At 46.7% G+C, this 71,773-nt stretch overlaps 1 protein-coding gene across 1 annotated transcript; it reads right to left on the bottom strand.

The window, feature by feature from the left end:
• Positions 1-12,694: 12,694 nt before the first annotated feature.
• Positions 12,695-31,381, bottom strand: LOC122684762 (histone-lysine N-methyltransferase PRDM9-like). The gene is made up of 15 exons (XM_043889070.1): positions 31,306-31,381; positions 30,781-30,897; positions 30,368-30,475; positions 26,160-26,209; positions 24,255-24,411; positions 23,326-23,427; positions 22,841-23,112; positions 22,036-22,103; positions 20,772-20,965; positions 17,880-18,334; positions 17,289-17,828; positions 15,307-15,465; positions 14,540-14,731; positions 12,864-13,121; positions 12,695-12,784 (listed from the first exon to the last, which is right to left on the bottom strand). The coding sequence occupies exons 1-15, from the start codon at positions 31,379-31,381 to the stop codon at positions 12,695-12,697; spliced, it is 2,838 nt and encodes a 945-aa protein (XP_043745005.1).
• Positions 31,382-71,773: the final 40,392 nt, after the last annotated feature.

Here is a 71,773-nt window from a genome sequence, read left to right on the forward strand (position 1 = left end):
GGGCAGACAGACTGAAAACCACAATCACAGAAAACTAACCAATCTGATCACATGGACCACAGCCTTGTCTAACTCAGTGAAACTATGAACCATGCTGTGTAGAGCCAGCTAAGATGAACGGGTCCTGGTGGAGATTTCTGACAATACATGGGCCACTGGAGAAGGGAATGGCAAACCACTTCAGTATTCTTACTTTGAGAACCCCATGAGCCGTATGAAAAGGCAAAAAGATAGGACACTGAAAGATAAGCTCCCCAGGTCGGTAAGTACCCAGTATTCTCCTGGAGATCAGTGGAAACTAACTTTAGAAAGAATGAAGAGGGAGAGCCAAAGCAAAAGTAACACCCAGTTGTGGATGTGACTGGTGATGGAAGTAAAGTCCGATGCTGTAAAGAGCAATATAGCATAGGAACCTGGAATGTTAGGTCCATGAATCAAGGCAAATTAGAAGTGGTCAAACAGGAGATGGCAAGAGTGAACATTGCTATTTCAGGAATCATCAAAATAAAATGGATGAGAATGGGTGAGTATAATTCAGATGACCATTATGTCTTTTGGGCAAGAATTCCTTAGAAGAAATGAAGTAGCCCCGATAGTCAACAAAAGAGTCCGATGCAGTACTTGCATGCAATCTCAAAAAAAACAGAATGATCTCTGTTCATTTCCAAGGTGAACCATTCAATATCACAGTAATCCAAGTCTATGCCCCGACCAATAAGGCTGAAGAAGCTGAAATTGAATGGTTCTATGAAGGCCTACAAGACCTCCAAGAACTAAAACCCAAAAAAGGTGTCCTTTTCATTAAAGGGTTCTGGAATGTAAAAGCAGGAAATCAAGAAATACCTGGAGTAATGGGCAAATTTGGCCTTGGAGTACAGAGTGAAGCAGGGCAAACCCTAATAGAGTTTTGCCAAAAGAATGCATTCATCATAGCAAACACCCTCTTCCAACAACACAAGAGAAGACTCTACACATGGACATCACCAGATGGTCAATACCGAAATCAGGTTGATTATATTCTTTGCAGCCAAAGATGGAGAAGCTCTATACACTCAGCAAAAAGAAGACTGGGGGCTGACTGTGGCTCAGACCATGAACTCCTTATTGCCAAATTCAGACTTAAATAGAAGAAAATAGGAAAAACCACTAGACCATTCAGGTATGACCTAAATCAAAACCCCTATGACTATATAGTGGAAGTGACAAATAGATTCAAGGGATTATATCTGCTAGACAGACTGTGTGAATAACTATGGATGGAGCTTTGTGACATTGTAGAGGAGGCAGTGATCAAGACCATCCCCAAGAAAAAGAAATGCAAGATGGCAAAATGGATGTCTGAGGAGGCTTTACAAATAGCTCTGAAGAGAAGACATGTGAAAGGCAAAGAGAAAAAGAGAGATATACCCATTTGAATGCAGAGTTCCAAAGAAGAGTCAGGAGAGATAAGAAAGCCTTTCTCAGTGATCAGTGCAAAGAAATAGAGGAAAACAATAGAATGGGAAAGCCTAGAGATCTCTTCAAGAAAATCAGAGATACCAAGGGAACATTTCATGCAAAGATGGGCACAATAAAGGACAGGAATGGTAGGGACCTAACAGAAGGAGAAGATATTAAGAAGAGATGGCAAGAATACACAGAAGAACTGTACAAAAAAGATCTTCCCGACCCAGATAATCACGATGGTGTGATCACGCACCTAGAGCCAGACATCCTGGAATGTGAAATCAAGTGGGCCTTAGGAAGCATCACTATGAACAAAGCTAGTGGAGGTGATGAAATTCCAGTTGAGCTGTTTCAAATCTTAAAAGATGATGCTGTGAAAGTGCTGCACTCAATGTTCCAGCCAATTTATAAAACGTAGGAGTGGCCACAGGACTGGAAAGGTCAGTTTTCATTCCAATCCCAAAGAAAGACAATGCCAGAGAATGCACAAACTACGGTACAACTGCACTCATCTCACATGCTGGCAAAGTAATGCTCAAAATTGTCCAAGTCAGGCTTCAACGGAGCATGAACCATGAACTTCCAGATGTTCAAGCTGAATTTCGAGAAGCCAGAGGAACCAGAAATGAAATTGCCAACAACCACTGGATCATCAAAAAAGCAAGAGAATGTCAGAAAAACATTTATTTCTGCTTTATTGACTATGCCAAAACTTTTGACTGTGTGGATTACAACAAAGTGTGGAAAATTCTTCAAGAGATGGGAATACCAGACCACCTGACCTGCCTCCTGAGAAATCTGTATGCAGGTCAGAAAGCAACAGTTATAACTGGACATGGAATAACAGACTGGTTCCAAATAGGAAAAGGAGTACGTCAAGGCTGTATATTGTCACCCTGCTTATTTAACTTATATGCAGAGTACGTTATGAGAAATGCTGGACTGGATGAAGGACAAACTGGAATCGAGATTGCTGGGAGAAATATCAATAACCTCAGATATGTGGATGACACCACCTTTATGGCAGAAAGTGAAGAAGAACTAAAGAACCTGTTGATGAAAGTGAAAGAGGAGAGTGAACAAGTTGGCTTAAAACTCAACATTCAGAAAACTAAGATCATGGCATCTGGTCCCATCACTTCATGCAAGTAGATGGGGAAACAGTGGAAACAGTGGCTGACTTTATATTTTTGGGCTTCTAAATCACTGTAGATGGTGAGTGCACCTGTGAAATTCAGAGACGCTTGCTCCTTGGAGGAAAAGAAAGAAAAGAAAAGAAGAAAAGAATCCCTAGATAGCATATTAAAAAGCAGAAATATTACTTTGCTAACAAAGGTCCGTCTAGTCAAAACTATGGTTTTTCATGTATGTATGGGTGTGCCAGTTGGACTATAGAGTAGTCACGTATGAATGTAAGAATTGGACTATAAAGTAAGCTGAGAGCTGAAGAATTGATGCTTTTGAACTGTGGTGTTGGAGAAGACTCTTGAGAGTCCCTTGGACAGCAGAGAGATCCAACCAGTCCATCCTAAAGGAAATCAGTCCTGAATATTCATTGGAAGGACTGATGCTAAAGCTGAAACTCCAATACTTTGGCCACCTGATGTGAGGAAGTGACTCATTGGAAAAGACCCTGATGCTGGGAATGATTGAAGGCGGCAGGAGAAAGGGGCAACAGAGGATGAGAGGGTTAGACGACATCACTGACTCCATGGACATGAGTTTGAGCAAACTCCAGGAGTTGGTGGTGGACAGGGAGGCCTGGCGTGCTGCAGTCCATGGGGTCACAAAGAGTCAGACATGGCTGAACAACTTAACTGATGGTTTGGGTAGAGGAATTCATATGGTTAAAGCTAGGCTCAAGGCAAAGATAGGTTCATGGATAAGTACAGAAACTGAGGATGTGGCTGGTCATAGGGCTTCTTTAATAAGTAGTTTGACTACATCACCAATAGTTTGGAGTAGGCTGTATGGCCCTACAACATTTGGGCCTTTTCAGAATTGTGTATAGCCTAGAACTTTTCATTCCACTAGTGTCAAGAATGCTATAGCTAGGAGGATGGGCATAATAACTATTAGAATATTATGAACAGTTTGTTAAGGATAGGATTTAAATCTCTGATCATACAGGTTCAAGTTTTATGGAGTTATCAGGTTCTTCCACCTTAAATAAGGCCTGTTTTTGGGTGGAAATGTTTACTTATCCATTAAGATAAAATTATTCATTGTTTTAAGGCACTTATTTAACGTTGGCCTTATTTCTCTTGTCTTTTCCTACTGGGAAAATTGTATAATAGATGGAAACTGACCTGAGTGACTCTGGTCTGAACTCAGATCATATAGAACTTTAATTGTTGAACAAAACAAGCCTTTAATACTGGTCACACCATTCAGGTGTCCTGGTCCAACATCAAGGTTGTAAACACTGTTGTTAATATGAACTCTAAAATAGGACTGTGCTATTATCCCTAGGGTTACTTGTTTTGTTGATCAATTTCTCGGATCAATAAGTGATAATTTGATTTGACTGGGTGGTCTTGGCTTTAAAAGTCACTTGGGGGATCTTTAGTTCTCCAAGGTCACCCCAATGAAAATCATTAGCTCATTAAAAGTTCTGTTATCCCTTGGTTTAACTTTATTTGGGGGGCTAATTAATTGAAGTTCCATAGGGTCTTCTCGTCTCATTGGTTTTTTTCCCCTGACTTCATGGGAAGGGCAGTTTCACTGATGAGAAGTAAGTGTAAAACCCTTGTGCGGCCATTTATACAAGTCCTTATTTAGAGAACCAATGATTAGGCTGCATTTGCACGGTCAGGACACCACAGCTGTTTAACGATGTCACTGGGCACGCAGTGCCTCTAATACTAGTGATGACAGAGATGATGTTTTTGGTAAACAGGAGGGTTTATGTTTGCCGAGTTCTTTTACCTCTTTTCATCTTTGCTTGAGTAAATGCCTCTCTCTGTTGGGTTATCAGTGCAATTAATAATCTAATATTAGATTATTTTTATTTACTCTTCACCATCAAGGAATAATACTAGTTGCTGACACAAACTTGTGCAAGGAGTCTTAGGGAGTTTTATTGTTTTCCTTTTCAGGTTTACAAGACCAGAAGCATGGATATACTACGAAGACGTCTCTTCATTTTAGATTATTTTAGATAATGCTAGTTACTGGCATTGATAGTAGGATAAGGAAAAACATATAATAGATACTAGTTGTCCAGTGATGATAAAGGGATGTTCTACTGGTTGTCCTCCAATTCATGCGAGTGTTAAGAGGTTCACTACCAGAATTCAGAACAGGCACTGGCTGAATGTTGAGAATGTCATGCTTTGTTGTTTGCATGTATGAAGTAATGGCATTAATACTAAGATTAGGATAGAAAAGATTCAGGCTAAAATTCTGCCTAGTTTGCTAGGGCTTGATCATAGGACTGCATATGTGAATAAGAAGTATCATTCTGGCTTGATGTGTGAAGGTGTGTTGAGAGGTTTGCCGGGGTGTAACTATCTGGGTCTCCTAGTAGGTCAGGTGAAAATAGGACTAGTATTTTTAACCCCAGAACTAGTAGCAAGGCACCCAAGATGTCTTTAAATGTATAATATAGATGAAATGGGATCTTGTCTATATCAGATGAAATTCCGACTGAGTTATTTGATCCTGTTTCATGGAGAGATAGTAAGTGGAGTATAGTAAGTGCTGCAATAAATGAGCTTGTAGAGAAGGGGAACCAACCATGTTACTAGTTGGTCATAATTAATTGTTATTACAGAAATTACTTGTGGAAATTTACATTATGCTGATGAGTAAGGTGATAAGGAAAGAGGAAATACAGTGTGATTAGCCCCTTTTGATCTGATACTAATATAGACATTTTTATTTGAATAAGGGATGTGTTTTTGGCAAAATATCCTCTCCTCAGATTCAGTCTAGAAGGGGGATGCTGACTTTTGGCTGGTTAAGTTTAAATAAGGGGTCAGGCAGTGTATGATAGTGGAAAAGTATCCTTGAATACATTTGAATAGCTGAACTTCAGGTTTCGTGTTACTGATAGTTTTGAGTGCCACGATGAAGCCTAGAACATTCAGGGCCAGGGCAGTTCTTTTGAGGTAGTAAGGTATGGTTATTTGTGGAATTGTTGTTGGGGGAATATTGTTGGAGATAATAAAGCCAGCAAAAATACTTCCAACTAGTAGGCATTTAATTGATGAGGAGGGGGTTGTTTTTGTTAATGATAATCAGAGTAGAAAATTGAGGCCGTCCTTGTAGCATGAAGAAGATAGTGAGGATGCTGGAGACGGCTGTGAGTGAGGAGGCAGTTTGTGCAGGGGATCAGGCATTGGTATAAGGCATATTCACAGTTTCAATATTTAGGTCTTTAGAGTAGAATCCAGTGAGGAAAGGCATTCCTGTCAATGCTAAGCTGCCAATGATAAGTGCAGTTGTAGTAAAAGGCGTAGCTTTAAACAGGCCTCCTATTTTTTGAATATCTTGTTCATCATTTAGGTTGTGAATAATCTGGGTCACATAAATAGAATGGCCTTGAAAAAGGCAAGAGCATTGTTTTGGAGAAAGAGGAGTGCTGGGTAGAGTTGGTTGATGCCAATTGTTACTATCCTGAGGCCTAATTGGTTGGAGGTGGAGAAAGCAATGGTTTATTTTGATATCATTCTCGGTAATGGCACATATTGCTATAAATGTTGTGATAGCCCCTAGGCATAATGTAACCGATGGGGTACATTTATAGCTTTCTGTCAGAGGCTAGAGGTGGATGAGTACGAACATATCTGCTACTACTATTGTGCTTGAGTGGAGGAGGGCTGAGACTGATGTGGGCCCTCTATTGCTGAGGGTAATTGTGGGTGTAGCCCAAATTGGCAAATTTTCCTGGTGCAGCTAATACTAAACTTAATATAGGCAATTTGAATTAAGTTGAGCAAGAGAGTTCCAGAAAAACATGTATTTCTGCTTTATTGACTATACCAAAGCCTTTGACTGTGTGGATCACAATAAACTGTGAACAATTCTGAAAGAGATGGGAATACCAAACCACCTTACCTGCCTGTTGAGAAACCTGTATGCAGGACAGGATGCAATTTTAAAAGTGGACCTCGAACAACAGACTGGTTCCAAATAGGAAAAGCAGCATGTCAAGGCTGTATATTGTCACCCTGCTTATTTAACTTATATGCAGAGTACATCATGAGAAATGCTGGGCTGGAGGAAGTACAAACTGGAATCAAGATTACTGGGAGAAATATCAATAACCTCAGATATGCAGATGACACCACCTTTATGGCAGAAAGTGAAGTAGAACTAAAGAGCCTGTTGATGAAAATGAAAGAGGAGAGTGAACAAGTTGGCTTAAAACTCAACATTCAGAAAACTAAGATCATGCCATCTGGTCCTATCACTTCATGGCAAATAGTTGGGGAAACAGTGGAAACAGGGCTCCAAAATCACTGCAGATGGTGATTGCAGCCATGAAATTAAGAGATGCTTGCTCCTTGGAAGGAAAGTTATGAGCAACCAAGACAGCATATTAAAAAGCAGAGACATTACTTTGCCAACAAAGGTCCGTCTAGACAAGGCTATGGTTTTTTCAGCAGTCATGTGTGGATGTGAGAGTTGGACTATAAAGAAAGCTGAGCACTGAAGAATTGATGCTTTTGAACTGTGGTGTTGGAGAAGACTCTTGAGAGTCCCGTGGACTGCAAGGAGATCCAACCATTCCATCCTGAAGGAAGTAAGCACTGGGTGTTCATTTGAAGGACTGATGTTGAAGCTTAAACTCCAATCCTTTGGCCACCTGATGGGAAGAGCTGACTCATTGGTAAAGACCCTGATGCTGGGAGGGATTGGGGGCAGGAGGAGAAGGGGACGGCAAAGGATGAGATGGTTGGATGGCATCACCAACTCAATGGACGTGAGGTTGGGTAAACTCTGGGAGGTGGTGATGGACGATGAGGCCTGGCATGCTGAGGTTTTGGGGTCGCAAAAAGTTGGACATGACTGAGCAACTGAACTGAACTGAGGATAAAAATTAGTTGTAAGTGTCATGCACTGAAGTTAAGTAAGAATCATGCTGTTGTTTTAATAAAACCTGTATCAGCCTAGGGTTTGGAGAAGGCAATGGCACCCCACTCTAGTACTCTTGCCTGGAAAATCCCATGAATGGAGGAGCCTGGTAGGCTGTGGTCCATGGGGTCGCGAAGAATCAGACACGACGGAGTGACTTCACTTTCACTTTTCTCTTTCACGCATTGGAGAAGGAAATGGCAACCCACTCCATTGTAGTTGCCCAAAGAATCCCAGGGACGGAGGAGCCTGGTGGGCTGCCGTCTATGGGGTTGCACAGAGTCAGACACGACTGAAGCAACTTAGCAGCAGCAGCAGCAGCACGGGGTTATACGAAACAGGTCCACACACCCCTGGCCCCGCTTTCTCATATCCACGCCCCGTGCCCTGCATCCCCACATGCACCCAGCGCAAGCCAGCAGTCTGCCTCCTCTTTCCAGTCAGTCATTGGGCTTCGCTGAGGTGTTTTGGCCCTGGGGAAGGAAATGGCAACCCACTCCAGGATTCTTGCCTGGAAAATCCCATGGACTGGGGGGCCTGGTGGGCTACAGTCCTTGGGGTCGCAAAGACTCAGACACAGCTGAGTGACTGAGGAGTTATACAAAATTGTCTGTAGTGCCGCTGTGTTTGCATCTGCCGTCCACACCATCATCCAGTGAGCAGGAAGGACATAATCCCTGCTCCTTCTCAGCCAGTGAGTAATTGGAAGAGATTATTAGTGATAACAAGAATTAGTATTGTAACAAGGAAAAGGAGTGTTTGAAGAATCAGTTCATGTTGGGATCTGAGTGAATGGATCATATTGAGAAGTCTATAATTGATCATGTGACAAATAGGGCCACCAGCACACATTATTGAGAAATTATCTATTTTAGAACTGAATGATAGATTATGGGTTTGTAGTGTGATTCAGTGCCAGTTTGAGATAATTATCACTTGGCCTGTATACGTGAATATTATTGTTGGAGCTAAACTAATGGTGAAGGCATATGAGATAATCTTACATATAGAAGGTATGTGGTGGTCTTATAAGTGTTAGTGCTTGTTTTTATGATGGATGATATAAATAGTGAGGCTAGAGTGAAAGAGGAAATTTGATTTATTATTTTTATTTGGAGTTGCACCAATTATTTGGTTCCTAACACCAATGGATAAAAGTTTGAAAAAGCCATGCTGTTAGTCATGGGAATATAGAATCAGCAATTCTTATATACTTCAATTGTAAATAAGAAGGTATTGTCTTCTCTTACTAGATTCACAATCAAGTGTTTTTTTCTAAACTATATATACAGTATAGGGGGCCTAGAATGATTTTTGGGTTTAAGGATAGGAGTAGAAGAGGTAGGATGGGTAAAGATATGAGAGCATTTTCTCATGTAAAAGATGGAGAGATACTGTTTATGTGGTGTGTGTATTTGCCTCACTGTGTTGTAATGAGTATATATAAAGAGTATAGGGCAGCAATTACTATATGAATTCCTATTCAAATAACTGCAATGTTTGATCACGAGAAGGATATTGCTACAGATAGCTCTCCAATCAAGTTAATAGTTGGGGGTAGAGCTAGGTTTGTTTAACTTGCTGGTAATCATCAGGTTGCTATTAGTAGGAGTATTTGTAGGCTTTAGGCTAGGATTATTGTTTGGCGACGGACCTGGTAATTTGAATTTGCCAGGCAGAACAATACAGAGGATGTAAGACTATGGGCAATTATTAGGGCTGTGGCTCCTATACCACTTCAAGGTGTGCGGGTAAGGATGGCAAAGTGCTATGTGGCTGACAGAAGAGTATGCAGTGAGTGATTTTAGGTCTGTCTGGCATAAGCAAATGGAGCTGGGTATAATTATGCCTCATAAAGAAAATAGAATGAGTGGATACCCTATGAAGTCTGTTGGTGGGTTTCAAATTATTGTAATTCGAAATTCGTAGTATACCATAGCATCCAAAGTTTAGTAGTGCTGGCAGCATAGCCAGAACTATGAAGCCTGCAATAGGGGCCTCTTCATGTGCTTTAGGTAGTCAAAGGTGGAGGCCATAAGATGGTGTTTTCACTATAAAGGCAACTATGTATACTAACCCTATGAAACCGTTGGATCAAGAGTTGGATACTGATTGGGCTCAGCACTAGAATATTTTAAGGTCCTACTGTATTTTGAATGTAGACAAGTATTCCTAAGAGGGCCAGAGACCTTACTAGGGTATAAAATAAATAGAGACCTGCATTAACATGTTCTGCTTGATTTCCTCTTTGGGTAATGATAATGAGTGTTGAAACTAGTGTTTCTCCAAATAGAATATATAAAAGAACTATTTTTATGGCAGTAAATGTTATAATTAAAGTAATTATAGTATGACTAGCAGTGACAATATTTCTTTTTCTGGCAGAGATTCTTTTAATACTTGGTGTTGACTATTAGTATAAGGGGTCATAACCATGTAGTTAAAATCAGTGGTGGTGTCCATAGGGAGTGGGAGAAAACTAATGAGAAATTCAAGCTGTTATCATTGATTAAGGAGGAGTAGGCTTGTGAGTCTAATTAGTAGGCTATGCGTGGTGGTGTTAATTCAGATTAACCTGGTGATCAGTTTAGTGGCATTGTTGCTGACCAAAATCTTGGCCTTCTCTGCCCGCTGAAGCTGAATTAAAGGACATGGAGACTGAGTCCAGAGGAAATATAAATCTGACTCCAATTCTCAGCTGGCAGAGAGGAGAACCCAGCAGGCTCATACCTCAAGACCTGTGCCTGCCCCCCTTGAGGAGTCTAGGGGCTCATAGAAGGAAGGGCTCACAGTCAGGAGGCAGTATGACAAACAAAGGGGATAGGACTTTGATTTCTTCCTCTTGCATTTATTCACAGTCGCATCAGTTCAGTTCAGTTGCTCAGTCATGTCTGACTGATGATGGGAAAAACTGAAGATGGGAGGAGAAGGGGACGACAGAGGATGAGTTGGCTGGATGGCCTCACCGACTCAGTGGACGTGGGTTTGAGTAAACTCCAGGAGTTGGTGATGGACAGGGAGGTCTGGTGTGCTGCAGTCCATGGGGTCGTGAAGAGTCGGACACGACTGAGCGACTGAACTGAACTGAAACCACTCCAGTAGATTCTTCCAAGTGTGTAGCCCAGAGTGTTCTGCCTGAGGGAGTTGAGATCACACATTAAAAACGTGTAACAGCTCACAGGGTGCTCAGGACTGTGGAACTGACAGCCTTTCCTGGGCAGCCACCACCCTGAGCAGCGATGAGAGCCTCGCCCCTCGTGGTCCCAGGGAGAAGGAAGCTGATCGGCCTGCCGGCCAGTCTAAGCCACTGCTGGGAGATCCCTGCCTGCCCTCACCACTGGAGCGGCCCAGGGGACCCACCCTCTCGGGCCCCACCAAGCCCCTGGTCCACACCCATGGGGAGAGTCCTTCCAGGCCGTCGTGACGGGAATCTTTGCTGGAAATCAGCAGAAAGGGCGTGAGGGCAGCCGGGACCTTCCTTCACCGAGGACATGGCATCGCCAGGTACACTGAGGTTACCCAGGTGGCGGGGAGGCCGTTTCAGATGGTGGTACGTGATGAAAAGGACACAGGACATGGGGAGGCAGGGGCTGACGGGCGGCGAGTCCAGAGCTAAGATGATCTCAATGGGGACCCAGGTTCCCCCTCCTACTGTCTAGGAGCTATCAAACTGAAGCCACTTCTCATGGTGAACATTGAGGAAACTCAGGAAAGAAAAGAATACCTGCTTTCCAGCAGCCATCAGACTGCAGCCACTCCCCACTGTGAGCCCTGAGGAAACTCAGGAAGGAGAAGACAGGATGTTGGTCCCAGGTGGTAAGGTGTGTATCAAAGGGGATGATTTCAGTGAGATGGCTGGTGCATCTTCCCACACATAGAAAAGTGCTAAGTTCCTTAACTTTAGATGCTGCCCCCTGGTTTTGAAATCCTAAAAGATTTATACTGTATAAAACAGCTCTCAACACCTGTATTATAATATTATTATGTCTATCCATATGAAGTAGAGACTTTCCAAAGAACAACAAGAGACAAATCTCAACATTCAGCACACTGGCACCAGTGGTGGGCATTCCCCAAAAGATGCAACAAGTGGGGCAATTAGAACACTCATCACCCCTTTTCCCATAAGATTGTGGAATGGACGCTGACACTGGGAATTGTTACAGGGAAGAACAAAATCTGACTCCATGTTGAATGTTTTACTCTAACCTTTGCTTCCTGTAGGCCTGTTTGCTACAGGGATGCTGTCCATACATAATGGCCTGCCTCAGGAAACCCCGCCCCTCTGCCTCTGTCCAGGACCTGTCCACCTGTGGATGGCTACCGGAGGGAGAACGTAACACATCTCCTCCCGAGACTGGCCACTCCAGGAGATATTTGCCAGATTAATGGCCTTTTTACTGTATTTCATCACCTCTCAGCTCTGTGTTCTATAAAAGACACTGGCATCCAGACCCTGACAAGATGGTTGCTTCAAGATATTAGTCTGCTATCTTCTCAGTCTGCTGGCTTTCCAAGTAAAGTCATATTCCTTGCCTCAGCACCTCGCCTCTGATTTATTGGCCTGTTGTGAGGCAAGCAGAGCGAGCTTGGACTTGCTAACAATCCCACATGTCTTGCAGTCAAAAAATCAAAACATAAAATGGAAGCAATATTGTAAGAGATTCAATAAAGACTCTGAAAATGGACCATATCAAAAAGATCTGAAACCAAAAACCAAAAGGAACTCAATGGTTGTCAGAAATATTTAAAAAGGTGTTAGTACCCCTCTTGCCCATACCCCCTGAAGCCACACTCAACAGTTAGGCCCTGTCCATTCAGGACACCCTCTCCAGAGCCCAGATGGAGGTGCTCTGCCCCCACTGCCCACCTGGGTCTCGGGAGGTGGCAGGGACACAACCTAGGGGGTCTCTTCTCTGGTCCAGGGGAGCGTCACACCAGCCACCCTGTCTCCCTGCCCATAATAAATAGTGTTGTCAGCACCTGGGTGAGTGATGCTGTGGGCACCTGGACTGCCTCGTCCTTGTGAGATTTCGTGTGAAGACAGCACAGACGGGGAACCAGCCAAGAGGGATCCAGGGAGCAGTGAACCCCTCTTCACAGGGACCCTGTGAGTCCCAAGACTCACTCTGCCCACCCTGTTCTGACTTTTGGGAACTGGCCTTTGTCATTCTCTGGACAGGAGGTGGGAAGGACAACCCGGTCTCTCTTCCACCTCCTGAGACCCAGGTGGGCACCAGGGGAAGCAGCCCTCCACCTGGGGTCCAGAGAGGGTGTCCTGAATGCACAGGGCCTAACCGTTCAGTGAGGCCATCCCTCGTCCACAGTGCACTGACCTGCTGCAGGGTCTCGAGTTCCCTGGCATCCAGCTCCCCCATCGCCAATCCCAGCTTGGTGCCTTGGGGGCCCCTCACTGGCGGGCACCCAGCAGGTGAAAGCTGCATGCCCAGCGAGAAGAAGGAGAAGCCGGTGGGGCAGGGGTCCAGCATGCAGTGTCCAAGGCCCCTCTGCTCCCCCAGGAACACCCAGCCCCGCCTGCTATGGGCTTTCTTCTCTTTAGTGTCTTTGTGGCTGATGTTGCCAAACACCTTCCTCTGGAAGAGAAGGCTCCATGACCGTGGAAGAGGTGGAGGTGAGGAGGTGCTGTAGCCCTAAACCCAGAGAGCTTCAGAACTAACTTCCCTGAGCCCTGAATGTACTGCCTGTTACATCTGTACCAACCGAGGCCAAGATCCAGGCAGATTCTCTGTGGAAACACTTTCCAGGTCCAGCAAGAGAGAACTTGTTAACCCACAGCTGAACCCCGAGAAGTGAGATGTGCTGTAACTGTGGAGACTGCAGGGAAGGCATTTGAGAGGCTTCCTTCCGGGCAGCTACCCTGAGGCCCCTGGAGTTACTGGACCCAGAAGGGGAGCACTCTTGCTTCTCTACTCGCTGCAGGCCAGACGGTGCCCCCAACCTCACAGCCCTGCTCCTCTGCCTCCCTGAGTTCAACAGAAACCCCCCGGTCACGAGGCCAAAGCGCAGTCTTCTTGGTGAGCAGAGCAGAGGCTGGTGGGAAGAGGGGTGGAGCCTGAAAGCTTCTTTGTAGAGGAAAAACACGGACGTGTGTTCCCGTGTGTGGTGGCCGGGTGCTACAGTAATTGATGTTCCCCACACATTTATGGGTGGGTTTTAGTTTCTGTATTTTCTAAATTTCTTTTTTTTTTTTTTTTAAACAGCTGCATATTATGAGAAAATTTTTGCAATCAACCATGAACACTAGCAAAATAAGGTCTTTTTTTTTTTTCTTTTCCTAAAATGTCACAGTTTTCTATGGTGACAGATGAACTGCCTCCTACTTTTAAGTATTCATTTAATTGGCTGCGCTGGGTCTTAGCTGTGGCATGCAGGGCCTTCAGTTGCAGCATGTGGGAAATTGTGCACTGACCAGGGATTGAACGTGGCCCCCTCTGTTTGGCGCTCAGAGTCCCAGCCTCTGGATCAGCAGAGAATGCTGCGATCTCCTACTTAAAGCAAGGTTATTTATTTATTTCTGGCTGTGCTGGGTCTTCGCTGCTGTGCGGGCTTGTCTCTGGCTGTCGGGCGTGGGGGCTGCTCTCTCGTTTCTGCGCTGAACTTCTCCCTGTGGCGGCTGCTCTGTTTGGGAAGAGGGGCTCTAGGCTCTTGGGCTGCAGTAGTTGTGAACGGACTTAGTTGCTCCACGGCACGTGGGGTCTTCCCAGATCAGGGATTGAACCGGTGTCTCCTGCATTGGCAGGTGGATTCTTAACCACAGCACCACCAAGGGAGTCATTCCCCTCCCTGCTTCCTGCCAACATCGCCCTTTAAAAAAAGACTATAAATAATCTGTTTAGTAAGTTTTCAGGAGTCTGAGCTCTGAGGTCAGCGTCTGTGGAGTCATTCTCCCAAAGGCGTCTTGGCTTCAGATACTGGCTGGGCTCATGAGTCCAGTAAGCAGGGCAGGTCTGGTGGCTGAAGACAGGCTTGGCCTCTGGAGCTCTGCCCTCACCGACTCACCCAGGGTCCCCGAGCCCCGGCAGCCTAGCAGAGCCGCGCGCAGGCGGGGCTGGTACAGCCACGGGGCCGCCTTGGTCAGGGTGGAGCGTGCGGCGGAGGCAGCTGGCTGTCTGTCCCGTGACTGCTGGTGTCCTGTATGACCGTGTAGGGCAGTCACGGTGTCAGGTGCGGCCTGGCCGCTGTCCTGGGGACAGGATGGGACCTCAGAGAGCTCGCATCCCCACTCCCCATCTCCCAGCTCCGCTTCAGATCATGGCTTGTGGCTGCTGGCAGCTCCCTGGGCTGGGAGGCTGTGTAAAGCACCAGCCTCCTTGCTCAAGGTCAGCTGAGACCCCCAGCTCTGGGGTCACACACCATCTGTGCCACCATCCAGGTCATCCCACTTCTGTGAGGGAGGGCCTCTGTGGGGCTGTGGGTGATGGGGGATTTGGGGGTGTTGTGGGCTGGCCCCAGGAGCCAGCTTTTTGAGGGGAGGGAGAAGCTTTGACCTGCTCAGCCTTCCAGGGGATTCCAGGCCCAGCTCTGATGGGAGGTGCAGGTGAGAAGCCCCTGCAGGTTTCTGGATCCCCACCGTTTTTCAGTTGAAGCCCCTCTGCCTACACCACCCCTAACTCTCCCTCCCATGGCCCCGGCCTGAAGCCACAGAAGATGGGGAGTTTACATGGCTTCCCTTCCTGTAGGGAAGCCAAGCCACAGACAAACACGTTCCTTTAAGAAAGCATAGAAACCGGAAAATAATAGTGGGTGGTTATTACTGACGTCGTTCATGTAGAGACGCTTCACAAGCCTGGCACATGGAGGGAACTGAGGGCCGTTGCCCGAGTCCTGGACTTCGCATCCTCTGCCCCCCGCCCCGTGGCCCACTCTCCCCTTGGTGTCTTCTGGTGGCCGGGCGGACTTCAGCCTCCTGAGCCCCTCCTGGAAGGATCAGGCTAGGGCAGAGGTCATTCACAGAGGGGAGGGTGTGGTCGGCCTTAAGAACCCCATTGCCCCCACTCTGTCGGAGCTCAGTTCCGGGTCTGAGCAAGCGTGGCTTCCTGGTGCTGTCCCCACCCTCACTCACCCAGGGTGCGGGGGCTTTGTGTCCACCTTGTCCCCTCGTGCAGCCTGGCCACCCCGGGACCCGTGCTGTGTGTGCATCTGCCCTGCTCACAGCGCACCCCGGGGCCCATCAGACTTCACTCATGACAGGGAAGTGTAAGGATGAACTTTTCCATAGTTAAGAATTTCAAGGTAGCGACAGCGTTGCCCAGAGCGCACCGGCACAGGTACGAGGCCCATGCAGAGAGAAGCCGCGGTGTGGTCTTCAAGGACCCTCTGTGTGGGGGTGGGATGGGGGCCGGACAGGGATTTCCTGCAAACGCGGCTCCAGGCTCTGTTCTCGGCAGGGGGACGAATGTGGGCACTGCCTGTCTGTGGACGGGCTCTGGGGCTGCCCAGCTCAGCAGGAACGGCAGGGGAGGGAAGGGAGGTCGGCCTCCCTTAGCACCCCTGACCTCACACCCCCTCATCAGGGCAGCCCAGTGCCTAAACGGCCCCTTCCTCGTCTAGCTCTGAAGACCTGGAAGGTGTGGAGGCTGGAGGACATGCAGAAAACAAATTCTGTAAAGCAATTATCCTTTTATTAAAAAACAAAAAAGATTAAAGAAAAAAACACAAAAGACAGCAAATGTGGGGCTTGCGTTCTCAGCCAGCCTCTGCCAGATTCTGCCTGTGCTTACGCATCAGACCAAAATGCTGGTTCTCCCACCCTGTATCACAGATGAGAATAGAGACACAGAGAGGTTGAGCATCTTGCCTCAGCTCACACAGCTGCTGGGGGCAGGGCTGAGAACTGGACCCCTGTGGTCGAATCTGGAGTCCAATTGCTGTGATGACCCCGAGGGAGCGGCAGAGACCAGACGGCCCATGCTGAGTCAGGCGCGCGCGCTCACACACACACGTGCATGTGGCCTTCACCTTTGCGGCTACAGAAGTCAGAGGGAACCAGAGGGCCACCAGGAGAGGCCAAAGGAGAGCCGAGGTCTATAAGGAGGAGAGGCCGCACTTCCCAGGAGGCCAGGGAATTCCTTTCCCTGGTGAGTCTGACTCCACTGTGCATTCCTCTCCCTGGACCCAGGATTGACTGTCCAGTGACCTAACTGATTTGGCTCCAGAATGATGCCTTCCCAGGGGTTCAGCTATGACTGGACCCCACTGCTGTCAGTGATAAGGGGGGAATGAGTACATAGTCTGGGATTCAGATTTGTTTGGAGACAAAATTTATTAGAAGAGGAGACCTAAAAAACCACGAAGGCAATTGGCATGAACATCTCCAGAACACTTAAGAAACCCTCTGCTGTTTATCTACCTCCTCTCCTGTCATGAAGGTGGAAGGTCTATTTAACAAGTAATTCTGTGCTTATCACACTCTTTCTTTAAAATATTTATTATCTATTTATTTATTCGGCTGTGCTGTGTCTTAGTTGCAGATTGTGGGAGCTAGTTCCCCAATCAGGTATTGAACGTGGGTCTCTGCATTGGAGTCTTGGCCACTGGACCACCTGGGAAGTCTCTCCTCATACTCCTGGGGACAGTAACGGGTCACAAGCCTCCTCTGAGGCCCCCTTAGAGCTGAGGCATGGGGTGGCTGCAGTAATCCTCCTGTGGCTAAGGTGTGGGTTGTAGGTCATGACTCACTCACACTCCCTGCAAACATAGGGCTACTCCCCTGTGTGTGTCCTCTGGTGTGTGATGAGGACGGACTTGTGACTGAAACTTCGCCCACACTCCCCACAAACATAGGGCTTCTCCCCTGTGTGTGTCCTCTGGTGGGTGATGAGGACGGACTTCTGACTGAAGCTTCGCCCACACTCCCCGCAAACATAGGGCTTCTCCCCTGTGTGTGTCCTCTGGTGTGAGATGAGATGGGACTTCCGATGGAAGCTTTGCCCACACTCCCCGCAAACATAGGGCTTCTCCCCTGTGTGTGTCCTCTTGTGTGAGATGAGATGGGGCTTCTGACTGAAGCTTCGCCCACACTCCCCGCAAACATAGGGCTTCTCCCCTGTGTGTGTCCTCTGGTGGGTAATGAGGACGGACTTCCGACTGAAGCTTCGCCCACACTCCCCGCAAACATAGGGCTTCTCCCCTGTGTGTGTCCTCTGGTGGGTGATGAGGGCTGACTTCCGACTGAAGCTTCGCCCACACTCCCCACAAACATAGGGCTTCTCCCCTGTGTGTGTCCTCTGGTGTCTGATGAGGACTGACTTCCGACTGAAGCTTCGCCCACACTCCCCGCAAACATAGGGCTTCTCCCCTGTGTGTGTCCTCTCGTGTGTGGTGAGACTTGACCTGTCCTTGGAGCCTTGCCCACACTCTCCGTACGTGACCCTCATATTCCCTGAGACCCCTGCCCCCGTGAGCAATGTGCCTGTGTCCTCTGGATTCATTTTCTGTCTTGTGCTGGGCTCGTCTTTCATTCTCTCATGCACCCCCGAACCCCCCATTTGTCCTCTGCATGAGTAGGAAGAGGCCCTTGAAATCTTCTTCAGCCTTATGCTTTGCAGCAAATGTTGGCGCCTGTCCTTGGCCTCCTGACCCTCAGGTTTGTCGCTCGGGCTGTGTTGATCTGAATATTGCTGATTTTGATTGCCTGGGCAGCGATCCTCTGGTTGGAGGAGGCCTCTTTCGGATGGTCTCAGGAGGGTCTGAGAGGGGTGACTGCGTTGGGTGTGTTGGCTGAGGAATTTCTGACTGGAGAAGGCCAGAGAGCAGGAGGCACATGGGTGGATCTTGGGCTTCGGTTCTGCTGAAAGAGGAAGCTTTTGGTCAGGTAGCTGGTTTGCCGTGGTCAGGCCTGCCTCACTAATTATCTGTGTTGACAGTGCACGATTTGTCTCCCATCGAGTGTGTCTTTATAGTCCACTTTTCCATTCCACTCTTATTCTCTACATCTACAGAAATCCAGGAAGTTGGTGTCAGGGGCCTTTTCTACATATCACCCATATAGGGACCTTCCAGCAGCATCAGAGGCAGTGTCTCTCCTGATAGAGGTGGATCTGTAGGGACTTTCCCTGCGTGTAAGTGTCTGAAGTGTCATGTCACAGTGGCGACAGGTATTTACCCTACTGAGGGATAAGACTTGATGACTTAGGTGGAATCTCCTGAGAGTCTCACTGTGAGGGTAAAGGGTCTATTAAGTTAGGGGCGCCTGGCCTGGAGTTCTCTGCATATGGGAGGCAGCACAGGGGGTGGTTAGAGCAGGTGTGGGTAAATCTGACTTTGTGGCTCCTTGTTCAAAGAGCAGCCTTTGTGCCGATCTCTGCAGGAAGTGGGTTTGAGACTGGACGAGACCGAGTGCCCCAGGTCCCACTGACTACAGGTCTCTGGCCCCTGCTGCCCAAACTGGTTCACAAATTGCTCCTCTCTCAGTTTCCCATAGATCATAAAATAAAGGCATATCCTTTCTCAAGCCTCAGCAGTACTCATACCTCATTTATTTCATTCAGGCTTAGTCCATTCAACGTGCACTAGGAAGCCCTATTTAAAAATACATCTCCAGCCAGATTCTTCACACCCTCAGTCCCAAGCATCTTCAGACAGCCCACTCTCCCCTCATGTCTGGCAATGAACTGACCTCTGAGGGGGCTCCCCGCTGATGTCTCATCCCCAAAATGAACCAAAGCATCGTCTTGGCACAGAGAACATGCCGCTTGCAGCAGAAAGCCGCGCGGTTGTTCTGTGTCACCCAGGAGGACCCCTGGGGCCTGCACGTGGACACAGGCCCTGAGGCTTCCGTGTCCCGTCCAGCCTCCTTCCTCTCCCTCTGTGTTTCTTCCCGCGACCCCTGGCATGGCCTCTCTTCCCGGCCCTGGGGCTGCAGCACTGGCTGCTTCCCTGCCTGGAATCCTTCCCCGCAGGTGTTATCACTGCAGAGACCCTGCCCCACCGTCCTGCACCACACCCCACCCTCTGCTCACGCTGACCCGAGGCACGTTCCCTGCGCTGGTTTTCCTCAGAGCACCAGCCCCTGTCTGGTACGAAGCCCGTGCTGCCCCAGGTTCTGTCTGTTTCGGTGCGTGGAGCCCCGTCTGGCACAGAGTGTGAACTCACATGACAACAAACTGGAACAGTAACTGAATGCACATCACTGCACATGTGTGCACCCCAATGTTCATCACAGCACTGTTTATAATAGCCAGGACATGGAAGCAACCTAGATGCCCATCAGCAGACGAATGGATATGGAAGCTGTGGTACATATACACCATGGAATATTACTCAGCCATTAAAAAGAATTCATCTGAATCAGTTCTAATAAGATGGATGAAACTGGAGCCCATTATACAGAGTGAAGTAAGCCAGAAAGATAAATATCATTACAGCATAGTAACACATATATATGGAATTTAGAGAGATGGTAATGATAACCCTATATGCAAAGCCGAAAAAGAGACACAGATGTACAGAACAGACTTTTGGACTCTGTGGGAGAAGGCGAGGGTGGGATGTTTCAAGAGAACAGCATCAAAACATGTATATTATCTAGGGTGAAACAGATCACCAGCCCAGGTTGGATGCATGAGACAAGTGCTCGGGCCGGGTTCACTAGGAAGACCCAGAGGGAACGTGTAGAGAGTGAGGTGGGAGGGGGGATCGGGATGAGGAATACATGTAAATCCATGGCTAATTCATGTCAATGTATGACAAAAACCACTACAATATTGTAAACTAATTAGCCTCCAACTAATAAAAGTAAATGAAATAAATAAATAAATAAATAAATGTAAAAAATACTAATGACTAAGGAATTCCATTTACTTTCTTTAAATTGGTAGATGTCATTCATAAATTTCCTAGTGTGACTCTTTAAATATCTTTGCCCTATAAATATTTTAAAATAAAATGTCTTTATTTTAGTGAAAAAAAAAAAAAGAAATGGGAGGGAATAAGGAAGAAAGAGGTAAAGGGCAGAGAGCTGGTAGGTGCTAGAAAACTTGCTTTTTGCTTCTAAGCCTTTCAGCAGAAGGTGATGTTACATATTTTTTTGCATGAAATATTAAAAATTAGAACTAACGTTTTTACTATAAAAATTTTTCCTAACAATCATATGACAAGAATAAAGTTCTGAGGCATTTTAATTGCAACTCAACTGACTTTGGACTGGATTGTCCTCTGCTTCAAAATCGGACCACGGAGGCTCCCAGAATGGGGTGGGGTGCTGGAAGAGGGCTGACACTCACCTCTCCCAGCCGCGAGCTCACTCTTCCCCCAGCTGTTCCGCTTGATGCCAAGGTCCTGACCATACTCGTCCCCGTACCAGACCAGCAGCTCACAGCCCGGCCTGACCACCTGGCAGGTTCGGTAGAAGATCTGCCCGTGATACTGGAAGGCCACCAGGTTCTGCTCCTCGTCGTCCCGGGCACAGTTCACATACCTGGGGGCGAGGCCGGGAAAGGGAAAGAAATCTCAGGTGATGAGTGCCCTCCACTCTCCGACCATGCCCAGCTCTTTGCCTTCCGCCTCCAAGGCCGCCCCTCATGTGGACCTTCTGTTCACACCTTCAACCAGACTATGTGAATTCCCATGCTTTTCTCTCCTTACCTAATTAGCCATTTTCCGGATACCAGTTCAAGACTCATCTCCACCTGGACTGTCCGTGAGGCTGGTGACCTCCAGCTCCTCTAAACTCTGAATTAAGTTCTCTTTCATCCACAGGACTTCGTACTCCTTGGCTAACACGCAGCCCTCAGCACTCACCCCAGCCTGCCTTCTCTCCCGAGGCTTTCTCCCATCTCCCCACGTGTATCCAGGGTCCTATTCACTTGCTCACCCCCTCCCATGGCAACTTGGAGAGTGCTCTGATATAGCTTGAGACATGGAACATAATAATTTGTTCACTGTCTGCCTGCCCTGATGAAAGGAGAGGCCCTCAGAGAATGACCCTGCTCAGGGCCATGCTGCCCCCCCATTCCTTCTGAGGCCTCAGGGCCCACTTCTCACTGCAACCAAGCCTGAGGAGGTTGTTGCCCACATAGAGTCAAGGTCTCCTGTGTTAGGTTATCCTGGTGCTATGCAGTTACTCAAAGATAGAAAAAATAAGGTTACTCTTCCTAAAATCAATTGGCTAATGTCTATTTGCAGTATGCTCTCCAAAAGGACATGGGTTGTGAGATCTGCTTCAGTAACGAAGTGCACTGTCTAAACCGAAACATAAAGTGCGTGGTAAGTGTCAATTAAGTGAGTTAAAGTGTCCCTGGTGAATCTAGACTCCTCAAGTTGCTTTCAAGTCCACCAGTTTTGTTCAGCATATAGACTTGTATCTTGACGGCACACGCCATATTTTTATTTCCTTCTTTCGAGTGTCTTTTGAAATGAAAGAGCATGATATGGAGGGAAAAGAGGAAAGAATATGTGAAAGCTGTTGAGGGAGCCGGGTTGAGAAGGAAAGGGGCATGGGATGGAGGGAGTCTTGATGTCTACACACTGCAGCCTCACTGCACTCACCTCATCCAGTTGGCCCAAGACGTGTCCTTTCCATCCACATACTCGTAGAAGTTCCTCCCTTTGGTGATCTGAGTGTCAGAGAAAGAGTTACAAGCTTTCCTCTTTATTTATTTATTTATTTTTTTACAAGCTTTCCTCTTTCTTTTCTTTTTCTTTTTCTGGTAGGAAGCAATAGAAGAGCTATTTCCCTCTGTAGTCATTGGTGCTTTTCAGCCTGCATGGATTCACCTGCCAGTCGGACCCCACGGTAAGCTCCTTATTCATCATTCCAAGTCTGAGTCTCTTGGTTCATTGAAGGCAAGGGCTCCACAAGGGAGGAGTCACTTCTGTGTGTCTGTACACTGTGTTCCCACCTCTCCTCTAACCTTTAGATAGAGGTCCTGAGTGTCTGTACACTGTGGTCCCACCTCTCCTCTGTCCTTTAGATACAGGTCCTGAGTGTCTGTACACTGTGGTCCCACCTCTCCTCTGACCTTTAGAGGGAAGTCCTGTGAGTGTGTACCAAGGTGTTCCCATCTCTCTTCTGACCTTTAGAGGGAAGTCCTGAGTGTCTGTACACTGTGTTCCCACCTCTCCTCTGACCTTTAGATAGAGGTCCTGTGTGTCTGTACACTGTGGTCCCACCTCTCCTCTGACCTTTAGAGGGAAGTCCTGTGTTCACGCCCAGGGCACACAGTACACAGGGCTGACTGTGTCATTGCCGACCATGTTATCACCATCTGCGTCCTCGCATGTAGACATGAAGTACCCCCCACCACGTACAAGTGATTAGAGGCCAGAGGACAGGGAAACGGGTGCTTCTCACCTGCCAGGCATATCCACTGTTGGCGGCCTCTTCATCATCTGTGATCTGGCCCTCGTAGGGGCCAAAGTGCAGGCCCAGCGGCAGATCGGACGCCTCGTTCCACACTCCAAGCCCAGCGTCAGGGATGCCCGACAGTCTGATGCTTAACCCAGGGGGCAGCGTGAGGGCTGAGCGATTGGCATGCCCCTTTCCCACTGCACAGTCCTTTACAAAGGTTGGGGGCCCATGGGCAGCACAGCTGTCGATGAAGAAGTTCTGACACTCCTCACAATCTGGAGGTGAGAACAGGGATGAGAGGAGGTATCGTGATGTTGCTGGTCGTAATGCCCTTCAGAAAGAACTGGGGCATTCATGGCATTTGGCCTTGATCCTGCACCCCAAGTCATAGAGGAAGGGGATGGCCGGGGGACCAAATGGTGAGGTGAGGTTAGTGGACCAAGGCCCCGTAGCCCCTTCTCCGTGAGTGGGCCACCGGGGTCACTCACAGAAGTAGTCGTCATCCTGGGGCTCGCTGACCTCTTGGTATATGTGGCCCTTTCTTTCTCGTAAACTGTACCTCTTCACTCCAGTCTCTTTTCTTCTGAGTTCTAAGATGGAGAACAGAAGCTAAGCAAGGCCGGTGGGGTCTGGGGAGTTAGTCCCTGTTTTATCAGAAAGTGTGAGATCTCCTACCTGTCCATCTATACACTTTGTTAAAACTTTCTTACATGTATTTTTCAAACTTTTACTTTTGTAATTTTATTTTTTAATGATACATTATTTATTTCTTCTCCACGCTGCATGGCTTGTGGGATCTTAGTTCCTTGACTAGGAATGGAACCCACACCTCCTGCAGTGGAAGTGTGGAGCCTTAACCACTTCACCACCAGGAAGTCCCTTCTCTATACTTTGCTTCTTGTCCCTTTAACTACAGGTTCAGGAGACTGAGGCTCCACTGACCACAGATGCCCAGTTCAGTGATAGCTCCCTGCACTTACTGTTAGCAGGTTTAACTTCCCAACCTTCTTACTTAGGAAATAGTTCACTGACACATCTACTCAGAAAATATATGTTAAGGGCACATGACACGTAAGGCATTGAGCAGAGGTCTGGTCATAAACAGTAACAAAGCTCGGTTCCCATTATCACAGCTGGGTTTATCGAACTACTTGTAGGTGTCAGACTTTTGCATTTAATGTAAGGATTTCAAGCACTATGAGTTATGTATCCTTATCTTCACTTTACACATAGCAATCAGGACACCAGAAAATGTATAAGATTTTCCCAAGGCCCCAGTGCTAACTTCATGTCTCAGATCAGTCCATCTTAAACCCATGCCTACCCAAAGTCCATGCCACACACCTGGGCCATACTTATTAGTTTTTCTACAGGGATTAGAGCAACTAATTAGAGGAACTCCCCAAATTTCTCTTACCGACTTTTTGTCTGGGGTGCTGTCCAGGGGTCCTTGCTTTTCTGTGATGGGGCACTGGTTTCTGAGCCTGCTTGGAGCCACTTGTTTTCAGCAATTTTGCTACTCCAGGCAATTCCTTCAAACTAGATTCCTTACTTAATGGTGCCCTGGCCATTCTCTTCCATGTGAGTAAAAGACAACAGGCATTTCTTTAGTTCTTTAGGACTTTATGAAGTGTTTTCACATGCATGACTTTAGTTAATACTTTGACAATTCTTGGAAGTACCTGATTTGGGGGCGGGGGAGGGGGGCTGAACACTGGAATGTAACAAAAGGACCTAGGTGGATAGTGAATCAAAACTATAATTCATATCTTAAGGTTCTTCCCCTTCAACTTTCTGCATAAAAGTGAGAGCAAGGCAGGGAGAATAGCTGGAGGTCAGGGAAAGAAGAGGGTAAGTGCTCGTAGAGAGATCCGGGGGGGTTGTATTAATTAGTGGCCCTATGATGGACAAGGAAGTATGGAAAATTACAGAGGGGACAAAACACATCTGGAAAATAAGGTGACAAAGCAGTGAGATTAAGAAGAGAAAAGACGATCGGCAGAAACACATTTAGACAATAAAGAAAATGAGATGAAAGTTGCAGGTTGCCATGTCCTAGAGACAATGTTTGGAATTAAAGTAGCTGGTCACATCAGTTCTTCTTGAACAAGGCTGTATGACTAGCTGATTTTCTTCAGTTTCCTGATCCATGAATTGGTATTCTGGCTAATTCTTAATGTTATAGTGGACATGAAATTTAATAACCTTCAACAAATTGTTGTGTGAGCTATTTAATACACTAAGAATGTGAGCGTACATCCCTGGTATCAATGTATTCCCTAAACTCCATCTATATTTGAAGTCTAGCTCACAGATACTATCTTCAGCATTCTTTGACCTTTCTACTCCTAGATGAATGCTTAAATGTGGAGTCACTCATTCACAAAACATTCAGGGGGCCCTCAGGGGCTTTGAGCTGGGCCTGGACTTCTGAGAATGAATGGGTGTGGGCTAGCCTCCCAAAGCTCACAACACAGGGGCAGGCTAAACAAATGATTCCAAACAGGAGAGTTGCCTATTAGAGCTCAGAGGAGGAGCTGTTACTCCTCCTGCAAGAAGGAGCATTTGAAATGATGCCCAGATGGTGAGTTTCTACTCAAAAGTGGGTAATCTATGTGAAGTCCTTCTGTTATTTTCTTATTTGTTGCTTTTCAGTCATAAACCTGAGGCTTCTCAGGGTGGCGAGTTGCTTCCTCTTATTGGAGTGGGAGGCTCTGAGGTAGGGATCCTGTCTCCTTCTTCATCTTGGCCCATCCACTCTACAAACTGCCCAGCATGTCCTTAGCTTCCCTTAGTCAGATGTCTTAGCATATCCCTCCCTAGCACAGCACAAAAGAACTGAGGTTGAAAACATCTCTCAGATGAATGATATAAAGATGTATGAATAAGCTTCATAGAACTATGGAAGTTTTAATCAGTTTGTAAGGGGTTTAGAGAAAGTGCTTTGGTTTAGATTGCACTACCAGTGATACTGTGATCTCAGACATATAATCAAATGTTTTTTACCTCATTTTTTGGATCTATAATGGTGATAGCTATATACCTACTTATAGGTACTGTAGGATTGATTTAAGGTTTAAGTAAGTTTATTCACATAAAATGCTTAAAGTCTGAAATATTATGAAAATAGTGTAACAACAGAACTGCCTACTACTGCTGTTGTCCTTACTAACTGTAAAGGTGGTGATGATATCAGACAGTGTGTTAAAGATCCAGGGCAGGAAGGCAGCCGTCTCCAGGATCTCTGTGTTTTCTCCTATTTTCACCTGTGACTGGATCCATGAGGAGGACATTTTGGCAACAGGATTTGGGAAATACTCACCTTCTGGTGTTTACTGTGCTCCACTCTGAAGGGCATCGAAGAAGGTTTACCTAAAAAATGGTGAGAATCAGTGTTTTGGTTGGTAAATATTTCCAAACTCTGGGTATTCTAACTAAGGAGACATAAATCTAAGCCAGAGAGTGACAAAGACAATGATTAGCAAAGGAGGAATGGAAGATGATTTCTGTATTATCAACTTCTATGCTTCCACTGGGAGCATTACATAATTTTCTTAAAATTAAAAAAAAAAAATGAAACTTCATCTGTGCCTCATCTGATGTTCATAAAGTATCTCATAAATTTAGTAGCCTTTCATGACAAAAGTACTCATCAATGTAGAAATACGAGGAAGTTACTGCAATATAATAAAGGTCATATATTGAAAGTCTACCTCTAACATCCTAGTCATCAGTGAAAAGCTGAAAACTTCTACGATCAAGAAAAAAAGGCAAGGATGCCCATTATCAACATTTCTGTTCACCATAATATTAGAACTCCTAGCCAGGGCTTTAGGTTAGAAATGGAAACAAAAGACTTCCATTTGGAAAGAAAGAAGTAAAATTATGTCTGTTCACAGGGGCATGGTTTTATGTGCAGAAATATCTTTAAATCCACAAACACAAAAATCCTGCACAGAAAGTTGCACGGTACAAAATCAGCATTCAAATATCTTTCCATGCATGAAGAATGACCATTCCAGAAAGGAAAGTAAGAAAACAATCCTATTTATTTTTTATTTTTTTAAAGCTATACTGAACAGCTAAATTAAAAAACAATATATTTATTTTTATTTATTTGTTTGTGCCAGGTCTTTGTTGCGGCATGTGGGATCTAATTCCCTGACTAGGGACTGAACCCATGTTCTCTGCATTGGGAGTGTGGAGTCTTAGCCACTGGACAAATAATCTTATTTATAATAGCATTGAAAAGAATGAAGTAATTAGGAGTAAACTTAAGGAGATGAAAGACTTATATGTTGAAAACTACAAAATATTGCTCAAAGGAATCTGACATAAATAAATAGATAGGTGTCTCATGTTTATGGATTTGGAGGCTTAATATTATTAAGCTGTTCATACTACCCAAAGCAATTTAAAGATTCAATGCAATTCCTATTAAAATCCCAATGGAATTTTTTTCAGATATAGAAAATCCATCCAACAGTTAACACGGAATCTCAGAGCACCCCAAATAGGCAAAGCAATCTTAGAAAGAACAGCAAAGCTGGAAGCCTCTGATTTCCGAATATACTACAAAGGTACAGGAACCAAAAGAGTGTAGATTTGGCAAAAAATGTATCCTTAGTCGCTGAGTCTTCTTGACTTTTTGTGACCTTTTGGACTGTAGCCCACCAGGCTCCTCTGTCCAGGGGATTTCTCAGGCAAGAACACTGGACAGGGTTGCCATTTCCTTCTCCAGGGGATCTTCTTAACCCATGGAGTGAACCCGCATCTCCTGTGTCTCCTGCACTGAAGGCAGATTCTTCACCTGCTGAGCCACTGAGGAAGCTGGCTGGCATAAAGACAGATATGTCAATCAATGGAACAGTATAGACAGCCAGAAATAAACTCTTGGACACATGGTCTAATGATCTTCATCTAGGGTGTCAGGATAATGGGGAAAGTTTAATCCCTGTAATGAATGGTGCTGGGGAAACAAAATATCCATATGCAAAATAGTGAACATCTTACATCTTGAAGAAAAATCAATTCAGAATGGATTGAAGACCTAAATGCAAGACTTGATAAGAATCTTAGAAGACAACAAGGGTGAAGCTTCACGACACTGAATCAGCAATGATTTCTTAGATATGGTGCCAAGTGCACAAGTATTAGTAACAAAGTAAAAATAGACAAATGAGATTAATCTTAAAACCTCTGTGCAGAAAAGGACACTGAACAGAGTTGAAAAGGCCACCTACAGGATGGTAGAAAATATTTGTAAAATATGCATCTGGTAAGGAGTTACTAATCATACACCAGTATGAAGGCTACCTATAAGCCAGGAAGAGAAACTGATTGACCATGATGGAACCTTGATATCAAATTTCCACACTCCAGCATTGTAAGAAAACAAATTTCTGTGGTTTAAGGAATGCAGTCTGCTTTGTTATGGCAGTCTGAGCTGACTAACAGTGAGAGAAGGAATTGAATAGACATTTCTCCAGAGAAAATATACAAATGGCCAACAAACATATGAAAAGATGCTCAATATTACTAATCAAAAGGGAAGTACAAAGTGAAACCTTCTGTGATGGGCAATATGTATAAGAAGACAATAGCAAGCTTGGTAAGGATATGGAGAAACTGGAACCCTTATACACTATTGTTGGCAATGTAAAATGTTGCAAGCTTTCTAGAAAACAGTATGGAGTTTCCACAGAAAATTAGAACTGCTGTATGATCTAGCAATCCCACTCAAAAGTGTATTTCCATAAAGAATTGAAAGCAAGACATTGAATAAATAGTGGGCACATGTACGGTCACTGCCGCATTATTCCCAATGGGCAAGATGTGTAAGCAACCTAAATGTTCATTGGTGGATAAAAGATAAAGATTATATATAAGATATATGTTATAGCTCTTATATCCACATGCACACAACGGAATGTTTTGAAGCCTTAAAAAAGATTTCTGTCATATGCTCCGTCATGGATGGGCCTTGATGATATTATACTAAGTGAAATGAACCAATCAAAAAAGACAAATATTGCCTGATTCCACGTCTATGAGGTATCTAAATTAATCAAATCCATGGAAACAGAAAATAAAATCGTGGTTGCCAAGGGCTGTGAGGAGGAAGGATTGGAGAATTGTTCCTCAGTGGGTTAGGGCTTCAGTCACGCAAGATGTAACATTTCTACAGATTTGTTGTACAGCAGTGTGTATATATCCCCAGTGGCTCAGCGGTAAAAAATCCACCTGCAATGTAGGAGATGCAACAGATGCAGGCCCAGTTCCTGGGTTGGGAAGATCACCTGGAGCAGGAGATGGCAACCCACTCCAGGATTCTGGCCTAGAGAATCCCACGGACAGAGGAGCCTGGTGGGCTACAGTCTATGGGTAGGCAGAGTCAGACATGACTGAGCCATTAGCACTATGGCCACTAACACTAACGTGCACATAGTTAGCAACAGTGTGCCATACACTCAGAAATTGTTAAAAAGGTAAATAAAGACGTGCAGGTGTATGGTGAACCGAGGCGTATGTATTCCCTATGAAGAATCTCTCCTTATGTCAAAGCCTTTGCAGACAACCAAATGTTTGGTTTTCATGTCCCTTTCACTAGTTTTAATAACCTAATGGAACAGAGGGACTTCCCTGGTGCACAGTGGATGAGAATCTGCCTGCCAATGCAGAGGACACAGGTTTGATGGCTGGTCCAGGAAGATTCCACTTTCTGCGGGGCAGCTAAGCCTGTTGTCACAAGCTACAGAGCCTGCACATGCTCTGCAACGAGAAGACACTCACCATAACCAGAGAAAGCCCATGGACAGCAATGAAGACCCAGTGCAGCCAAAACTAAATAAATAATTTTTAAAAATCTGGGAGAACAGAAATCCATAGATGGAGAATCATAGAATTATCTAATTTGTTTTCTGCAGTCTAGGCAGATTAACTCTTCTAAACTGTTTCAGCAGCAGAAGAGGAAGTGAGCTGCTCACTTCCACTTTATAAAAGAAGTGTACTTCATTTTCTTTACCTGATGCCATCTCTGGTCAGTGCAATGTGGGAAATATCATGGAGAATAAATAGTTCTCTCAAACCCTTTCCCAGAATCAAAATAAAGAATTAGTTTAACCTTAGGGTAAGAAGATCATGGGTTTTGTTTTATATACATACATAAATAATCTTGACATAATATGATAATCATTTCCTCATCAAAGAGATTTAATCCAATAACCAATGAGATTAGTATTAAATCTGTTCAGTGAATTTATTTCTAAGGTTTCTTTAATTGCCTTTCACTAAGAATGTTTAGCAAAAATAATTCTTTTTAAAAAGAATGATAAATTTTAACCATAAAACTTTTGAGAATTACACTGGAAAACCTATACATTCATCTTCATTCAGACTTATGTAAATATTCAGCCACAACCACTTCAGAATGCTGAAAATTATGTTTTCTTTGCTAATGGCTGAGATGTAGTGAGACCTAAGCCCAGGCTGGTTTCAGGAAGACACCTCCAAATCCTCCTGGCCTCTCACCTTGCTGCCTTGGTGTCCATTCTTCATCAGAATCCTCAGTGTCATCTACCTGCGGTTTGATGACCTGCCTGCGGTGATGCATGAAATCCGGTCGAGTGGCTTTGAAACCTGGAAAGAAGCAAAATATTTGTCCTAAGAAGGAGAAACAAAGCATAGAAGCAATGGGAAGTGTCACAAAGTCAGGGAATCAGTGGGATGGGCTGGGGGAATCTAGAACAAGGCAAGAGGTGAGCTCTGCACTGCAAGGTCAACCTCCCTTTGGTACAAAACTGTCAACATTTCCTCCAGGTTAGTCTCCACACAAAAGGGAACTGTGAGCAGATGAAGCCACCTAAGAGCCGGCAAGTGAACACTGAGGGTGAAGACCTGTTTCATGTTTCCCAGGCTCACAGGCGCCCAGGACTTCCTGTTACCTATAGCAATCAGCGCTTCGTAGTTTCTTTTCACATTCCTATATCGGATTTTTTCCCATTCTCCCATCTCTTCCCATTCTTCCTTGGAGAAGTATACGGAGATGTCTTTGAAAGCATCTTTGTCCTAAGGAAAATAATAGATTTCATCAGTGATTTACTAATCTAAGTCAGACCTTAGAGCTGAGCTTTCTCCTCCACCTTTTGTGCAGGGAGTAGCCTGAAGCTACTGGATGGTCTTTGTGAGACCCGGGATGAAGGCTTTCCTTCCCGACTGTGTCCTGCCTAACTGAACAAACACTAAGCATTTTCCTAACTCTCCCTGGACACAGGGCAGTTGATGAAGCTAGTGTCCTGTTTTGTCCCACTCCACCGCCCCCATCTCAGACAGGACCAGGCATTCCCATCCTGTGTATGGTCACAGGGAAGTTCAGTCAGTTGCCCAGGCAAGCAGTCTGTGGTGCTTCAGGGACCAGCACCATGTCCTTCCTATAGAGCTGGCTTAGAGCCCAGCTTTGCTGCCTCCACCTCTCACCGTGGGCTTCCACTCTGTTCTCCTGGCATCTCCCTCAGTGCTCTCCTCTGGAGACCTGTTCAGCCTCATGGCCATTGGAGTGCTCAAGGCCAAGGTGCCTGTGGAAGAAGAAGGTGCTGAGATAGCCCAGACCAGTGTCCAGAGCCTGGTGTGTCTTCCTTGGGTGGAGTGTCCAGGGCAGGAAGGTGAGGGGGAAAGTCGGGGTGAGGGTATTGGTGGGATGGATGGATCCTGACTAGATATGACAGATCAGCCTAATGTGAACTAGATTTGGTTTCTTTGATTCCCTACAATTCAGCCCCTCTGAGGGAAGGCACTGGGAGAGATGTGTCTGTGGGTGACGGAGGGATTCTTGAGGAGACCCGGAAACCCCTAACTGCTGGACTGGGGTCAGGCTGAAATCAGGGCTCTGTTCCAGTGCAGCAGAGGGAATGTTTCTCCAAGAAGGGTTTTGAGGATCTCCTCCTGGGGACTCAGAAAAATCTGGGCATAGCTTAGGTTCTACATCTAAGGGACAAGTCGCCCGGCTTGAGGAGATCTGGGTCCCAGTGGCTGAAGTAACTGGGGTCCTCAGACAGACGGGACTGGGGATCTTTTGGCTGATGTAGAATGCGCAGGGTGAGAAAACTTGGGATCTGTTAGGCTGAGGAAATCGGGGGTTTCTTATTAAGGGACTTTAAGTCTCTGACAGGCAGGACAGTTAGGGTCTTGAGGAGGAAGAGTTTTAAGAGCTCGCAGGCGGAGGGATTCAGGGTCTCCGAGGTTGAGGAAATTTGGTCTCTCTGAGGGTGGTATTTTTAGGGTGCCTCAGGCTGAGGGGAACTAGGGTTAATCTAGGTATTTGAGGGTCACAGCACTAGGGGATTCAGTGTTTCTGTGGGTGAAGGGACTTGTAATCCCTGAAGCTGACGAGACACAAGCCCCCTTCAGATTAGGACTCAGGTTACTCAAAGTTGACAGGACTTCGGGCCTCCCACCCTGGAATTTGAAGCTATCAGGCTAAGGGTTTATGAGGGCTGGGCAGGGCGCGTTCCCGTCAGCCTCCCCACTGTCCTGCCGCGCTGCCCACCCTGTCCCCGGGAGAGCTAGAGGTTCAGCGACGTCCAGTCTTTTGGCACTGAGGTGAAGTGAAGGGCCAGCAGCCTGCCTGTACCCTGTCAGGCACAAGTGACCAATTGGCGTTGTGACTGAGGCAGTCTGGCTAATAGGCGCCTGGAGCGTGGGAGCGTGATTTACGCCCCGCCCCACCGCTCGGGGATTGGCTGCTCTGTGGGCGTGTCTGTCAAGCCTCCAGCGCGCATGCGCATCGTGGCTGGTTTCTTAGTTTTCAGGCATGGCCTCTTAGGCCTGGATCCTCAAGTGGGCGGGTTGTCCTCAGGCTGAATGTTTCTTTCCAGTGTCCTCAACTGGTATATCGGCTCCACCAGACTGTAACCGTGCTCCCGGAGTGTATCCTAGGCCCACCTGTGCCCTACCTTATCAAATCCAGTTTTGGCAAGAACTCTTATGTGGTGAGTACTGCATTATTCAAGGGAAACGGTGTAATTAACTGCATTCTGATGAGACACAAGATAAACACCGTGTGGTCAAAGATTTAAACACAACGCGCGGAATAAGGATGTTAGAAAAAACTTGGAGGATTTTTAACCTGAAAGTGGAAGTGGCACTGATGAGCCATCTGTGTATTTAATGTAGGTATGAAAAGCCTTCAGAAATGAGGTATAAGTAAAACCTCAAAGCCTGTAAGTGTTTTCTGTAAGCCGAGGCATCGATCTGGAGGACTGTGGATCCACTGAGCTGAGTTTGCCTGACACCTACTGGCTTCACAAGATAAAATAAGGACACTGTTCCTGGCCCTTAGGTAGCTTTGCTCACAGAAAAATAATGTGATTTCCATGTATTGGAAGCAAAGCGACTGGCTGTAGAATTAGTATCGAGTGGTGGTTGGGAGTCTGGATGGAGAAATATTACCAGAAAAGTGAGTTTACCTCTTGGTGGGTGTAGAACCAGAAGGTACAACCCAGCCAAAGCTCATGGAAAGGAAAAGTGTATTACTTGCAGAACTCTGGAGAACACCATGGAGCTTTCCAGAGCAGTGTCTCTGTAAACCACAAAGTTGGGTAAGCTTTAATCTATGAGTACAGGCATGTTCTGGCTTCTGTGGTGATTCAGATGGTAAACAATCTCTGCACAGCAGAAGACCTGGGTTCAACCCCTAAGTGAGGAAGATCCCAAGAGGAGGGCGGAGCAGACCACTCCAGTATTCTTGCCTGGAGAATCCCATGGACAGAAGAGGCTGGTGGTCCATGGGGTTGCAAAGAGCCAGACATGAGTGAGTGACTAACACTTTAACTTTACAGGTATGTTCATTAAGGGTCTTGGCCTGTGGGAGACTCCAAGCTTCAGTTGATTGAAGTCTTGAGAGTCAGAACCAGTCACCATCAGCATGCCTTACATTCCAGCTGGTCTGGTATACATACAGCTATCTATTCTTGATATAGATATAGATATCTATTCTTCTTCATGTTCTTTCGCCTTATCAATTGATTTCAGTCACTCAGTCATGTCTCACTCTTTGCATCCCCATGGACTGTAGCACGCCAGGCCTCCCTGTCTATCGGTAACTCCCGGAGTTTACCCAAACTCGTGTCCACTGAGTCGGCGATGCCATCCAACCTTCTCATCCTCTGTCATCCCCTTCTCCTCCTGCCCTTAATCTTTCTCAGCATCAGGGTCTTTTCAAATGAGGTAGTTCTTCATATCAGGTGGCCAAAGCATTGGAGTTTCAGCTTCAACATCAGTCTTTCCAATGAACACTCAGCTCTGATCTCATTTAGAATGGACTGATTGGATCCCCTTGCAGTCCAAGGAACTCTCGAGTCTTCTCCAACACCACAGTTCAAAAGCATCCATTCTTCAGCACTCAGCTTTCTTCACAGTCCAACTCTCCCATCCATACATGACCACTGGAAAAACCATAGCCTTGACTAGACAGACCTTTGTTAGCAAAGTAACATCTCAGCTTTTTAAAATACTGTCTAGGTTGGTAATAACTTTTCTTCCAAGGAGTGTCTTTAAATTTCATGGCTGCAGTCACCATCTGCAGTGATTTTGGAGCCCCCCTGAAATAAAGTCAGCCACTGTTTCCCCATCTATTTGCCATGAAGTGACGGGTCCAGATGCCACGATCTTAGTTTTCTGAATGTTTTAAGCCAACATTTTCACTCTCGTCTTTCACTTTCATCAGGAGGCTCTTTAGTTCTTCTTCACTTTCTGCCATAAGGGTTGTGCCATCTGCATTGCTGATATTTCTCTTGGCAATCTTGAATTTAGCTTGTGCTTCATCCAGCGCGGTATTTCTCATGATGTACTCTGCATAGAAGTTAAATAAGCGGGGTGACAATATATAGCTTTGATATGCTCCTTTCCCGATTTGGAACCAGTCTGCTGTTCCATGTCTGGTTCTGACTGTTGCTTCTTGACCTGCATACAGATTTCTCAAGAGGCAGGTCAGGTGGTCTGGTATTCCCATCTTTTGGGAATTTTCCACAGTTTATTGTGAACCCACACAGTCAAAGGCTTTGGCATAGTCTATAAAGCAGAGATAGATTTTTTTCTGGAACTCTCTTGCTTTTTCAATGATCCAGTGGATGTTGGCAATTTGATCTCTGGTTTCTCTGCCTTTTCTAAAACCAGCTTGAAGATCTGGAAGTTCACAGTGCATGTCTTGCTCAAGCCTGGCTTGGAGAATTTTGAGCATTATTTTGCTAGTGTATGAGATGAGTGCAATTGTGCAGTAGTTTGAGCATTCTTTGGCATTGCCTTTCTTTGGGATTGGAATGAAAACTGACCTTTTCCAGTCCTGTGGCCACTGCTGAGTTTTCCAAATTTGTTGGTATATTGAGTGCAGCACTTTCACAGCATCATCTTTTAGGATCTGAAATAGCTCAACTAGAATTCCATCTCCTCTACTAGCTTTGTTTGCAGCGATGTCTCCTAAGGCCCACTTGACTTCACATTCCAGGATGTCCGGCTCTAGATGAGTGATCACACCATCATGACTGTTTTGTTCATGAAGATCGTTTTTGTACAGTTCTTCTGTGTTTTTTTGCCACCCCTTCTTAGTATCTTCTGCTTCTGTTAGGTCCATACCATTGATGTCCTTTACTGAGCCCATCTTTGCATGAAATGTTCTCATAAGCATAAGTTTTAAGGTTGCTATTGCAGGGAATGGCCACAAGGCGTCAGGACTTTTTCATGCCCAGTTGTGATTCCCTTTAAAGTGAAAACATTCAAGTTTTAACTCCAGACTGTAGTTCAATATGGAATGTAGCTGAAGCAACACCCAAAAGCTTGTGTGTTCTTTCTGAACATTCTTATTTATTTATTTTAATGTTTTTTAAAATTTACTGGCAGTGCCATGTGGCATGTGGGAATTTTAGTTCCCCAACCAAGTGTCGAACCCTCGCCCCCTGCATTAGAAGCACAGAATCTTAACCACTGGACTGCAGGGAAGTCCCCCTAAGCATTATTTTTTTAAAGTAACCTTTATTTCATATTGTAGTAACATTGATTTACCATGTGTTGTTGGTGGCAGGTGAACTGAATGTATTTTCTATTTTATTGTTGTCCAGTTGCAGAGTCAGATCTTTTTGTAGGAAAGTTCCTTTTTCTACAGGCCCTGTTATACTGGTAAGACATCTATTTGTATATACATAAGTGTACATAAATGTAAATATCTAGGTACATAGATATGTAAATGTCCAGATAGAGATATAAATGTCTACGTATGTAGATATACAAATGTCTATATGCATAGAAATATACATTCTAGGTACATAGATGTATAAATACCTACATTCATAGAGACATAAATATCTATACACATAGACATATAAATACATATGTACATATAGACATAACTATCTATGTATATACAGATATAAATATCTATTATAGATACATATAGGCATAGATATCTATATACATAGACATGTAAATATCTGTATACACGGAGGATGGTTACACAGTGGACAATGAAGGAGACCACCTTATAGACAAAATAAGTGATACAGATAGTGGCATTTATAAGAGCATACTAGGAGAGAGAAACATAAACAATTCCAAACAAAGAAAACACAGCTAAGCAAGATGCATGTGACTAGTTTTAATCTGAGGGCACTAAACCAACAAGTCCACAGGGGGTCAGTAGATGATGGCAAAGTCTGGAAGGGTGAGATAGTGAAACAAGTTAAATGTTTCATCTTTGTTTACAAAGTATAGCTTATAAATTTTTGGATTCACACTCGTTACCTCCTAAAGTATGTATCATCCTATATATCCTCATATGCCCACATCCAAACTGTTTCAACTCAAATCAAGCATAACTCCAAAACTTGTTGCAACTCTATTGCAATTTCATGAAAACTGTTGCAATTTCATGAAAAAGACACATTGTGATTCTTTTGTATAGACCAGTAATGGTTAGGATTTCTGTCTATTTTTTTTTTTTTTAGGGTCCTTAGAGATCATTTAAAATTTCATTTCAATTTCTCTCTGCTTCACCTTGTTCTGATTCAACTGACATTGGAAAAGTTATGGAAAGAGTGTTTAATATAATCTGAACTGACCAGGTATCTATTGTTTGGTGTACATAAAGATCTGAGAAGTAGACTTCGATGGATGTAAAAATTAATATTGTGGATATAGAACGTAATTAGAAATTGCGAGAGTCATTTGACCAGAGAGCAATCACAATGGATCCACTTCATCTCCCACACCCATGAGGACAAGTTCATCTTGGTAATAATATCAGCAGCTGAAGAGTTAAAGTGTTATCACTGTGAAAAATGATTATGAAAACAAATCTATGGAATGTTTTCATAGATAGGATGCAACTTTCCAAGAGGCTTTAAATTTCAGGTGAATGTTTTATTATTTGAAATCTTGAGTGGATTACAGACTCTGTAAGTTTCACAGACTGTTCAAAGTTCCATTCTGTTCCATCCCGGAATGAATCCATTAACTTTTGGTTCATGCACTTGTGACACACTTCATGAGTTTAGAGACAATTTGTGTTGGAGAGTGTTCTGAACCAGTTTGTGCGTACCAGCTGCAGGTCTGACAAGAAACATTCACTCTCATGTTGTTGTAGTTGCTGTTCAGTGGCTAAGTTGCATCTGACTCTTTGTGACCCCATGGACTGCAGCATGCCAGGAATCCCTGCCCATCACCAACTCCTGAAGCTTGCTCAAACTCTGGCCGTTGAGTCAGTGATGCCATCCAACCATCTCTTCCTCTGTCATCCCCTTCTCCATTTGCCTTCAGTCTTTCCCAGCATCAGGGTCTTTTCCAGTGGGTCGGCTCTTCACATGAGGGGGCCAAAGGATTGGAGCTTTGGTTTCAGCGTCAGTCCTTCCTATGAATGTTCAGGACTGATTTCCTTTAGGATTGACTGGTTTGATCTCCTCGCAGACCCAGGGACTCTCAAGAGTCTTCTCTAGCACCACAGTTCAAAAGCATTAGTTCTTCAGTGCTCTGTCTTCTTTGTGGTCCTACTCTCATGTCCGTACATGACTACTGCAAAAACCAGTAGCTTTTACTCTCACATATGGGATGTCAAATTTGTTTTTACATATTGCCTGCTATATTTAGGCTATTGGTTCATACTTCATGTACCCATGTAGTGTTGTATTTAAATCCAGTTTGAAACAGAGCTTTATTTGAAGAACGTTTTGCCCACCAGCAGCGTTCTATTCTCACCAGCACCTCTTACCTTGGTGTGACATCTCAAAACTCGGAAACTCTTACATGTGATATGAATATCAATTTCATCTTAGCACAGTTTAAACAGAGAAGTGACAAAGTCAGGGTGCCTATTTTATCAGGTTTCTCCAGGCAGAAAATTGAAGCTTGATGTTGTTCAGTTGCTCAGTCGTGTCCAACTCTTTGCAACCGCACAGACTTCAGCATGCTGGGCTTCCCTGTCCTTCACCATCTACCAGAGTTTGCTCAAAGTCCTGTTCATTATGTTGGGGATGCTATCCAGCCATCTCGTCCTCTGTCATCCCCTTCACCTCCTGCCCTCAGTCTTGAAATTGAAATTGTTATAAGGCAGAGTTCATACAGCTTATGGGCTCCTCAACTCAATTTTTTTTGCAAGAATTTTCTTATGTATTTTTTCAAGTGTGACCTTTCATTCATATAGTAGCAAATAACAGAATTAGAAGGAAGCAATTTGAAACAATGGATTGTTTCTACCCTGACAATCTGAACACAAAGGAACAAGTGGGAACTGCAAAGATCTGGGGGCCAAGCTTTTAAGAATATTTTAGGTTGGCAAAGACTAACTAGTATGCTTTCCATTTCAACAATTTTAATTCTGATAAAGAGTATCCTTTTCTAGAAGGCTTCCAGTGTGGCTGCCTCCTGCTGGAAGCATGGGAGAAGGAATCAGGGCACTGTCTGTCTGTCTTTACAAGACACTGGACTCAACTCTAAGAAATCCCTGGATCTTCCCTGGATCCTAACGACCACGTGGCCAAAGATACTGGTAACAGTTTTGTTTTGCCTGTTAAAGTGTTTAATGGCAAAGATTCTTTCGGTTTCCTGATGTGGGTGACATGTGGGGCCCAGTGATGATTTTTTCTTTGAGAAACTTACTTGCTAGTTCCCACCTGAGGGTGAGGCCCCTGTCCAATGATGAGAGACCTGTGCCTCCAGGGAGAGCAACTTTACGCTACTTTAAACCTGACCAAGTTCTGTCTGCATAGTAGATTTAGACCTCTCTGTCTTGTCTGGGATTTTCCCTGGTGGCTTAGATGGTAAAGAATCTGCATGCAGTGCAGGAGAATTGGGTTCATCTCTGGATCTGGAAGATCCCCCGTAGAAGGGAATGACGACTGAATCCAGTATTCTTGCCTGCAGAATCCCATGGACAGAGGAGGCTGGAGCTCTCTACAATCCATGTGGTCACAAAGAGTCAGACATGTCTGAACGATGAATACTTTGACTTTTCAATCCTGTCTGCACTGATTATGTTTACACAAGACTGCTTGCTTTCTGCAATGAGAATATTAACACCTGACCATGTTCTGGTGCACGAGGACGTGGAGACCTGGGTGCGGACTGGGCCTGGCCTCCGTCCTGGCAAACTCCGTGCCTGTGTCTGAATGTCAGTGCTCAGAGGTCTGGGGTCTGGAGCTGAGGTGGGCTTCTCTGGGTAATGTGCCCTCCTCTGAGTGGGGTTCCGTGGCCCTCCCAGGGGTCAGTGCTGCAGTGGGGCTCTTAGTCTTTCCTCCTGCCAGGCTCACCTGCCCTGAGGCTCATGGAGACTCCTCAGGTGGGCTACTTGGTAATTATTCCAGTGTTTCAGCGCATTCAGTTTGAGTAGGGAGGCAGGTTCACCTGGCTAATTGATTCCAGGGTACAAGGATCAGGCAAAAAACCAACGGGCAGCAGGTGAGGTTGCTATGTGATTGCCTTCCCGTTGGCTGTCCCTGCTCAGCCGACACCAGACCTGCCCCTCGTCTTCTAGCCCCGCGCCTGGTGTGTTTTCTCAACACCTCAGTGGGAAAACAAGGAATGGAGCCCGCTGGAACCAAGGCAGTGTGTTCAGCATTATCGTGACAGCTGTCAAAACAGTTAGTATCAGACAGAACCAAAGGGCAGGAGAGGGGGACTTCTCTGGGATGAGAGAAGTTTTCAGGAACCCAGGAAGCTGCAGGAACCCAGTAGTTTCTGCCTTTGGGGCCCAGCTATCAGGGACCTGGTGTCCTAACCAAGAGTCATGTGGCCCTAGATGCAGGGTTTGTGGACCGTGTGGGTCTCACCCCATCCACTCGGGTCCGGATCCTGTGCCCAGAGACCCCGTGTCTGCTCTTCACTTCTGTGTGTCTTGCCCCTTGGAGATCCCCAACAACTGAATTGAGGGTGTTGCCCTGATTAACCTGTGGTCTTTCTTCTCTTCATCTTGGGACATTCACGTGAGGTCAGGCACCTTTGAATGGGTTGCTGCTCTGTGTTCTGCTGGGTGAAAATCTTTGGCGGTGTCATATTAATATCATAGTGTATCACAGACCTAATCTGTAGGGTCGCCACTGTCTGGGGTCCCCTAGATGGATCTTCTGTAATTTAATTTTTATTTTCTATTGGAGTCAGGTTGATTTCCATTGTTTTATTAGTTTTAGCTGTACAGGAACTTAATTTGATTTTACACAGAAGTGAATCTATTCTTTATTCCATTTTTTTCCTCATATAGATTGTTACAGTCTCTTTAGTAGAGTTCCCTGTTCTTTTCACTAGGTCCTATTTGCTTATTAATTTGTTAGATCTTAGTGTGTATATAAATCCTAAACTCTTTATCCCTTCTTTCTTTCTTTTGATACTCATAATTTGATTGTCGCAGGCTGTGAAGTCCATTTTGTACATTAGGTCATTGGTATGAATTTATAGATTATACCCGTAAGTGATATCTCATGATATTTGTCTTTCTGTCTCTGAGTTCCCTCACCTGGGGTGACGATTTCTTAGCACACCCATGCTGCTGACAGCATCCCTGTTTCACTCTGTTTTATGGTTGAGTGGTGTTCCAATTATAGATGTACCGCTTTGTCTTCACTTTTCTTCCATTGGACCTTTTGGTGGATTCCATGTCTTGCCTATTGAAAGAGTGCTGCCCTGAAAATCAAGGTGCACGTGTCATTTTGAATGGTGATTTTCTGTGAACCACGCTTCCCTGATAGCTCAGTTGGTAAAGAAGCCGCCTGCAGTGCAGGAGACCCCGGTTCGATTCCTGGGACACGAAGATCCGCTGGAGAAGGGATGGGCTACCCACGCCAGTATTCTTGGGCTTCCTTTGTGGCTCAGTTGGTAAAGAATCTGCCTGCAATGTGGGAGACCTGGGCTTGATCCTTGGGTTGGGAAGATCCCCTGGAAAAGGGAAAGGCTACCCACTGCAGTGTTCTGGCCTAGAGAATTTCATGGACTGTATAGTCCATAGTGTTGCAAAGTGTTGAACACGACTGAGTGACTTTCACTTCACATTCTCTGGACCTAGGCCCATGAGTGGGATTGCAGGGTCATATGACACTTCTATGTCTTGTATTTCTTGGAAGCTCCATGCTGTTTTCCATAGTGCCTTCAACATTTACATTCCCAAAAAGATTGTAGGAGGATTTCATTTTCCATATATTCTTTGCAGATGTTTTATTTTATTTATTTATTTAATCTTTATTCTTTGTAGATCATTTTGATGATGGCCACCGTGACCAGCGTGAGGTGATACCTTATTGTAGTTTTGATTGGCACTGATTTAATAGTTATTGGTGTGGACTGTCTATCCATGTGCTTTATTATTTTATACTTTGTGAGTACAATTTATCTCTTGAAACTGGCCTCTTGAAACTTGGCCCTGTTTGGAATTCTTTTCTGATGAAATACCCCAGGACATTTCTTGAGAGCAGATGTCATTTAAAGCTCTGTCAAACTTGTGACTGTTTAGAGCCCTTCAGCACCTGTTTTATGGCTTCCCTGCTCACTCGGTGGTAAAAGAATCCACCTGCAATGCAGGAGACTTTCAGGAGACCTGGGATCCATCCCTGGGTTGGGAAGATTCGCTGAAGAAGGAAATGGCAAACCACTCCAGTATTCTTGCCTGGAGAATCCCATGGGCATCCTTTGTCCTGGCAGGCTACAGTCTATGGGGTTGCAAAGAGTCAGACACGGCTGAGTGACTAAGCCCAGCACACAGTACACTATTAAATTAATTGATGGTGAAGTTTGGTATAGCACAGACATGGGTGCAAGTTTTTGTCATGCTCATAGGATGAAGCCAGATGTTAGTAAAATGTCTTGTATACCTTCTGGTATTCCAATGTGAGATGCAGATATTTCCAGTTTTATTCATCAGGCTATTGTTATTAATATGGATGCTGTTGGATTAAATAGTTTTATGGCAGTCCATTGGCCTGAGAATAATAAACAATGACAGTTATCATGAGTCATATTGATGTGGTGGATTGTGTCAAGTATTTAGTTGATGCTTCTGTTGCTCCTGGGTTGAATTTATTTATTATGATGGGGATAATGCCTAATATATTTATTTCAAAGCCAAATCAGTTAAGTAATCAATGGAGATAATTATAATGACAATAAATCCTGAGAAAATAGTTGATAGGATAGTGATAAATATGATGGGACTTATTAGTACAGAAAGGGTATAAATGAACATTTTTGGGGTACAGTTCCAATAGTTTAAATAGCTGACCTTACTTATAGAATGTGGTGTAATTTGGTAGCACAGAGAACTTTGGATTCTTAGGGGTATGTTCAACTCCTACAATTCTAGATAAGAGGATTTTAAATCTCTATTATTACTCTCTCGAAGTAACTCTAGACAGACACATTTCTTATGCTTGTGGAAGAGTACTTGATAATAGGATGCATATGGATATGTGTCATATGCATAGGGCTTAGTGTTAGGGATAGAAAATATTTGAGAGTAAATGTATTCATTGGTCATATTGGAATCAGGGGTCTAATGCTCAAATTGATAGGAAGGAGACTGTTAATAATAGTGATTTGGTTCAGTTCAGTTGCTCAGTCCTGTCCGACTCTTTGTGACCCCATGGACTGCAGCATTCCAGGCCTCCCTGTCCATCACCAACTCCTGGACTCGACCCAAACCCTTGTTCAATGAGTCGGCAATGCCATCTCACCATCTCATCCTCTGTCGTCCCCTTCTCCTCCCGCCTTCAATCTGTCCCAACATCAGGGTCTTTTCAAATAAGTCAAGTCTTCACATCAGGTGGTCAAAGTATTGGAGTTTCAGCTTTAGCATCAGTCCTTCCAATGAACATCCAGGGCTGATCTCCTTTAGTATGGACTGGTTGGATCTCCTTGCAGTCCAAGGGACTGTCAAGTGTCTTCTCCAACACCACAGTTCAAAAGCATCCATTCTTCAGCGCTGAGCTTTCCTTATAGTCCAACTCTCACATCCATACATGACTACTGGAAAAACCATAGCTTTGACTAGACCGGCCTTTGTTGACAAAGTAATGTCACTGCTTTTTAATACGCTGTCTAGGTGTGTCATAGTTGTTTTTTTTTTTTTCCCAAATAGTAAGCATCTTTTAATTTCATGGCTGCAGTCACCATCTGTAGTGATTTTGGAGCCCCCCAAAATAGTCTGTCACTGTTTCCAGTGTTTCCCCATCTATTTGCCATGAAGTGATGGGACCAGATGCCATGATCTTAGTTTTCTGAATGTTGAGTTTTAAGCCAACTTTTTCACTCTCCTCTTTCACTTTCATCAAGAGGCTCTTTAGTTCTACTTCACTTTCTGCCATGTGGGTGGTGTCATCTGCGTATCTGAAGTTATTGTTATTGCTCCTGGCAATCTCGATTCCAGTTGTGCTTCCTCCAGTGCAGGGTTTCTCATGAGGTACTGTGCATATAAGTTAAATAAGCAGGGTGATAATATACAGCCTTTACGTACTCCATTTCGTGTTTGGAATGAATCTGTTGTTCTATGTCCAGTTCTAACTGTTGCTTCCTGACCTGCATACAGGTTTCTCAGGAGGCTTGTCAAGTGGTCTGGTATTCCATGTCTTTCAGAATTTTCCATAGTTTATTGTGATCCACAGAGTCAAAGGCTTTGGCATAGTCAATAAAACAGAAATAGATGTTCTTCTGGAACTCTCTTGCTTTTTCGATGATCCAATGGATGTTGGCAATTTGATCTCTGGTTCCTCTGTCTTTTCTAAAACCAGCTTGAACATCTCGACGTTCACAGTTCACATATTGCTGAAGTGTGGCGGACACCTCCCTCCCCCACCCCACAAATAAATTCTGTTACTGTTTCCGTTGTTTTCCCATCTATTTGCCATGAAGTGAAGGGGCTAGGTGCCACGACCTTAGTTTTCTGATTGTTGAGTTTTAAGTACACTTTTTTCCAAAGAGGGTGTTTGCTTTTACCAGTGCATTCACTTGGCAGAACTCTATTAGCCTTTGCCTTGCTTCATTCTGTACTCCAAGGCCCAATTTGCCTGTTACTCCAGGTGTTTCTTGACTTCCTTCTTTTGCATTCTAGTCTTGCAGGTCTTCATAGAACTGTTCAACTTCAGCTTCTTCAGCAATACTGGTCAGGGCATAGCCTTGGATTACTGTGATATTGAATGGTTTGCCTTGGAAATGAACAGAAATCCTTCTGTCGTTTTTGAGACTGCATCCACGTACTGCATTTCAGACTCTCTTGTTGACTATGATGGCTACTCCATTTCTTCTAAGGGATTCTTGCCCACAGTAGTAGATATAATGGTTTCAATAATATGTGAATTGTGAACATTGAGATGTTTCCACTGGTGGAAACACCTGCCAGAGACACTCAGAGGGCTCAAACGCACCCTGTGCCCACCAGGACCTCAGCCACACAGAGACTGAGACAGAACTGTGTCTGGGTGTGTCCTGAGGAGATACGGGTCAGAGGTGGACTGCCGCAGGAACAGGGACTCTGGGTGCAGTAGACCTGGGTATGGCATAAGCCTTCTGGGAGAAGTTCACCATTAACCCACCACAGAGCCACCAGGACGTCCACAGGACTGGGGAAACAGACTCTTGGAGGACACAACAGAACCTAGTGCACACCAGGACCCAGGAGAAAGGAGCAGTGACCAAGACTGACCAAGACGTGCCCGTGAGTGTCCAGGAGTCTCTGCTGGAGGCGTGGGTTGGTGGTGGCCTCCTGCAGGGTTGGGGGCCTGACTGTAGCAGGGCCTGCATGGCATCTTTTGAAGGAGGTCGCCATTATCTTCATCACCTCCACCATAGTTTGGCCTCAGGTCAAAAAACAGAGAGGGAATACAACCTCGCCCTTCAACAGAAAATTGGATTTCCATCAGAGGGCAGACAGACTGAAAACCACAATCACAGAAAACTAACCAATCTGATCACATGGACCACAGCCTTGTCTAAGTCAGTGAAACTATGAACCGTGCTGTGTAGAGCCAGTCAAGATGAATGGGTCATGGTGGAGATTTCTGACAATACATGGGCCACTGGAGAACAGAATTGCAAACCACTTCAATTCTCTTGCTTTGAGAACCCCATGAGCAGTATGAAAAGGCAAAAAGATAGGACACTGAAAGATAAGCTCCCCAGGTTGGTAGGTGCCCAATATGCTCCTGGAGATCAGTGGAGAAATAACTCCAGAAAGAATGAAGAGACAGAGCCAAAGCAAAAGCAACACCCAGTTGTGGATGTGACTGGTGATGGAAGTACAGTTTGATGCTGTAAGGAGCAATATAGCATAGGAACCTGGAATGTTAGGTCCATGAATCAAGGCAAATTAGAAGTGGTCAAACAGGAGATGGCAAGAGTGAACATTGATATTTCAGGAATCAGCGAAATAAAATGTACTAGAATGGGTGAATATAATTCAGATGACCATTATGTCTTTTGGGCAAGAATTTGTTAGAAGAAAAGGAGTAGCCCTGATAGTCAACAAAAGAGTCCGATGGAGTACTTGGATGCAATCTCAAAAATGACAGAATGATCTCTCTGCATTTCCAAGGCGAACCATTCAATATCACAGTAATCCAAGTCTATGCCCCGACCAATAAGGCTGAAGAAGCTGAAATTGAATGGTTCTATGAAGGCCTACAAGACCTTCAAGAACTAACACCCAAAAAAGTGTCCTTTTCATTAAAGGGGACTGGAATGCAAAAATAGGAAATCAAGAAATACCTGGAGTAACAGGCAAATTTGGCCTTGGAATACAGAATGAAGCAGGGCAAACCCTAATAGAGTTTTGCCAAAAGAATGCATTCATCATAGCAAACACCCTCTTCCAACAACACGAGAGAAGACTCTACACATGGACATCACCAGATGGTCAATACCGAAATCAGGTTGATTATATTCTTTGCAGCCAAAGATGGAGAAGCTCTATACACTCAGCAAAAAGAAGACTGGGGGCTGACTGTGGCTCAGACCATGAACTCCTTATTGCCAAATTCAGACTTAAATAGAAGAAAATAGGAAAAACCACTAGACCATTCAGGTATGACCCAAATGAAAATCCTTATGACTATACAGTGGAAGTGACAAATAGATTCAAGGATTATATCTGCTAGACAGAGTGCCTGAATAACTACAGATGGAGCTTTGTGACATTGTACAGGAGGCAGTGATCAAGACCATCCCCAAGAAAAAGAAATGCAAAAAGGCAAAATGGATGTCTGAGGAGGCCTTACAAATAGCTCTGAAAAGAAGAGACGCAAAAGACAAAGGAGAAAAAAAAAGAGATACCCATTTGAATGCAGAGTTCCAAAGAAGAGCCAGGAGAGATAAGAAAGCCTTTCTCAGTGATCAGTGCAAAGAAATAGAGGAAAACAATAGAATGGGAAAGCCTAGAGATCTCTTCAAGAAAATTAGAGATACCAAGGGACTATTTCATGTAAAAATTGTCACAGTAAAGGACAGGAATGGTAGGGACCTACGAGAAGGAGAAGATATTAAGAAGAGATGGCAAGAATACACAGAGGAACTGTACAAAAAAGATCTTCCCAACCCAGATAATCACGATGGTGTGATCACTCACCTAGAGCCAGACATCCTGGAATGTGAAATCAAGTGGGCCTTAGGAAGCATCACTATGAACAAAGCTAGTGGAGGTGATGAAATTCCAGTTGAGCTATTTCAAATCTTAAAAGATGATGCTGTGAAAGTGCTGCACTCAATGTTCCAGCCAATTTATAAAACGTAGGAGTGGCCACAGGACTGGAAAAGGTCAGTTTTCATTCCAATCCCAAAGAAAGACAATGCCAGAGAATGCTCAAACTACGGTACAACTGCACTCATCCACATGCTGGCAAATTAATGCTCAAAATTGTCCAAGTCAGGCTTCAACGGAGCATGAACCATGAACTTCCAGATGTTCAAGCTGGATTTACAAAAGGCAGAGGAAACAGAGATGAAATTGCCAACACCATTGGATCATCAAAAAAGCAAGAGAATTTCATAAAAACATTTACTTCTGCTTTATTGACTATGCCAAAACTTTTGACTGTGTGGATTACAACAAAGTGTGGAATATTCTTCAAGAGATGGGAATACCAGACCACCTGACCTGCCTCCTGAGAAATCTGTATGCAGGTCAGAAAGCAACAGTTATAACTGGACATGGAATAACAGACTGGTTCCAAATAGGAAAAGGAGTACGTCAAGGCTGTATATTGTCACCCTGCTTATTTAACTTATATGCAGAGTACATCATGCAAAATGCTGGACTGGATGAAGCACAAGCTGGAGTCAAGATTGATGGGAGAAATATCAGTAACCTCAGATATGCAGATGACACCGCCCTTATGGCAGAAAGTGAAGAAGAACTAAAGAACCTGTTGATGAAATTGAAAGAGGAGAGTGAAAAAGTTGGCTTAAAACTCAACATTCAGAAAACTAAGATCATGGCATCTGGTCCCATCACTTCATGGCAAGTAGATGGGAAACAGTGGAAACAGTGGCTGACTTCATATTTTTGGGCTCCTAAATCATTGCAGATGGTGAGTGCAGCCATGAAATTCAAAGACGCTTGCTCCTTGGAAGATAAGAAAGGAAAGAAAAGAAGAAAAGAATACCTAAATGGCATATTAAAAAGCAGAGACATTACTTTGCTAACAAAGGTCTGTCTAGTCAAAACTATGTTTTTTCAGGTATTATGGCTGTGCGAGTTGGACTATAGAGTAGTCATGTATGGATGTAAGAATTGGACTATAAAGAAAGCTGAGAGCTGAAGAATCGATGCTTTTGAACTGTGGTGTTGGGGAAGACTCTTGAGAGTCCCTTGCAGCACTGAGATCCAACCAGTCCATCCTAAAGGAAATCAGTCCTGAATATTCATTGGAAGGACTGATGCTAAAGCTGAAACTCCCATACTTTGGCCACCTGATGTGAGGAAGTGACTCATTGGAAAAGACCCTGATGCTGGGAATGATTGAAGGTGGGAGGAGAAAGGGGCGACAGAGGATGAGAGGATTAGACGGCATCACTGACTCCATGGACATGAGTTTGAGCAAACTCCAGGAGTTGGTGGTGGACAGGGAGGCCTGGCGTGCTGCAGTCCATGGGGTCACATAGAGTCAGACATGGCTGAATGACTTAACTGATGGTTTGGGTAGAGGGATTCATATGGTTAAAGTTAGGCTCAAGGCAAAGATAGGTTCAAGGATAAGTACAGAACCTGAGGATGTGGCTGGTCATAGGGCTTCTTTAATAAATAGTTTGACTGCATCGCCAATAGTTTGGAGTAGGCTGTATGGCCCTACAACATTTGGGCCTTTTCAGAATTGTGTATAGCCTAGAACTTTTCATTCTACTAGTGGTAAGAATGCTATAGCTAGACGGATGGGCTTCACTTTCACTTTTCACTTTCATGCATTGGAGAAGGAAATGGCAACCCACTCCTGTGTTGTTGCCGAAGCATCCCAGGGATGGAGGAGCCAGGTGGGCTGCTGTCTATGGGGTTGGACAGAGTCAGACACGACTGAAGCAACTTAGCAGCAGCAGCAGCAGCACAGAGTTATACAAAACAGGTCCACGGCCCCCCGGCCCCACTTTCTCACATCCACGCCCCCGTGCCCTGCATCCCCACATGCACCCAGCGCAAGCCAGCAGTCTGCCTCCTCTTTCCAGTCAGTCTTTGGGCTTCACTGAGGTGTTTTGGCCCTGGGGAAGGAAATGGCAACCCGCTCCAGGATTCTTGCCTGGAAAATCCCATGGACTGAGGGGCCTGGTGGACTACAGTCCATGGGGTCGCAAAGAGTCGGACACAGCTTAGTGACTGAGGTGTTATACAAAATTGCCTGTAGTGCTGCCGTGTTTGCATCTGCCATCCACACCATCATCCAATGAGCAGGAAGGATATAGTCCCACTCCTTCTCAGCCAGTAAGTAATTGGAAGAGATTATTAGTGGTAACAAGAATTAGTATTGTAACAAGGAAAAGGAGTGTTTGAAGAATCAGTTAATGTTGGGGTCTGAGTGAATGGATCATATTGAGAAGTCTATAGTTGATCATATGACAAATAGGGCCACCAGCACACATTATTGAGAAATAATCTATTTTAGAACTGAATGATAGCTTAAGGGTTTGTAGTGTGATTCAGTGTCAGTTTGAGATAATTATCTCTTGGCCTGTATACATGAATATTATTGTTGGAACTAAGCTAATGGTGAAGGCATATGAGATAATCTTACATATAGAGGGTATGTGGTGGTTTTATAAATGTTAGTGCTTGTTATTATGATCGATGATGTAAATAGTGAGGCGAGAGTGAAAGAGGAAATTTAATTTATTACTTTTATTTGGAGTTGCACCAAATATGTGGTTCCTAACACCAATGGATAAAAGTTTGAAAAAGCCATGCTGTTAGTCAAGGGACTAGAAAATCAGCAATTCTCATCTTCTGTGGTAAATAAGAAGGTATTGTCTTCTCTTCCTAGATTCACAATCAAGTTTTTTTTTCTAAACTATATATACAGTATAAGGGGCCTAGAATGATTTTTGGGTTTAAGGATAGGAGTAGAAGAGGTAGGATGGGTAAAGATATGAGAGCATTTTCTCATGTAAAAGATGGAGAGATACTGTTTATGTGGTGTGTGTATTTGCCTCACTGTGTTGAAATAAGTATATATAAAGAGTATAGGGCAGCAATTACTATATGAATTCCTATTAAAATAATTGCAATGTTTGATCACGAGAAGGATATTACTACAAATAGCTCTCCAATCAAGTTAATAGTTGGGGGTAGAGCTAGGTTTGTTTAACTTGCTGGTAATCATCAGGTTGCTGTTACTAGGAGGAACATTTGTAGGCTTTAGGCTAGGATTATTGTTTGGCGATGGACCTGGTAATTTGAATTTGCCAGGCAGAACAATACAGAGGATGTAAGACTGTGGGCAATTATTAGGGCTGTGGCTCCTATACCATTTCAAGGTGTTCGGGTAAGGATAGCAAAGTGCTAAGTGGCTGACAGAAGAGTATGCAGTGAGTGATTTTAGGTCTGTCTGGCATAAGCAAATTGAGCTGGTTATAAGTATGCCTCATAAGAACAATAGAATGAGTGGATACCCTATGAAGTCTGATAGTGGGTTTCAAATTATTGTAATTCATAATTCGTAGTATCCCACAGCATCCAAATTTTAGTAGTGCTGGCAGCATAGCCAGAACTATGAAGCCTGCAATAGGGGCCTCTTCATGTGCTTTAGGTAGTCAAAGGTGGAGGCCATAACATTGTATTTTTACTGTAAAGGCAATTATGCATACTAACCATATGAAACCATTGGATCAAGAGTTGGATACTGATTGGGCTCAGCATTAGAATATTTTAAGGTCCTACTGTATTTTGAATGTAGACAAGTATTCCTAAGAGGGCCAGAGACCTTACTAGGGTATAAAATAAATAGAGACCTGCATTAACATGTTCTGCTTGATTTCCTCTTTGGGTAATGATAATGAGTGTTGAAACTAGTGTTGCTCCAAATAGAATATATAAAAGAATGAATTTTATGGCAGTAAATGTTATAATTAAAGTAATTATAATATGACTAGCAGTGATAATATTTTTTTTCTGATAGAGATTCTTTTAATATGAGGTGTTGACTATTAGTATAAGGGGTCATAACCATGTAGTTAAAATCAGTGGTGGTGTCCATAGGGAGTGGGAGAAAACAATTGAGAAATTGAGGCTGTTATCATTGATTAAGGAGGAGTAGGCTTGTGAGTCTAATTAGTAGGCTATGTGTGGTGGTGTTAATTCAGATTAACTTGGTGATCAGGTTAGTGGTATTGTTGCTGACCAAAATCTTGGCCTTCTCTGCCCGCTGAAGCTGAATTAAAGGACATGGAGACTGAGTCTGGAGGAAATAGAAAGCTGACTTCAATTCTCAGTCGGCAGAGAGGGGAACCCAGCAGACTCATGCCTCAAGAGCTTTGCCTGCCCCCCTTGAGAAGTCTAGGGGCTCATAGAAGGAAGGGCTCACAGTCAGGAGGCAGTATGATAAACAAAGGGGGCGGGACTTTGATTTCTTCCTCTTGCATTTATTCACAGTCGCATCAGTTCAGTTCAGTTGCTCAGTCATGTCTGACTGATGATGGGAAAGAGTGAAGTCGGGAAGAGAAGGGGACGACAGAGGATGAGATGGTTGGATGGCCTCACAGACTCAATGGACATGGGTTTGAGTAAACTCCAGGAGTTGGTGATGGACAGGGAGGCCTGGTGTGCTGCAGTCCATGGGGTCGTGAAGAGTCGGACACGACTGAGCGACTGAACTGAACTGAAACCACTCCAGTAGATTCTTCCAAGTGTGTAGCCCAGAGCGTTCTGCTTGAGGGAGTTGAGATCACACAGGTAAAATGTGTAACAGCTCACAGGGTGCTCAGGACTGTGGAACTGACAGCCCATCCCTGAGCAGTGATGAGAGCCTCGCCCCTCGTGGTCCCAGGGAGAAGGAAGCTGATCAGCCTGCCAGCCAGTCCGAGCCACTGCTGGGAGTTCCCTGTCTACCCTGACCACTGGAGCGGCCCAAGGGCCCACTCTCTCGGACCCCACTGAGCCCCTGCTCCACACCCATGTGGAGAGCCCTTCCAGGCCGTCGTGAGGGGAAACTGTGGTGGCAACTCAGCAGAAAGCCGTGAGGGAACCTGAGACCTTCCTTCACTGAGGACGTGACATCGCCAGGTACACTGAGGTCACGCAGGTGGCGGGGAGGCCATTTCAGATGGTGGTCTGTGCTGAGAAGGACACAGGACATGGGGAGGCAGGGGCTGACGGGCGGCGAGTCCAGAGAGGCGCCTTCTTGGAGGAGGGGGGATGCTCAGAGAGAACTGCATCTGGGCCCAGAGCTCCAGCGGGCCAGCCGGTTGCTGAGGAGGGCAAGTCCGGGGCTCGGCCACAGGAGCGGTGCATCTGGCCTCTGGTAGAGCTTCTGCTCCCCAAGGACTGGGGTTATTGTCTGTCTCCTCATGGCTGTCCCGTGCCTGGAACACGACCTGGCCAGAGGCAGGTGCTATGCAAATATCTGTGAATGAGTGGACGGTCCGAGTGTGGAGATGTGCAGGACAGGCGACGTCAGGCTGCAGAGTGGGGGTTAAGTAGATTAGGAGGCCGAGCCAGGAGAGAGACATACAGGGTTTCTAAACCCGGACTCTCAGCCCCCTTGTGCTCAGCTCCACCCAAGCCCGTCTGTTCCCCAGACACTCTGTTTTTTATGGTACATTCCCTCTGGCCTTCACTCACCTGCGTGTCCTGCCCTGCATGACTTAAACGCAGCTCCAAGTCTGTTCCTCCCACCTGTGCCTGAAGCCTCTTTATGCTTAAGCTGGGGGATCCCAAGGGCGCCCCCTGAGATGGGGCCGCTTCCCTGCCCGGGGACGGGTGCTCCTTGTCTGTTCCGTGGACTCAGCTCTCTGCAGTTGTCTGCCTGTTCGGGTCTCTGCCTGACCCAGGGCCGGGAGTGTTCATGGGAGGGTGTGTCCCCTCTGAGTCTAGCCATCCGCCAGGCTGAGTCCTGCTGGCCTGCATCGTGACACTGCCATTTACTGGTGACACGGGGCCCACACTGGAGCACCGCTGACAAGGTGCCCACTGGTCTCAGCTGGACCTCGCTGTTGGGCCGGGAGCCAGATGGTCAGTGCTGCTGGTGCCTGTGGGCCTGGCTGCCATCACAAGCCTTCTCCTCAGGGCTCAGCGGCTGAGCCGTCAGGGCGTGTGCAGAACCCGCTGCAGACCGGCACAGGGGGTCAGCGCTGGGCCTCAGCCAGAGAGCGGAGGCTCCGACATGGGGGCCTGCCCTCCATTAGGACACTTTTCGGCCTCCTGGGCTCTGTTTTGTCCGACCTTCGAGGAACGGGCGGAGCTGCTGCGCTCATCCTGGCCCACCCGCTCCAGAGCTGCCCTCACAGACCTCCCCTGCATTGGGGTCTGACCAGTACATTCCTGGTCCCAGCACCAAGCCAGGGAGTCCTGGGGCCCCTTCAGTTAAGGGGTCAGGGGAAGCAGAGCCGCTTTGTTTAGAGCTGGAGGAGGAGTCGTGTGGGCAGAGTTCTCATTTCCTCCAGCGACACTTGTGGCTTACGGCTCCCAGGGCTCCCAGCCAGCCTGTGGGCCGCCGTGGGACCCCGTCTCCTGTCGGCCCCTCTTCTGACTGCTTGATCCATGTTCTGACTGCTCGGGACTTGGTGCTCCTGGGTTGAGTGTCTATTGTAATTGGCTAGTGTCTGTTTTTTTTTTTTTTTTTTAATCAGTATTTTTTTTTTTAAGTATAGCTGGTTTACAATGTGTTAATTTCTGCTCATAGCTCAGAGATACACTTATACACACATATACATTCTTTTTAAAAATATTCTTTTATAGTTTATCATTGGATACTGAATATTGTTCTCTGCTATGCAGCAGTGCCGTCTTTAACCATTCTACTCACAAAAGCTACATCTGCTGACCCCAGCCTCCCACTCTGGCCCTCCACCGCCCCCTCCTCCTCGGAGAGCGCCAGTCTGTTCCCTCTGTCCCTGAGTCCATTTCTGTTTCATATGTGTGTGTGTTCATGTGTTCAGTTGTGTCTGATTCTTTGTGACCCCATGGACTGTAGCCCACCAGACTCTTCTGTCCATGGGATTCTCCAGGCAAGAATTCACCACTGGGAGAGTGCAGGCTTGTGGTCACTCTGACCTGTCTCAGACCTCTCAGAGGCTGTCTGCTGTGAGTACAGGCTCATGGTTGCTTTAGTCTGTCACTGACCTCTCAGAAGCCATCTGCAGGGTGAATGTGGACTCCTGGTCACTCTGGTGCACAGTTTCCACAGGGCTGTCGAGAGGCACTGTGTGGCTGCCCCAGCTGCCAGCCACTTATTGCGCTCTTGCTGCCCCCAAGCTACATCTGGAGAAGGCTAATCCCAATGAGAAGCTACTTTCAGACTTCAGCTCACATCCTAGGAACTAGTCTTCCAGCCTAAGCAGGTCACTTGGGGTTTCCTGTGTTAGTGCTCATAGCTCACATCCCCTAGAGAGTGGGCCGGGTCTGGGGACACATGTCCTCTGCTGCTAAAAGTGACATTAGACTGTGTTCCCAGGGATGGACCACAAGGGGTGATTGGAGAACGTCTGCCCTACCTGCTTGGAGGCACTGTGCCCCCAGCCCCTGACTTCTCCCCACTCAGGTACAGAATGTGGGAGAGCAGGAGGGGAACCTCAGTCCCAGTGAGACCCTCTCAGCAGAGCTGGGCCTGGGTCAGGCTTGGAGGGTGTGACCGAGAGTTTGCTGGACAGGACACCACATTTAGAGGGCCTCCTGTAGTGTAAGTTTCAGGGCTAGATAGCAACAAAGTGCAGAGCATGGTGGCTGAGCTGACGGTTGTGGACCGTGCAGGCTGAACGCTGAGCCCTGAATGTTGGAAGGTTGTCTGGAGTCACAGGACCTGCTTGCTCTCTCTGCTGAGATGACCTCAATGGGGACACAGGTTCCCCCTCCTACTCTCTAGAATGTATCAAACTGAAGCCACTCCTCATGGTGAGCTCTGAGGAACCTCAGGAAAGGAAAGAATACCTGCTTTCCAGCAGCCATCAGACTGCAGCCACTCCCCACTGTGAGCCCTGGGGAAATTCAGGAAGGAGAAGACAGGATGCTGCTGCCAGGTGGTAAGGTGTGTATCAAAGGGGATGATTTCAGTGAGATGGCTGGTGCATCTTCCCACACATAGAAAAGTGCTAAGTTCCTTAACTTTAGATGCTGCCCCCTGGTTTTGAAGTCCTAAAAGATTTGTACTGTATAAAACAACTCTCAACACCTGTATTATAATATTATTATGTCTATCCATATGAGGTAGAGACTTTCCAAAGAACAACAAGAGACAAATCTCAACATTCAGCACACTGGCACCAGTGGTGGGCACTCCCCAAAAGATGCAATTAGTGGGGCAATTAGAAACCTCATCACCCCTTTTCCCATAAGATTGTGGAATGGACGCTGACACTGGGGAATTGTTACAGGGAAGAACAAAATCTGACTCCATGTTGAATGTTTTCCTTTAACCTTTGCTTCCTGTTGGCCTGTTTGCTACAGGGATGCTGTCCATACATAATGGCCTGCCTCAGGAAACCCCGCCCCTCTGCCTCTGTCCAGGACCTGTCCACCTGTGGATGGCTACCGGAGGGAGAACGTAACACATCTCCTCCCGAGACTGGCCACTCCAGGAGATGTTTGCCAGATTACTGGCCTTTTTACTGTATTTCTTCACCTCCCAACTCTGTGTTCTATAAAAGACACTGGCATCCAGAACCTGACAAGATGGTTTCTTCAAGATATTAGTCTGCTATCTTCTCAATCTGCTGGCTTTCCAAGTAAAGTCATATTCCTTGCCTCAGTACCTCGCCTCTGATTTATCGGCCTGTTGTGAGGCATGCAGAGTGAGCTTGGACTTGGTAACAATCCCACATGCATTGCAGTCAAAAAATCAAAACATAAAATGGAAGCAATACTGTAAGAGATTCAATAAAGACTCTGAAAATGGACCATATAGAAAGCTTTGAAACCAAAAACCAAAAGGAACTCAGTGGTTGTCTGAAATATTTAGAAAGGATTTAGTACCCCTCTTGCCCATATCCCCTGAAGCCACGGTGGACAGTTAGGCCCTGTCCATTCAGGACACCCTCTCCAGACCCCAGCTGGAGGTGCTCTGCCCCCAGTGCCCACCTGGGTCTCAGGAGTCGAAGAAACACAACCTAGGGGGTCTCCTCTCTGGTCCAGGGGAGCATCACACCAGCCACCCTGTCTCCCTGCCCATAATAAATAAGGAGGTTTGTCAGCACCAGGGTGAGTGATGCTGTCGGCACCTGGCATGCCTTGTCCTTGCGAGATTTGGTATGAAGATCACACAGAAGGGGAACCAGCAAAGAAGGTTCCAGGGAGCAGTGAACCCCTCTTCACAGGGACCCTGTGAGACCCAAGACTCACTCTGCCCACCCTGTTCTGACTTCTGGGAACTGGCCTTTGTCATTCTCTGGGGAGGAGGTGGGAAGGACAACCTGGTCTCTCTTCCACATCCTGAGACCCAGGTGAGCAGTGGGGGCAGCAGCACCTCCACCTGGGTCCCAGAGAGGGTGTCCTGAATGCACAGGGCCTAACCATTCAGTGAGGCCAGCCCTTGTCACAGTGCACTGACCTGCTGCAGGGTCTCGGGTTCCCTGGCATCCAGCTCGCCCATTGCCAACTCCAGCTTTGTGTCTTGGGAGCCCCTCACTGGCGGGCACCCAGCAGGTGAAAGCTGCATGCCCAGCGAGAAGGAGGAGAAGCTGGTGGAGCAGGGGTCCAGCATGGAGTGTCCAAGGCCCCTCTGCTCCCCCAGGAACACCCAGACCCGCTTGCCGTGGGCTTTCTCCTCTTCAGTATGTGTCTTTGTGGCTGATGTTGCCAAACACCTTCCTCTGGAAGAGAAGGCTCCATGACCATGGAAGGGGTGGAGGTGAGGAGGTGCTGTAGCCCTAAACCCAGAGAGCTTCAGAACTAGCTTCCCTGAGCCCTGAATGTACTGCCTGTTACATCTGTACCAACCGAGGCCAGATCCAGGTAGATTCTCTGTGGAAACACTTTCCATGTCCAACAAGAGAACCAAACTAGGCCAAGATCCAGGCAGATTCTCTGTGGAAACACTTTTCTGTCCAACAAGAGAGGACTTGTTAACCCACAGCTGAACCCCGATACATGGGACGTGCTGTAACTGTGGAGACTGCAGGGAAGGTGTTTCAGAGGCTTCTTCCTGGGAGGCTCCCCGAGGCTCCTGGAGTTACTGGACCCAGAGGTGGAGCAGTCGCGCTTCTCTCCTCACTGCAGGCCAGACGGTGCCCCCAACCACACAGCCCTAATCCACCACCTCCCTGAGTTCAACAGAAACCCCCCAGTCATGAGGCCAAAGCGCAGTCTTCTTGGTGAGCAGAGCAGAGGCCGATGGGAAGGTGGGTGGAGGCTGAAAGCTTCTTTGTAGAAGAAAAACACGGACGTGTGTTCCCATGTGTGGTGGCCGGATGCTACAGTAATTGATGTTCCCCACACATTTATGGGTGGATTTTAGTTTCTGTATTTTCTAAATTTCTTTTTTTTTTAAACAGCTGCATATTATGAGAAAATTTTTGCAATCAACCATGAACACTTGCAAAATAAGCTCTTATTTTTTTTCCTTTTCCTAAAATGTCGCAGTTTTCTATGGTGACAGATGAACTGCCTCCTACTTTTAAGTATTCATTTAATTGGCTGCGCTGGGTCTTAGCTGTGGCATGCAGGGCCTTCAGTTGCAGCATGTGGGATCTAGTGCCCTGACCAGGGATTGAACGTGGCCCCCTGTGTAGGGAGCTCAGAGTCCTAGGCTCTGGTCAGCAGAGAATGCTGCGATCTCCTACTTAAAGCAAGGTTATTTATTTATTTTCGGCTTGCTGGGTCCTCGCTGCTGTGCGGGCTTGTCTCTGGCTGTCGGGCGTGGGGGCTGCTCTCTCGTTTCTGCGCTGAACTTCTCCCTGTGGCGGCTGCTCTGTTTGGAAAGCAGAGACTCTAGGCTCTTGGGCTACAGTAGTTGTGAACGGACTTAGTTGCTCCACGGCACGTGGGGTCTTCCCAGATCAGGGATTGAACCGGTGTCTCCTGCATTGGCAGGTGGATTCTTAACCACAGCACCACCAAGGGAGTCATTCCCCTCCCTGCTTCCTGCCAACACCGCCCTTTAAAAACAGGCTAAAAATAATCTGTTTAGTACGTTTTCAGGAATCTGAGCTCTGGGGTCAGCGTCTGTGGAGTCATTCTCCCAAAGGCATCTTGGCTTCAGATACTGGCTGGGCGCATGAGTCCAGTAAGCAGGGCAGGTCTGGTGGCTGAAGACAGGCTTGGCCTCTGGAACTCTGCCCTCACCGACTCACCCAGGGTCCCTGAGCCCCGGCAGCCAAGCAGAGCTGCGTGCAGGCGGGGCTGGTACAGCCACGGGGCCGCCGTGGTCAGGGTGGAGCGTGCGACGGAGGGAGCTGGCTGTCCGTCCCGTGACTGCTGGTGTCCTGTGTGCCCGTGCAGGGCAGTCAGGGTGTCAGGTGGGGCCTGGCCACTCTCTTGGGGACAGGATGGGACCTCAGAGAGCTCGCATCCCCACTCCCCATCTCCCAGCTCCACTTCAGATCATGGCTTGTGGTTGCTGGCAGCTCCCTGGGCTGGGAGGCTGTGTAAAGCATCAACCGCCTTGCTGAAGGTCAGCTGAGACCCCCAGCTCTGGGGTCACACACCATCTGTGCCACCATCCAGGTCATCCCACTTCTGTGAGGGAGGGCCTGTGTGGGGCTGTGGGTGATGGGGGATTTGGGGGTGTTGTGGGCTGGCCCCAGGAGTCAGCTTTTTGAGGGGAGGGAAGCAAAGGGGAGGGGAGGGAGAAGGTTTGACCTGCTCAGCCTTCCAGGGGATTCCAGGCCCAGCTCTGGTGGCAGGTGCAGGTGAGAAGCCCCTGCAGGTTTCTGGATCCCCACCGTTTTTCAGTTGAAGCCCCTCTGCCTACACCACCCCTAACTCTCCCTCCCGTGGCCCCGGCCTGAAGCCACAGAAGATGGGGAGTTTACGTGGCTTCCCTTCCTGTAGGGAAGCCAAGCCACAGACAAACACGTTCCTTTAAAAAAGCATAGAAACCAGAAAATAATAGTGGGTGGTTATCACTGACGCGGTTCATGTAGAGACGCTTCACAAGCCTGGCACACGGAGGGAACTGAGGGCCGTTGCCCGAGTCCTGGACTTCGCACCCTCCGCCCCGCCCCGTGGCCCACTCTCCCCTTGGTGTCTTCTGGTGGCCGGGCGGACTTCAGCCTCCTGAACCCCTTCTGGAAGGATCAGGCCAGGGCAGAGGTCATTCACAGAGGGGAGGGTGTGGTCGACCTTAAGAACGCCATTGCCCCCACTCTGTGTCGGAGCTCAGTTCCGGGTCTGAGGAAGCGTGGCTTCCTGGTGCTGTCCCCACCCTCACTCACCCAGGGTGGGGGGGCTTTGTGTCCACCTTGTCCCCTTGTGCAGCCTGGCCACCCCGGGACCCGTGCTGTGTGTGCATCTGCCCTGCTCACAGCGCACCCCGGGGCCCATCAGACTTCACTCATGACAGGGAAGTGTAAGGATGAACTTTTCCATAGTTAAGAATTTCAAGGTAGCGACAGCGTTGCCCAGAGCGCACCGGCACAGGTACGAGGCCCATGCAGAGAGAAGCCACGGTGTGGTCTTCAAGGACCCTCCCTGTGGGGGTCGGATGGGGGCCGGACAGGGATTTCCTGCAAATGCGGCTCCAGGCTCTGTTCTCGGCAGGGTGACGACTGTGGGGACTGCCTGTCTGTGGAGGGGCCCTGGGGCTGCCCAGCTCAGCAGCAACGGCAGGGGAGGGAAGGGAGGTCGGCCTCCCTTAGCACCCCTGACCTCACACCCCCTCATCAGGGCAGCCCAGTGCCTAAACAGCCCCTTCCTCGTCTAGCTCTGAAGACCTGGAAGGTGTGGGGGCTGAGGGACATGCAGAAAACAAAATTCTGTAAAGCAATTATCCTTCTATTTAAAAATAAAAAAGATTAAAGAAAAAACACACAGGACAGCAAAGGGGGGGCTTGCATTCTCAGCCAGCCTCTGGCAGACTCCGCCTGTGCTTACGCATCAGACCAAAATTCTGGTGGTCCCACCTCGTATCACAGATGAATAGAGAGAGAATAGAGAGAATAGAGACACAGAGAGGTTGAGCATCTTGCCCCAGCTCACAAAGCTGCTGAGGGCAGGGCTTAGAACTGGACCCCTGTGGTCGAATCTGGAGTCCAGATGCTGTGATGACCCTGAGCGAGCGGCAGAGACCAGATGGCCCATGTTGCGCCAGGCGCCTGTGCACACACACACACACACACACACACACACACACACACATGTGCACGTGGACTTCACCTTTGCGGCTACAGAAGTCAGACGGAACCAGAGGGCCACCAGGAGAGGCATAAGGAGAGTTGGAGTCTATAAGGAGGAGAAGCCACACTTCCCAGGAGGCCAGGGAATCCCTTTCCTGGTGAGTCTGTCTCAAACCCTAGATTCCTCTCCCTGGACCCAGGAACTGACTTTCCAGTGACCTAACAGTTGGCTCCAGAATAATGCCTTCCCAGGGGTTCAGCTATGACTGGACTCCACTACTGTCAGTGATAAGAGGGGAATGAGTACATAGTCTGGGCTTCAGATTTGTTTGGAGACAAAATTTATTAGAAGAGGAGTACTAAAAAACCATGAAGGCAATTGGCATGAACATCTCCAGAACACTTAAGAAACCCTCTGCTGTTTATCTACCTCGTCTCCTGTCACGAAAGTGGAAGGTCTATTTAACAAGTAATTCTGTGCTTATCACACTCTTTCTTTAAAATATTTATTATCTATTTATTTATTCGGCTGTGCTGTGTCTTAGTTGCAGATTGTGGGAGCTAGTTCCCCAATCAGGGATTGAACGTGGGTCTCTGCATTGGAGTCTTGGCCACTGGACCACCTGGGAAGTCTCTCCTCATATTCCTGGGGACAGTAACGGGTCACAGACCTCCTCTGAGGCCCCCTTAGAGCTGAGGCATGGGGCGGCTGCAGTAATCCTCCTGTGGCTAAGGTGTGGTTTGTTGGTCATGACTCACTCACACTCCCTACAAACATAGGGCTACTCCCCTGTGTGTGTCCTCTGGTGTCTGATGAGGACTGACTTCCGACTGAAGCTTCGCCCACACTCCCCGCATCCATAGGGCTGCTCCCCTGTGTGTGTCCTCTGGTGTCTGATGAAATCTGACTTCTGACTGAAGCTTCACCCACACTCTCCGCAAACATATGGCTTCTCCCCTGTGTGTGTCCTCTGGTGTCTGATGAGGGCTGACTTCTGACGGAAGCTTCGCCCACACTCCCTGCAAACATAGGGCTTCTCCCCTGTGTGTGTCCTCTCGTGTGTGCTGAGACTTGACCTGTCCTTGGAGCCTTGCCCACACTCTCCGTACGTGACCCTCATAATCCCCGAGACCCCTGCCCCCGTGAGCAATGTGCCTGTGTCCTCTGGATTCATTTTCTGTCTTGTGCTGGGCTCGTCTTTCATTCTCTCATGCACCCCAGGACCCCCCATTTGTCCTCTGGGTGAGTAGGAAGAGGCCCTTGAAATCTTCTTCAGCCTTATGCTTTGCAGCAAATGTTGGCGCCTGTCCTTGGCCTCCTGACCCTCAGGTTTGTCGCTCGGGCTGTGTTGATCTGAATATTGCTGATTTTGATTGCCTGGGCAGCGATCCTCTGGTTGGAGGAGGCCTCTTTCGGATGGTCTCAGGAGGGTCTGAGAGGGGTGACTGCGTTGGGTGTGTTGGCTGAGGAATTTCTGACTGGAGAAGGCCAGAGAGCAGGAGGCACATGGGTGGATCTTGGGCTTTTGTTCTGCTGAAAGAGGAAGCTTTTGGTCAGGTAGCTGGTTTGCCGTGGTCAGGCTTGCCTCACTAATTATCTAAGTGTTGACAGTGCACGATTTGTCTCCCATCAAGTGTCTTTATTGTCCACTTTTCCATTCCACCCTTATTCTCTACATCTACAGAAATCCAGGAAGCTTGTGTCACGGGCCTTTTCTACATATCACCCAGATAGGGCCCTTCACAGCAGCATCAGAGGCAGCGTCTCTCCTGATAGAGGTGGATCTGCAGGGACTTTCCCTGCATGTAAGTATCGGAAAAGTCACATCACAGTGGCCACAGGTATTTACCCTACTGATGGATAAGACTTGATGACTTAGGTGAAATCTCCTGAGAGGCTCACTGTGAGGGGAAAGTGTCTATTAAGTTAGGGGCGTCTGGCCTGGAGCTCTCTGCATATGGGAGGCAGCACAGGGGGTGGTTACAGCAGGTGTGGGTAAATCTGACTTTGTGGCTCCTTGTTCAAAGAGCAGCCTTTGTGCCGATCTCTGCAGGAAGTGGGTTTGAGACTGGATGAGAAAGAGTGGTCCAGGTCCCACTGACTACAGGTCTGGCTCCTGCTGCCCAAACTGGTTCACAAATTGCTCCTCTCTCCATTTCCCATAAATCATAAAATAAAGGCATATCCTTTCTCAAGCCTCACCAGTACTCATACCTCATTTATTACATTCAGGCTTAGTCCACTTAACATGTACTAGGAAGCCCTATTTAAAAATACATCTCCAGCCAGATTCTTCACACCCTCAGTCCCAAGCATCTTCAGACAGCCCACTCTCCCCTCATGTCTGGCAATGAACTGACCTCTGAGGGGGCTCCCCGCTGATGTCTCGTCCCCAAAATGAACCAAAGCATCGTCTTGGCACAGAGAACATGCCGCTTGCAGCAGAAAGCCGCGCGGTTGTTCTGTGTCACCCAGGAGGACCCCTGGGGCCTGCACGTGGACACAGGCCCTGAGGCTTCCGTGTCCCGTCCAGCCTCCTTCCTCTCCCTCTGTGTTTCTTCCCGCGACCCCTGGCATGGCCTCTCTTCCCGGCCCTGGGTCTGCGGCACTGGCTGCTCCCCTGCCTGGAATCCTTTCCCATGGGTGTTATCACTGCAGAGACCCTGCCCCACCGTCCTGCACCACACCCCACCCTCTGCTCACGCTAACCCGAGGCACGTTCCCTGCGCTGGTTTTCCTCAGAGCACCAGCCCCTGTCTGGTATGAAGCCCCTGCTGCCCCAGGGCAGTGGTTCTGTCTGTTTCGGTGCTTGCAGCCCCGTCTGGCACAGAGTGTGAACTCACATGACAACAAACTGGAACAGTAACTGAATGCACATCACTGTACATGTGTTGCTTAGAAATGGGAGTAATGAGGAAGAAACAGGTAAAGGGCAGAAGCTGGTAGGTGCTAGAAATGTTGCTTTTTGCTTCTCAGCCTTTGAGCAGAAGGTGATGTTATGTGGGGAGCGGCTTGAAAGAGCTGACTCTGGGAGCTGCCTTGATTATCAAGGGTCTGTTCGCAGACATAGCTATCTGTCCCGCCACCCCTCTGGAATTTACTATCCAAGTTAACTCCTAACAGAACATTAGTGAGCCTTGAATGCACACAAGGCGCAGATAGATAGCTTTGCACGACTGCCCTTAAGATAAGTAGGATGCCTTTGGCGCCATGAGAGAGCTCTGGTGATTGTTATCTTAAAGATGATGTACATGGGGAAGAATTTTCTTTGGGATGCCTCTCTTCTTGGTTTAGTATATATGTAACCCTGAGAAATAAAGAATCATCGTTGACTGCAGCGGCCCTTCGACCCCATCTGTTCTGTCTCTTCATTTCTTAGCCTAAAGGAACGCGTCGTGTTGCTCGCTGAAATCTTCCGGCTGGCCCGGCAAGTGGCGCCCAACGTGGGGCTCGACGAAAGTTCCTTGTGGCCGCTGCCCATTGAAACTATTAAGGTAAGTAAGAATGTGTGTACTTGTATATTGAGGGGCAGGAAGGAATATTGTCGAGAGTATAAACCATGGGACAAGATCATAGTCGTCAGTTGTTTGTGCATATGTTACAGATAATGTTGAAGGATCGGAGAATGCAGGTTACTAAAACAAAATTGCAGACTTTTCTTAGTTTTGTTGAGGAAGTATATCCCTGGTTTCCGCAGGAAGGGACTATGAGTTTAGAGATATGGAAAAAGATAGGAAAACAGATTCAAACATATTATACTCTCCACGGGCCTAATAAGGTTCCTGTGGAAACATTTTCATTATGGTCTTTAATAAGAGACTGCCTTGATTTTGAACATGAGGAAGGGAGTAAATTAAAACACATGCTCCCACCCAAAGAACCAATTTATGCTACTCCTAAAGTTTATGCTACTCCTAAAGGGAAAGGACCCACAACCTTTGAATTAGAACCTGCAAAACCTTTGAAGGAAAATGAGGGAATGCTGACTCCAGAGGATGAGGAAAGTTTAGAGGATCAGGCAGCTGCTTACCATAAGGATGATCATTGGGAATTACTTGTAACTGATGATTCGAATGTGCAGGCAGCAGCTGCCCCTCCGACAAAGGGTCTGGAGGCACTCATGCAGAAATTATTAATAACAATAAAGGAAGAAATAAAGAGGGAAGGTAGGGATGAAGGTGCTGGTGCAATCTCTACTGAGCCTCCTGCTTATGCACCCTCAACTATTGCTGGATTAGATCCTCCACCTATTTCCAAACTTGAAAATTCATTGAATATAACTCGTGAATCACACAGTTTGTCCCCCTTGCAAAAGGCTATGCAACAGGCCCAAAGAGCTGGAGAAACTGTTCAGGGATTCTCCGCTGCTTTCCTGGTATTCGAGCACGAAAACCAAGGGTACTATGAGGCTCTACCTTTCAAACAACTAAAGGAATTAAAACTTGCCTGTGCCCAATATGGACCTACGGCTCCTTTTACCCAGACCATGATAGAGAGTCTAGGAGGTCAAAATTTGCCACCTAGTGATTGGAAACAAATTGCAAGAGCTTGCTTATCAGGCGGGGACTATTTATTATGGAAATCAGAATTTACAGAACAATGTGGCCATATAGCTGAACTAAACCAGAGACAAGGGATCAATACTACATATGAAATGTTGGTAGGGGAAGGGGCCTACCAAAATACCAATGCTCAATTGAACTATTTGCCTGGAGCATATGCTCAAATTTCTAATGCTGCCCAGCAGGCTTGGAAAAAGCTCCCTTGCTCTAGTAATAAGACTGAGGATCTTTCAAAAATTCGTCAGGGGCCTGATGAACCATATCAAGATTTTGTGGCTTGTCTTCTTGAAGCAGTAGGTAAGATTATAGCTGACGAGCAGGCTGGAATGGTGCTTACTAAACAATTAGCCTATGAAAATGCAAATTCTGCCTGTCAGGCTGTGCTTAGACTGTACAGAAAAAAGGGGGTTCTATCAGATTACATTCGTATATGTGCTGATATCGGGCCTTCCTATATGCAGGGTATTACCCTGGCTGCAGCTTTACAAAGTAAAAGCATAAAAGAAGTGTTATATCAACAGCAAATGAAAAATAAACGAGGATTACCTAGTAGGGGAAATGCTGGCTGTTTTGTTTGTGGCCAGCCCGGACATCGTGCCGCCTTTTGCCCCCAACGAGCCAATTCGGGGAATATTAAAACTCCTAATTTATGCCCTAGATGTAAAAAAGGAAGACATTGGGCAAAAGATTGTAAATCCAAAATTGATGTCCAGGGCAACCCACTTCCCTCGCAGTCGGGAAACTGGGTGAGGGGCCAGCCCCTGGCCCTGAAACAATGTTATGGGGCAATTCATGGAAATCAGATGGTAGAAGACAAGTCACAGACTTGTTCAGAGCCACCTCAGGGAGCGCAGGCTTGGACCTCTGTTCCTCCTCCTACACAGTACTGACTCCCGAAACGGGAATGCAGGCTCTGCCCACTGGGGTATACGGCCCTTTGCCTGATGGAACCGTGGGCCTTTTGCTCGGATGCAGTAGCTCTACCATAAAAGGGCTGCTCATAGCTCCTGGAGTAATTGATGCTGACTATACAGGAGAAATCAAAATTATGGCCCACTCCCTGCGATGCATTACCACCATAGCTAGCGGATAGCGTATAGCTCAATTGATATTGGTCCCTGCGGTGCAGACTGGAAAAGCACTGGCTTCCAGGAGAGGGGAAGGCGCCTTCGGATCCTCTGATGCCTACTGGGTCCAGGCAATAACTAATAATCGTCCTGAGTTAACGTTAAGAATAAATGGAAAGTTGTTTACAGGCATTCTGGAGACAGGAGCTGATGTTTCTGTTATTGCTGAGAGACACTGGCCCCGAGAATGGCCTAAACAGATAGCTATATGAACATTGCAAGGAATTGGTCAAACTAATAACCCTGAACAAAGTACAGAGCTGTTACATTGGACTGACCATGAGGGTCATGAAGGGGACATTAGGCCTTATATCCTCCCAAACCTCCCTGTAAATTTGTGGGGACGAGATGTTATGACTCATATGGGAGTATACCTATACAGCCCCAGTGATCAGGTTAGCAATCAGCTTTTAGATCAAGGGCTTCCTCCCACCTCGGGACTTGGAAGAAATAATCAGGGAACTGTTGTGCCTGTTCAGACAAAAAGGTTACCAAAAAGAAGTGGACTTGGGTATTTTTAGAAGGGACCTCTGATCCTCCTGTAATTCACGCAGATCCTATTACTTGGAAGTCTGAGGAGCCTGTGTGGGTTGATCAGTGGCCCCTTTCCAAAGAGAAAATTGACGCTGCCCAACAACTGGTGCAGGAACAGTTAGAATTGGGAAATATTGAACAGTCTAATTCACCTTGGAATTCACCCATTTTTGTTATTAAGAAAAATTCTGGGAAATGGAGGCTTTTGCAGGATCTGCGAAAGGTTAATGAAACTATGGAAGTCATGGGAGCATTACAACCAGAATTGCCTTCTCCCATGGCTATTCCGAGGGATGCCCACATAATAATTCTAGATTTAAAAGACTGCTTTTATACTATTCCTCTAGCACCTCAAGATTGCCCGCGATTTGCTTTTAGTGTTCCTTCTGTTAATTTTTCCCAACCAATGCATAGGTATCATTGGAAAGTTTTGCCACAGGGTATGGCCAATAGCCCCACCTTGTGCCAGAAGTTTGTTGCAGCAGCATTGCTTACGGAGTTTTTCTGCTATGGGCCTACCTAAATGCATCAAAACAGACAATGGCCCTGGATATGTTGGCCGCAATTTTCAAACCTTCTGTGCCCAGCTGCGCATCGTACACAAGACTGGAATCCCATATAATCCACAGGGCCAAGGAATTGTTGAGCGGGCACATCAAACCCTTCAGCACCAATTGAAAAAATTAAAAAGGGGGAGTTTGTATGCTATTACGCCTAACAATCTTCTTAGTCATGCTTTGTTTGTTTTAAATTTTCTGAGCCTCGATAAAAATGGAAAATCAGCAGCTCAACGTTTTTGGCACTATGATAATAAAAAGGCACGGCCATTAGTCAGGTGGAAAGACCCGCTGGAAGGCAGATGGCATGGGCCGGATCCAGTTCTAATATGGGGGAGAGGTCATGTTTGTGTTTTCCCGCAGAATGCCGAAGCGCCGCGCTGGCTCCCGGAAAGGTTGGTACGCACGGCGGAGGAGATCCCTGGTGGAGCGAATGAGACAGCTCACGATCCAGGAGACGGTCCCGCTGCCGACAGCTCAGCAGATACAGGCGCTGTTACAGATGGCGTGTGAGAATGCTTCGAACCCTTCCCCTGCCTCTCCTACTAGTATATTAATTTCATTATTACGCCTTTTAAACCAGATAAGTTCCATGGAAGCCAGTATCTTCTGGGCGTATGTTCCTGATCCCCCTCTTTTACAGCCTGTTGGATGGGAAATGAGTTTTGTTCCCGTGTATGTGAATGATACAATCTTATTAAGAGGCTTCTCTGATAAGCACATCTCTCCTCAAAGTGCCAGTATTTCTTATACAGGGTTTTCTTCACAATTGCCAATGTGCTTTTTCCGACATCAGAATGTTTCAGGTTGTCTCACTGTTACGGATGTCGGGTGTTCTGGTTACAGCACTGGCTGGAGTGTGGATACTCCTGGTGTGACCAGGCTCACAGGGCACGCACAGCGGCGCAGAGGGACGGGACCCCAGGATGTCCCATTCGGTGGCCTGGGGCATGAAGGGAAACATAGAGCGGGGCCATGGACACTCTGCCGAAATGAGACTGCTACAGTGTATTCTATTCCTAACAGCACGCACTCACTGTGGGACTGGTCGCCAGACTCAGAGAGAAACCCCGGAAAGGAAAGTAACAGACAGTTTGCAGCGAGAATTTGGAATTTTGGCGGCACCCTTGTTTATCAAACTGAGGTCTGGAAGTTGCTGGCCGCTTTTGAAACAAGCGGATCCTTCATGCAGACTGGAGAAAAGGTTAAAGGTGGATTTTTTTGGAATGCAACCTGGAGATATCCTCGGGCTTGTGTGCCTTATCCATTTATGATTATTGCTGGTTCTGTAAATCTTACTAAGATAATAGTCAATATTATATTCATTGTTTTAATTGTACCCTAACCAATTGCATTCGAGGAATAAGAAATAATTCTGGAGTCTTAATAGTTAAACAACCACCTTTTGTTATGTTGCCTGTAAATCTTACTGAGCCCTGGTATGAAGAGTCTGGGCTTGAACTATGGGAAAGGGTGCGCACAGCCCTTGCTAGGCCACGAAGGGGGATAGGATTAATAATTCTAGGAGTAGTAACGCTTACAACTTTAATTGCTTCTGCTGTTACTGCTTCGTTATCTTTAGCTCAATCTGTGCATACTGCTAGCATTGTAGACGATTTGGCAAAAAATACTTCCAAAGCTTTAGGGATTCAAGAAGATATAGATAGAAAATTAGAGGATAGACTAAATGCGCTTTATGATGCAGTAAGGTTTTTGGGAGAAGAAGTGCAAGGGTTAAAGCTAAGAACAAAAATTAGATGTCATGCTAAGTATCGTTGGATTTGTGTTACACCAAAAATTTATAATGATACTGAAACTCCTTGGGACAGAGTGAAATCACATTTAGATGGTATTTGGCATAATGAAAACATTTCCTTAGATCTATTACAACTTCATCAGGAAATTCTTGATATGGAAAATGCTCCTCGGGCTAGTATGGATTTGGCAGAAAATGCTGAAGAGTTTGTTAACAGTTTGTTTTCCAATTTTCCCTCGATAACCTCACTATGGCATCTTTTTTCAGGGGTCGTGACCATGCTTCTGGTGTTAGCGCTTTTTGTGTGCATTGCTCCTTGTATCATAAAGAAATTTGTCAAAGAGCTGTGGGACATCAAGGCTGTCCTACACAGTAATTACTTACGCCAAAAGAATCAGGCATGCCATTTTACTAAATAAAAGAGGGGGAGCTGCGGGGAGCGGCTTGAAAGAGCTGACTCTGGGAGCTGCCTTGATTGATTATCAAGGGTCTGTTCGCAGACATAGCTATCTGTCCCGCCACCCCTCTGGAATTTACTATCCAAGTTAACTCCTAACAGAACATTAGTGAGCCTTGAATGCACACAAGGCGCAGATAGATAGCTTTGCACGACTGCCCTTAAGATAAGTAGGATGCCTTTGGCGCCATGAGAGAGCTCTGGTGATTGTTATCTTAAAGATGATGTACATGGGGAAGAATTTTCTTTGGGATGCCTCTCTTCTTGGTTTAGTATATATGTAACCCTGAGAAATAAAGAATCATCGTTGACTGCAGCGGCCCTTCGACCCCATCTGTTCTGTCTCTTTATTTCTTAGCCTAAAGGAACGCGTTGTGTTGCTCGCTGAAATCTTCCGGCTGGCCTGGCACATAAGGATGCAAATGGTTGCTTTAAGGGACCACCCAGATAATCCGGATAATCTCCCCATGGGAAGATTCTTAACTTAATCACAGCCACAAAGCCCTTTTTTTTTTTTTTTGCCTTATAAGGTAACAATTACAAGTTCCAAGGATTGGAACATAGCTCTCTTTGGGAGGCCATTGTTCAGCCTCGCTCCTGGCCCTAAGGAACGATTTGAGGACAGGACTTGACCCCAGGGCACATGGTAGGGACAGAGGGAGGCGGGTGATTCAGGTTAAGTGGTCATCTCCGGGAGCCGCTGGGGCTCAGCGCCCCCACCCAGGCCATCCTGTCTGAAGGTGAGGGCCTAGTCACCCACCCACCCTATCAGTCATGAGTTAAGCACTGCTGCCTAGAGAGGTGATGCCTTGAATCTCCCACCAGCGGCCAGAGAACCCTTCAGACAAAGAAACACAGGGGCTGGCATGGAGCCCCCGGGACAGGAAGCGCCCGGGGCGTGGGAATGGGGCAGACCCATAGTTCCCCAGTCCCCACCTCAGGGAGCGCACAGCCTGACTGCACAGAGTGTAGAGGTCAAGCCCATGAAACAGACACCCGTGGGGATGAGGATGGGAGAGGAAACTCTCAGGGACCCGTGGGGTGGCGGCAGCAGGGGTAACCCCCGGAGACCATCCAGTGTCAAGGTCAGCCTCTTGGAGAAATGATACTAACGCTGAGAGTCAAGATGGGATGTCACATGGAGGGAGGGAAGGAGGGCCTGAGGACGGGCCCTTACAGACACCCTGTGGCGGCCGCGAGCTCAGCACCCGGGGATGAGCAACCGCTCGGAGGGGCCGGGCAGCGGCTGAGCAGGGAGTCAAGGGAGGGGCACCGAGGAACTGGGGGCCTTCTGCAGCCTGGGGTCCCGACCCCGGCGTTTCCACCTCCTCCATCTCCACGGCCACCTCCCTTCTCAGCAGCTCGCCCCCCACCCCTGACCCCCCACTGCACAGAGGGAAGGGCAGAGCGAGGGGGCCAAGCTGAGCGTGGCGTGGGCACAGGCTGCAGGCCGCGGGCAGGGCACCCGCCGAGGAGGAGGGGCGGGTAGGCCCCCCACAGCCCAGGCTCCCCACGTAATCCCCTCCTGGCGCTGCACCGCCTCTTGGTTATTTTTAAAATCTCATTTTCAGAAAGTGGAGAAGAAAACCTCTTTCTTTGGCCTTTTTCCCCCCTTTTTTTTTCCTGTGAAAGATTAGGAGAGGGGTGTGGAGGGAGGAGGGAGCCTGGAAGAGCGGGAGGCACCTCTGGCAGTGCGCCTGCTTGGGGGCCAGGGCCTCCGCTGACTGCCGCCCCCACCCTCGGCGGCCCTGGAGACACGAGGCAGGACCCCTCCTTGGACAGCCAGGTCTCAGCTGCTGCTTTCGCCCAGCGGGCGCATTGTAGGCACCAGCTTTACGCTGGAGCATGGCAGGGTGGGGGTTCCGGGTGTCCACCCTCATGGGGTGCAGGGCCTGTGGGGAGAGAGGGCCAACAGAGATCTGTCCCCGAGCTGGGAAGCTGGGGGAGGGGCAGGAACTGCCTGGAGGAGGGCCCGGCAGAGGGCAGGGAGGGTTCTAGAGGCGAGAACTGCACGCGTGGGCAGAGCCCGGTGAGCCTGGGTGGCTGGCAGGACATGGACTGACCTCAGGGGCCAGGGAGCCCCAGGGCCCATCAGGCAGGTGCCCTCACTGCTCCCCGACAGGACACTCCGCAGGGGAGGACTTCTCTGAGCCAGGAAGGCCTGGAGCCTGGGACTGGACTCCCAGCTCTGCTCCTGAGGCTGGGCCGGCTGTCTGCCAGCCTGCTAAGTCACTCCCAGTTCTAACCCTATGGACTGTAACCCGTCAGGCTCCTCTGTCCATGGGATTCTCCAGGCAAGGAGACCGGAGTGGGTTGCCATTTCCTCCTCCAGGGGATCTTCCCGACCCAGGAAACGAACCCGCATCTCCTGCATTGCAGGTGAATTCTTTACTACTGAGTCACCTGGGAAGCCCGTGGGCCTGCTGCACTCAATGTCTTAAATACCTCGGGAGGGTGTCAGGCGGTCTGATGGAGCCACTGTGCTCCTGGGAGCCCATCCTCAGGGGGGAGAATTTGTCTGCCGGTCACCTC

This window comes from Cervus elaphus, chromosome 27 (assembly GCF_910594005.1).
Source record: "Cervus elaphus chromosome 27, mCerEla1.1, whole genome shotgun sequence".
In the NCBI taxonomy this organism is placed as follows: Eukaryota; Metazoa; Chordata; class Mammalia; order Artiodactyla; family Cervidae; genus Cervus; species Cervus elaphus.

Excerpts from the sequence above, each read along its gene's own strand:
- LOC122684762 (XM_043889070.1), bottom strand. The coding sequence starts at position 31,381 with ATGAGGCTGAACAGGTCTCCAGAGGAGAGCACTGAGGGAGATGCCAGG. Across the intron at positions 23,428-24,254 it reads GCACCCCAGACAAAAAGTCG|AACTCAGAAGAAAAGAGACT; the intron begins GTAAGAGAAATT and ends TCTCCATCTTAG. Across the intron at positions 14,732-15,306 it reads AGCGTCTCTACATGAACGAC|GACAGCGGCCAGGCCGCACC; the intron begins GTCAGTAATAAC and ends TCCTGTCCCCAG.